Below are 72,089 nucleotides of genomic sequence, written 5' to 3'. Positions count from 1 at the left end.
AACAACATAACCGTGAGAAACGGTTGGGCGGGCGGACGGGGTTTCCCCTGGATAAACACGAGCCGCCGGACCAGCACGTTACATCCAGTCCACCACTCTCTCCTTATCCTCCATTACCCTCTCCTTGTGCAGTCCATCAACCTCTCCTTATCGTCAATCACCTGCTCCGTACACAGTCCATCACCCTCTCCTTATCGTCCATCACCCTCTCCTTTTCCAGTCCATCACCCTCTCCTTATCCAGTCCATCACCCTCTCCTTATCGTCCATCTCCCTCTCCTTATCCAGTCCATCACCCTCTCCTTATCATCCATCACCCTCTCCTTATCATACATCACCCTCTCCTTATCCAGTCCATCACCCTCTCCTTATCATCCATCACCCTCTCCTTATCATACATCACCCTCTCCTTATCCAGTCCATCACCCTCTCCTTATCGTCCATCTCCCTCTCCTTACCCAGTCCATCAGCCTCTCCTTATCCAGTCCATCACCCTCTCCTTATCATCCATCACCCTCTCCTTATCATACATCACCCTCTCCTTATCCAGTCCATCACCCTCTCCTTATCCAGTCCATCACCCTCTTCTTATCGTCCATCACCCTCTCCTTACCCAGTCCATCAGCCTCTCCTTATCCAGTCCATCACCCTCTCCTTATCATCCATCACCCTCTCCTTATCGTACATCACCCTCTCCTTATCGTCCACCTCCCTCTCCTTATCCAGTCCATCACCCTCTCCTTATCATCCATCACCCTCTCCTTATCCAGTCCATCACCCTCTCCTCATCGTTCATCACCCTCTCCTTATCCAGTCCATCACCCTCTCCTCATCGTCCATCACCCTCTCTTTATCCAGTCCATCACCCCCTCCTTATCGTCCATCACCCTCTCCTTATCCAGTCCATCACCCTCTTCTTATCGTCCATCACCCTCACCTTATGAAGTCCGTCACCCTCTCCTTATCATCCATCACCCTCTCATTATCGTCCATCACACTCTCCATATCCAATCCATCACCCTCTTCTTATTGACAATCACCCTCTCCTTATCGTCCATCAACCTCTCCTTATCATTCATCACCCTCTTCTTATCCATTCCATCTCCCTCTTCTTATCAACAATCACCCTCTCATTATCATCCATCACCTTCTTCTTATCGTCATCACTCTCTCCTTATCCAGTCCATCACCCTCTCCTTATCGTCCATCACCCTCTCCTTATTATCTATCACCCTCTCCTTATTATCTATCACCCTCTCCTTATTATCTATCACCCTCTCCTTATCCAGTCCAGAGGGTCCATCTCTCCTGTGCCTCTCGATATCCAGTCTATGATATGAGGCTGATCAGAGCATTGGTGCTGTAGTTGTGCTGAATTCAAAACAAATGGCAGCTGCCATTGCTTTAGTGTGATAAACCAAGTCACGGCTGGTCTTTGCTGATCCCTCCTGATGTGTCTGCAATCTGTTACATGGAACAATATTGTAAGTTCTAATTAATGCTTTGCAACCTGTGATAAATGGAAAATCTGTTTGCAGCTCAAGTGCGCAGCTGTATTTACTGCTCTCTTGGGTAATGGCTATTCTTTTATGCAATTCACTGGTATTAAGGAGAAGATACATTTGCTGCTACCATTGGGTTGGAGGTATAGGAGCCTCAGGTCCCACTCCACTAGATTCATGAAATGGTTATTACACCTCAGCCATCAGGCTCCTGAACTAGTGTGGGTAACTTCTCTCACCACAACTCTGAACAGATCCCACAACCTACAGACTCACCTTCAAGGCTCGACAGCTCATGTTCTCAGGATTATTTAACTATTTCTTTGTATTTGCACAATTCGTCTTCTTTTGCACATTCATTGTTTGTCAGTATTTATTTATGCATATAATTCCTTGCATTTATTTTCCTGTAAATACCTGTTAGAAAATGAATATCAGGGTAGCAGATGGTGACGTGTACTATACGTACTTTGATGCTAAATTTACTTTGACTTCTTTAAGGCACTGGGGACTCTGCCCGAACTCTAGCAGAACACATCAATGCATTAAGGAGCAACACACATCAAAGTTGCTGGTGAACGCAGCAGGCCAAGCAGCATCTATAGGAAGAGGCGCAGTCGACGTTTCGGGCCGAGACCCTTCGTCAGGACTAACTGAAGGAAGAGTGAGTAAGGGATTTGAAAGTTGGAGGGGGAGGGGGAGGGATGGAGCCAAGAGCTGGACAGGTGATAGGCAAAAGGGATACGAGAGGATCATGGGACAGGAGGTCCGGGAAGAAAGACACACTCAGGTTGGAGGAACAACACCTTATATTCCGTCTGGGTAGCCTCCAACCTGATGGCATGAACATCGACTTCTCTAACTTCCGTTAATGCCCCTCGTACCCCATCTGTTACTTATTTTTATACACACATTCTTTCTCTAAGATAAGGGGGGGGGGGACCCAGAGGATGGGAACTTTCAAATCCCTTACTCACTCTTCCTTCAGTTAGTCCTGACGAAGGGTCTCGGCCCGAAACGTCGACTGCGCCTCTTCCTATAGATGCTGCTTGGCCTGCTGCGTTCACCAGCAACTTTGATGTGTGTTGCTTGAATTTCCAGCATCTGCAGAATTCCTGTTGAATGCATTAAGGAGAGTGGGGAATACTAATTTTTCAAGATATGAGCAGGTTTAAGTTTGAGCCTTCATTTTCTTTCATTTAACCTCAGTCCACCAGAGCAAGTTTCATTTTGAGGAACATCTGGACCAGACAAATGAAGGGTCTTGACCCGAAACTTTGAATATCCAGATCCAGTGATGGCCCAGTGATGTTGTAGGGATGGAACTGGACTCTCTCACGGTGGTGTCTGAAAAGAGGATGCGGTCCAAGTTGCATGCCATCTTGGACAATGTCTCCCATCCACTACATAATGGACTGGTTGGGCACAGGAGTACATTCAGCCAGAGACTCATTCCACCAAGATGCAACATTGAGCGTCATAGGAAGTCATTCCTGCCTGTGGCCATCAAACTTTACAACTCCTCCCTTGGAGGGTCAGACACCCTGAGCCAATAGGCTGGTCCTGGGTGGTGAATCTATGGAATTTGTTGCCACGGGCAGCAGTGGAGGCCAAGACATTGGGTGTATTTAAGGCAGAGATTGATAGGTATCTGAGTAGCCAGGGCATCAAAGGTTATGGTGAGAAGGCGGGGGAGTGGGACTAAATAGGAGAATGGATCAGCGCATGATAAAATGGCGGAGCAGACTCGATGGGCCGAATGGCCTACTTCTGCTCCTTTGTCTTATGGTCTTATGTATTTCCCTCAGTTCCTCCATCTCACTGGACCCTCTGTCCCCTACTATTTCCGGAAGATTATTTATGTCCTCCTTAGTGAAGACAGAACCAAAGTAATTATTCAATTGGTCTGCCATGTTCTTGCTCCCCATAATCAATTCACCTGTTTCTGTCTGTGATGACACTGTGTTAGTTGTCCTGTGGGGAGACAGGCATTTGGAATGTGGTGATATTGTGTTAGTCGTCCTGTGGGGAGACAGACCCCTGGAATGTGGTGACACTGTGTTAGTTGTCCTGTGGGAAGGCAGTCCCCTGGAATGTGCTGACATTGTGTTAGTCGTCCTGTGGGGAGGCAGACCTTTGGAATGTGGTGACACTGTGTTAGTCGTCCTGTGGGAAGACAGACCCCTGGAATATGTTGACACTGTGTTAGTCGTCCTGTGGGAAGACAGACCCCTGGAATATGTTGACACTGTGTTAGTCGTCCTGTGGGGAGACAGACCCCTGGAATATGTTGACACTGTGTTAGTCGTCCTGTGGGGAGACAGACCCCTGGAATGTGGTGACATTGTGTTAGTTGTCCTGTGGGGAGACAGAACCCTGGAATGTGTTGACACTGTGTTAGTTGTCCTGTGGGGAGACAGACCCCTGGAATGTGGTGACATTGTGTTAGTTGTCCTGTGGGGAGACAGACCCCTGGAATGTGGTGACACTGTGTTAGTTGTCCTGTGGGGAGGCAGACCTTTGGAATGTGGTGAGACTGTGTTAGTTGTCCTGTGGGGAGACAGACCTCTGGAATGTGGTGACATTGAGTTAGTCGTCCTGTGGGGAGACAGACCCCTGGAATGTGGTGACACTGTGTTAGTTGTCCTGTGGGGAGGCAGACCTTTGGAATGTGGTGAGACTGTGTTAGTCGTCCTGTGGGCAGACAGACCCCTGGAATGTGGTGAGACTGTGTTAGTCGTCCTGTGGGGAGACAGACCCCTGGAATGTGGTGACACTGTGTTAGTCGTCCTGTGGGGAGGCAGACCTTTGGAATGTGGTGAGACTGTGTTAGTCGTCCTGTGGGGAGGCAGACCCCTGGAATGTGGTGACATTGTGTTAGTTGTCCTGTGGGGAGGCAGTCCCCTGGAATGTGGTGACACTGTGTTAGTCGTCCTGTGGGGAGGCAGACCTTTGGAATGTGGTGAGACTGTGTTAGTCGTCCTGTGGGCAGACAGACCCCTGGAATGTGGTGAGACTGTGTTAGTCGTCCTGTGGGGAGACAGACCCCTGGAATGTGGTGACACTGTGTTAGTCGTCCTGTGGGGAGGCAGACCTTTGGAATGTGGTGAGACTGTGTTAGTCGTCCTGTGGGGAGGCAGACCCCTGGAATGTGGTGACATTGTGTTAGTTGTCCTGTGGGGAGGCAGTCCCCTGGAATGTGGTGACACTGGCGAGCTTGCTGACCTCAGGAAACATTCTGTGTGACAATGCTCAGAATCCACACATTCATCCAGAAGCTGCACCGTATCCATGGCAACCCACATTTGACATTCAATGTAGAAGCATGCAAATTTTTCTTGAATGCATCATTAATCAATCCATTACCTCTTTCCAAACTAAAAGGATGCACAATTTACAAAATGCTGAAAACATGCAGAGAGAGATTTATCAGCCAGCTCGGAATACATTTTCTTGGCTCCTGTGTGTAACAGCTATTCAAATGCTGGGAATGTTGATAAGGTGTTTCCAACACATACGTAAATATTTGTATTTACTGTAGCACAGATTCAGACAACAAATGAAGTGTTCATGCCAATTAAATCAGCTGATAGGTTGCAGAGAAAGTCGTTGAGGATTGATGTTCCGCGAGGGTCAGTGCTGGGACCACCTCTGTTCACGTCAAGTCAATGATTTGGTTGACGGAATTGATGACTTTGTGGTCAAGTTTGTGGATGATACAAAGATAGATGAGGGGCAAGGAATGTTGAGGAAACAGGGGGGCTATAGATGGACTGAGACAGATTAGGAGAAAGGGCAAAGAAGTGGCAGATGGAATATAGTGTAGGGAAGCCTACTGCCATGCACTTCGGCAGAAGAAATAAGGGCAGAGACTATTTTCTTAACAGGAAGGAAATTTGGAAAATCAGAGGTGGAAAGGGACTTGGGCGTCCTTGTGCAGGATTCCCTAAAAGTTAACTTGCTGTTGTGACGGTGGAGAGGAAGGCAGATGCAATGTCAGCATTCATTTTGACAGGACGCAATGATAGTGTAGTGGTTAGAGTGACACTGTTACAGCTCGGGTCCCCAAAGTTCAGAGTTCAATTGTGGCACCATCTGTAAGGAGTTTGCATGTTCTCCCGTGACCACGTGGGTTTCCTCCGGGTGCTCTGGTTTCCTCCCACAGTCAGAAGACGTACTGGTTAGTAGGTTAATTGGTCATTGTAGCTTGTCCTGCGACTAGGCTAGGGTTCATTAGGTGGGTTGCTGGTGGTGTGGCTCAGTGGGTCAGAAAGGCTTGATCCACACTGTATCTCCAGGTAAATAGAATATCAAATCAAGGCTTTCTCAGGCACCGGTCAGACCAGACTTGTATTGTGGCAGGATGTAACGCTGAGGCTTTCTCAGGCACTGGTCAGAACATACTTGTATTGTGAGCAGTTTTGGGCCCCTTATCTAAGAAAGGATTTGCGGGCATTGGATAGGAGTCAGATAAGGTTCACGAGAATGATCCCAGGAATGACAGGGTTAACATATGAGGAGCATTTGATGGCTCTGAAGGTGATGCTTCAGAGACTCATCAGCAACATCACCGAGTCAATGCTGCCTAAATCGCAGTGTGGATTTAGGAAGAACAGGAGAATGACTTACATGATCTTCACAGCCCAACAGCTTCAGGAAAAGCTTGACATCGGTGGTTGGGAAGTTGTTGGAGTCGATTGTCAAGGATCAGGTTACAGAGTACCTGGAGGCATACGACAAGATAGGCAGAACTCAGCATGGATTCCTTAAAGGAAAATCCTGCCTGACAAACCTATTACAATTTTTTGAGGAAATTACCAGTAGGCTAGACAAGGGAGATGCAGTGGATTTGTATATTTGGATTTTCAGAAGGCCTTTGACAAGGTGCCACACATGAGGCTACTTGACAAGATAAGAGCCCATGGAATTACGGGAAAGTTACATACGTGGATAGAGCATTGGCTGATTGGCAGGAAACAGAGAGTGGGAATAAAGGGATCCTCTTCTGGTTGGCTGCCGGTTACCAGTGGTGTTCCACAGGGGTCCGTGTTGGGGCCACTTCTTTTTACATTGTACATCAACGATTTGGATTATGGAATAGATGGCTTTGTGGCTGTTTGTTGACGATACGAAGATAGGTGGAGGGGCCGGTAGTGCTGAGGAAACGGAGAGTCTGCAGAGAGACTTGGGTAGATTGGAAGAATGGGCAGAGAAGTGGCAAATGAAGTACAATGTTGGAAAGTGTATGGTTATGCACTTTGGCAGAAAAAATAAATGGGCAGACTATTATTTAAATGGGGAAAGAATTCAAAGTTCTGAGATGCAACGGGACTTGGGAGTCCTCGTACAGGATACCCTTAAGGTTAACCTCCAGGTTGAGTCAGTAGTGAAGAAGGCGAATGCAATGTTGACATTCATTTCTAGAGGAATAGAGTATAGGAGCAGGGATGTGATGTTGAGGCTGTATAAGGCGCTGGTGAGACCTCACTTGGAGTACTGTGGGCAGTTTTGGTCTCCTTATTTAAGAAAGGATGTGCTGACGTTGGAGAGGGTACAGAGAAGATTCACTAGAATGATTCCGGGAATGAGAGGGTTAACATATGAGGAACGTTTGTCCGCTCTTGGACTGTATTCCTTGGAGTTTAGAAGAATGAGGGGAGACCTCATAGAAACATTTCGAATGTTAAAAGGCATGGACAGAGTGGATGTGGTAAAGTTGTTTCCCATGATGGGGGAGTCTAGTACGAGAGGGCATGACTTCAGGATTGAAGGGCGCCCTTTCAGAACAGAAATGCGAAGAAATTTTTTTAGTCAGAGGGTGGTGAATCTATGAAATTTGTTGCCACGGGCAGCAGCGGAGGTCAAGTCATTGGGTGTATTTAAGGCAGGGATTGATAGGTATCTGAGTAGCCAGGGCATCAAAGGTTATGGTGAGAAGGCAGGGGAGTGGGACTAAATAGGACGTGACGAAAGTACACATAGACTAAGATGTTAACTGTCCTGTGCTGGCACAGTGGGATCAGCAGTTGGTCTTCCACCTGTCTTCAGGAGAAAGAAAGATAACGAAAACCATGGAGCAGCATTTGGAGATGTTAATGAAGGGACGGGAGAGTTTAACAGAAGGAGACACGGTCTGAGAGCTGTCAAGATCGGCTCCTCTTTGAACCCTGGACTGTTTGAAGTGATGAACAGACGATAACCCAGCAGGGGGATAAAAAGGGACAGGTTCGCTAAGGCAACACACACGACAACGAGGTAACGAGACCCTGGAAGCGGTGCACCTTCCACAAGTCGGTGGGAGTTTTGGAGGGCTGGTCGCGGGACCAAGCCATAGACGCACAGGGTGGAAAGGTACGATCGGCGGGAACCTGGTGTGTGTCCACGCTTGCCTGGGTGCCAGGTTCACTGCAGAGGAACGATCGTATCTGAAACGGAGGGGTCACAGTCGGTGACCTCAGAGAACATTACAAAGGGCTCACCTGAAAGCTGACTGTGAGGAATATCGAAGGTCTGTTTGGAATCCGATTTGAATATTCAATCGCTCTCTCTCTCTCTCTCTCTCCCACGGCAGTGATTACTGTGAACTGAACTGAACTCAATTGAACTGAACTTTGCGTCACTTTGAAACTGGTCATTTACCCCTAGACGACGATAGAGCTTGATTAATCCTATTATCCTAGATCTGTGTACGTGTGTGTTTATCCATTGCTAACCTGTTGCATTGATATCCTTACTATTAGAGTACTGTGTTGCTTATTTCTTTAATAAAACTTTCTTAGTTCCAGTAATCCAGACTCCAACTGAGTGATCTATTTCTGCTGGTTTGGCAACCCAGTTACGGGGTACGTAACAAGGAGAATGGATCAGCTCATGATAAAATGGCTGAGCAGACTCGATGGCCCGAATGGTCTACTTCTGCTCCTTTGTCTTATGGTCTTATGGTCTTAAAAGTGCCGGGAGCAACATCAGGACCTGTTTATGGCCTTTGTTGACCTCTCCAATGCATTTGACACTGTGCAAAGAGAGCTCTTATGGGATGTCCCCCTGAGGTTTGGCTGTCCCAATAAATGTGTTAACATCCTCTGCCAGTTCCATGATGGGATGACTGCTCAGGTGACCACAGGAGGACAAGAGTCCAAGCTGTTCCTTGTGCGCACAGGGGTGAGGCAGGGGTATGTGCTAGCACCAGTGCTCTTTAACATCTTCCTCTTGTGTGTTACCAAGCTTCTCCACAATGAGATTGAAGACAGCAGTGGTGTGGCAGTGGACGTCTGATTAGATGGCAACCTCTTTGACATCAGGAGGCTCCACGCAACCACCAAACTCTGTAGAGAGCGGGTCCTGGAGCTGCAGTATGCAGACTGTGCTCTTGTGGCCCATACTCCAGAAGACCTTCTTGCTGTGGCGGTGAGAGCGTACAGCAGGATGGGACTGACTGTCAATACCATCAAGATAGAAGTGGTATGCCAGTGGAGTACCAGTGTCCCACCCACTCTACCTGCCTTCACTGTTGGTGATGAAAAGCTGTCAGTAGTGCTATCTTTCAAATATCTGGGGAGCATTCTCTCTGAGGATAGTGGCATTGACAACAACATCCAGAGCCGCATTAAACAGGCATCAGCTGCCTTTGGGAGACGTCGGCGTAGAGTCTTTCAGAACAGGAGCCTTCATCCCTCCACAAAGGTCACCATATACCAAGCGGTCTGTGTCACCACCCTCCCTTATTGCTGTGAAGGTTGAGTAACCTACAGCCATCACATCAAGTCCTTGGAACGCTTCCACATAAGCTGCCTCCAGTGCATCCTGAGAATTACCTGGCATGAGCAGATGCCTCACACTGAAATACTTGTAAAGACCAACTGCAGAAGTATTGAGGCCATGATCACCCAGCGTCAGCTGCAGTGGCTGGGGCACGTGATAAGGATGCCCCCATGTCGGCTACCCCGCAGAGTGTTATACAGCCAGCTACATCATGGTCAACGCTCAGCTGGAAGGCCAAAGAAGCGCTATAAGGATCAGTTGAAGAATGCTTTAAGGAAGTGCAAGATCAGACCTGAGGACCTGGAGGAGGTTGCTGCTGACCGTACCACTTGGCGACAGCTGTGTGGGGATGGGGTTCATATTCTGGAAATGGAAAGAACAGCCAGAAGACAGCAGAAGAGAGCCAGGAAAAATGCAGCCATGGTTGCCACCACTACCACCACTACTACATATACATGTGACACCTGCAATGGAGCTTGTGGGTCCAGGATAGGACTGTATAGTCATCAAAGATCTCACTGTTAAAGGAGTGGACGTCGTCATCGGATTTCGATGGACAACCGAAAAGAAGAGATGAGGAGCATTTGATGGCTCTGGATCCAGATGTCATAATGGGGGCGTGCTGAGGACGGGCCTAAATGCAAGACACAGACACTGAAGAACTAGGGACAGGACTAGGATTATCAAGGTAGCAAGGTGCGACAGGAAGAAATGATGCTGGACATGACCCAGGCCCTGGACGAGACAAGGATACAGAGCCTGGGCTACGACTTGACTAGGATAGTGGAACCAGGACATGGATCTTGGAACTAGGAGCCTAGGCTTGGACTCCAAGCCAGAGTCTGGACAAGGACCCAGAACCTGGGACTTGACTCGGGCTCAGACCCCAGAACTAGGCGAAGACATGACGTGGCTACCGGACTGGACATGGCTTGGGTTCTTCATGGCTTGAGTTTCTTCAAGGCTTGGGTATGGACTCCGAGCCAGAGACTGGGCAAGGACCCAGAACCTGGGGCTTGACTCGGGCTTGGACTCCAGAACTAGGAGAGAACAAGACGTCGATACAGGATGAGGAGGGGCAACAGGACTGGACGTGAGACTCCTGGACAGGACAAGGGAACCCTAGCACAGGACAAGGGAACTCCAGCACCGGGCTGGGCGAGGTACCCCTGGGCTGGGTGAGACACATGGACAAGATGAGAACACAAAGCCATGTCTTGGACAGGACAAGGTTCTTGGATCATGGCTAGGACTGGACGAGACCCCGAAGCCTTGACTTGGTCGAGGGAGAGACAGGAACACAGAGCTTGGCCGAGGGAGAGACAGGAACATGGAACACAGAGCCGGGACCCCTCCTTGGAAACAGGATGTAGGGCCAGGATTCATACACAGAACACAGAATACAACAAGACGGTTCCCAACACAAGGCAGCGGCAGATGGCCGGACCTACCTAGCAAAGGGGAGGACACAAAGACAGATTCCAACGCTAGGTAGAAGCAAACGACCAGACCTACCTAGTGAAGGCGTGGACACAGAGACAGTTCAAAACAACAATAGACAGTTCCTTAACTTGCTCTGGCGATGGGACTTGACAGCGGTGCAGGTGGTTACAGACAAGGCTTGGCTTCAGACGAGGCGAGGTGAGGCAATTCTTCAGATGAGGCGAGGCAAGACAAGGCTTCAGACGAGGCAAGGCGAGGCAAGGCAACAGAAGGCAGAAGGGAAGGGATTCAGACAGGGAGTATGGACAGGAACAATCCAGCAACCAGAGGCTGAGTCCTGAAGCTATTTGTGAAGCCAGCACAAACGAGAATCAGCTCCCTCAACAGAAACTGGGCAAAACTGGAAAACCTGGAATATGGAGCATGGACCGAACCGTGAACCGGAATATGGATTTCACGGACCGGACCATGACACCAGATGGGTTACCAAGCCAAGTACTGAAGACCTGTGCTATTCAATCATTCAGTAGCACCTACATCCACTGTGATGACGTGTTTTGAGAGGTTGGTGATGAAACATATCAACTCCTGCGGGAGAAGCGACTTGGATCCTCTCCAATTTGCCTAACTATTGGAGTAAATCAACACCAGATACCATTTCATTGGCTCTTCACTCAGCTGTGGGACACCTGGACAGTGAAGAGGCAAACATCAGGATGCTCTTTATTAACTACAGCTCAACATTCAAGCCCTAACCTATTGAACCTTTCCCTATAACTGAAGTACTCAAGTCATGGCAACATCCTTTGCAAATTTTCAGTACGCTCTCTCAGTTTTATTTACATCTTTACAAGAATGTTTGAAATATCTCTGCAGTTTCTGCATTTGCCTCCCACAGGGCCCGAGGGAACACCTTGTCAGGTTCTGGGGATTTATCCAACCTAATTTGCCTAAAGACTGCAAACACCTTCTTCTCCATAATCTGTATAGGGTCCCTGACTTCACTGCTGTACTTCCTCACATCTACAGACTCCGTGTCCATCTCCCAAGTAAATACAGATGCAAAATATCCATTTAAGATCTCCCCCATCTCTTTCAGTATGGATTACCACTCTAATCTTCCAGGGAACCAATTTTATCCCTTGCTATCCTTTTGCTCTTAATATATCTGAAGAAACACTTAGGATTCTTCTTTGTTTGCTAGAGAAACCTCATGAGCAACCTCATGGGTTGGCATTGATCTAATCCTTAGGAAGAGATGACATAGGATTGGAAGACGTAGAGTTGTTGTGAATAGAATTAAGGAACTGCAAGGGTAAAAAGACCCTGATGGGAGTTATATTCAGGTCTGCAAACAGTAGCCAGCATGTGGGCTACAAATTACAATGAGAGATAGAAAATGCATGTTACGATAGTCATGGAGGATTTCAATATGCAGGTAGATTGGGAAAATCAGCTTGGTGATGGATTCCAAGAGAGAGAATTTGTAGAATCCCTGTGAGGTTTTTTTTAGAGCAGCTTGTAGTCGAGTGTCTTGGGGAATCAGCTATTCTGGATTGGATGTTGTGTAATGAACCATATTTGAGCTAAAGGAACCCTAAAGAGATCATAATATGATAAAATTCACCCTGCAATTTGAGGGGGAGAAGCTAAAGTTAGATGTATCAGTATTACAGTTGAGTAAAGGGAATTACAGAGGCATGAGAGAGGAACTGGCCAAAGCTGATTGGAAGGGGACACTAGCAAGCATGATGACAGAGTAGCAATGGCCAGAGTTTCTGGGAGCAATTCGAAAAGTGCAAGATAGATATATCCCACAGAAGCAGCATTCTAAAGGGAGGATGACACAACCGTGGCTGACAAGGGAAGTCAAAGCCAACATAAAAGCAAAAGAGAGGGCATCTAATAGAGCAAAAATTAGTGGAAAGTTAAAGGATTGGGAAGCTTTTAAAAACCAACAGCAGGCAACTAAAAAAGCCATAAGGAGCAAAAAAAGATGAAATATGAAGGTAAGTTTGCCAATAATATCAAAGAGGATACCAAAAGTTTTTTCAAATATATAAAGAGTAAAAGAGAATCAAGCGTACATATCAGACTGCTGGAAAATGATGCTGGAGGGGTAGTAATGGGGGACAAGGAAATAGCGGACGAAATGAATAAATATTTTGCATCAGTCTTCAAGGAACACACTAGCAGTATGCTGGAAGATTGAAAGTGTCAGGGACAGAAGTGAGTGCAGTTATTATTACTAGGGAGAAAGTGCTTGGGAAGCTGAAAGGCCTGAAGTCACCTGGACCAGGTAGACTACATCCCAGGGCTTTGAAGGAGGTAGCCGTTGAGATTGCAGAGGCATTAGTAATGATCTTTTAAGAATCATTAGCTTCCGGCACGATTCCAGAGGACTGGAAAATCGCAAATGTCATCCACTCTATAAGAAGGGAGGAAGACAGAAGAAAGGAAATTATATGTCGGTTAGCCTGACCTCAGTGGTTGGAAAGATGTTGGAGGAAATTGTTAAGGATGAGGTTTTGGGGTACTTGGAGGCATATGATTAAATGGAGCAAAGTCAGCATTGTTTCCTGAAGGAAAAATCTTGCCTGACAAAGCTGTTGGAATTCTTTGAGGAAATAACAAGCAGGATAGACAATAGAGAATCAATGAAGGTTGTGTAGTTGGATTTTCAAAACGTATTTGACAAGGCACCACACGTGAGGCTGCTTAGCAAAATAGAGCCCATGGTATTACAAGAAAGATACTAGCATGGATAGAGCATTGCCTGATTGGCAGGAGGTGAAGAGTGGGAGCGAAAGGAACCTTTTCTGATTGGCTGCTGGTCAGTAGTGGTATTTCACAGGGGTCTGTGTAGGGACTGCTTCTTTATATGTTGTTTATCAATGATCTGGATGACAGAATTGATGGCTCTGTGGCCAAGTCTGCAGGCAATACGAAGATAGATGGATGAGCAGGTAGTGTTGAGGAAGCAGGGAGGCCACAGAAGGACTTAGATAGATTAGGAGAATGTGCAAAGAAACGCAGATGGAATACAGTGTTGGAAAATGCAAGGTCATGCACTTTGGTAGAAAGAATAAAAGCATAGAATATTTTCTAAATGGAAAGAAAATTCAAAAATCTGAGCTGCAAATGGACTTGAGAGCTCTCGTGCAAGGTTCCCAGAAGATTAACTGGCAGGTTGTGTCAGCGGTAAGGAAGGCGAATGCAATGTTAGCATTCATTTTGAGGGGACTGGAGTATAAACACAAGGATGTAATGCTGAGGCTTTATGGTGAGGCCACACTTTTTGAGTATTGTGAGCAGTTTGGGGCCTCTTATCTAAGAAAGGATGTGCTGACATTAGAGAGGGTTCAAAGGAGGTTCACGAAGATGATTAGGAGAATGAAAGGCTTGTCATATCAGGGGTGTTTGATGGCTCTGGGCCTGTACTCACTGGAATTTAGATGAATGAGAGGGGAACTCATTGAAACCTACCAAATATTAAAGGCCTCGACAGAGTTGACGTGGAGAAAATGTTTCCTATATTGGGGGAAGTCTAGGGTCAGAGGACACAACCTCAGAATAGAGGAACATCCATTTAGAATGGAGATGAGGAGGAATTTCTTTAGCTAGGATGTGGTGAATCTGTGGTATTTGTTGCAACAGGTGGTGGTGGAAGCCAGGTCATTGAGTGTATTTAAGGTGGAGGTTGATATGTTCTTGATAAGTCAGGGTGTAAAGGTTTATGGGGAGAAGGCGGGAGAATGGGATTGAGAGGGAAATCGATCAGCCATGATAAAATAGCAGAATAGACTCGATCAGCCCAATAGCCTAATTCTGCTCCAATGTCCTATGATCTTATGGTCTTCTTTTCACCCTCTTGATTTCCTTCTTAAAAGTTCTCTTGCATTTCTTGTACTTCTCGAGTACCTGATTTGATCTTGCCTCTCTATATCTGGTTTGAACCACCCTCCTTTTCTCAACTTAGCTCCCAATATCTCTTGAAAACCAAGGTTCTATAAAACTGTTGTCCTTGCCTTTTATTCTGACAGAAAGATACAAGCTCTGTACTCTCAGAATTTCACTTTTGTAGATCTCCCACTTACCAAGTACATCTTTGCCAGACAGTAGCCTGTTCCAATCCACACATTTCTGATACCATTAAAACTGGCCTTTCTCCAGTTTAAATCTCAACCCAAGGATGAGACCTATCCTTTTTACATAATTACCTTGAGACTGATGACCTTATGATCACTGAATGCAAAGTGTTTCCCTACACAAACTTCTGTCACCTGCCCTGTCTCATTCCCTCATCGTAGATCAGGTATCAATAGGATCAGAGGGGGGAGAGGGTCAGCAACTTTAAATTGCTCGGTGTTATCATTTCAGAGGATCTGTCCTGGGTCTTGCATATAACTGCTATTACAAAGGAGGCACAGCAGGGCCTCTATTTTGTTGGAAGTTTGCACAGATTTGGCATGTTATCCAAACCTTTGACAACCTTCTATATATGCACAGTGAAGAGTATAGTGACTGGTTGCATCTTGGCCTAGTATGGAAGCACCAATGTGCTTGAACGGAAAGAACTGCAGAAAGTGGTGGATACGGTTCAGTCCATCACAGGTAAAGGCCTCACCACCATAGAGGACAAGGAGCACGGATGCAGGAAAGCAGCATCCATCATCAGGGACTCCTGAAAGCCAGGCCATGCTCTCTAATCATTGCAGCCATCAGGAAAGAGGTACCGGATCCTCAAGTCCCACACCACCAGGTTCAAAAAGGGTTATTACCTTTCAACCATCAGGCTCCTGAACCAGAAGGGATAACTTCACTCACTCCAATTGATTCCATAGTCTATGGGTTCACTTTTGAAGACTCTACACCTCATGTTCTCACTGTTCATTGCTTATTCATTTGTTATTTTCATTTTTTTTCTTTTCTTTTTGTATTTACACAGTTTGTTGTCTTTTGCATGTTGCTTGCTTGTCCATCTTGTCATATACATTTTTCCTTTAATTCTATTGTGTTTTTTTCTATTTACAATGAATGCCTGCAAGAAAATGAATCTCAGGGTAGTATACGGTGACATATATGTATGTACTTTGATTTACTTTGAAATGTACTTTGAACTTTGAACTTGCTAGAGTTGTACTCGCCGGAATTTATAAGAATGAGGAATATCTTTGAAATCTATTGAATAGTGAAAGCCCTGAATACAGTCAACCAAGCGACGATGAGGAAATCTAGGACCAGATGGCATTGTCTGAGAATTGATGGATGTGTTTTTAGAACAGGGATGAGAGGGATTTTCTTTAGCCAGAGGGTGGTGAATTTATGGAATTTATTGGGTATTTCTAACGCAGAAGTTGACAATTAATAGTTTCATGGTTAGTCAGGGCATCAAAGGTTATGGGGAGAAGGCAGGAGAATGGTGTTGAAAGGGAAGATAAATCGGACATGATGTTGAGCAGACGTGAAGGGCCGAATTGCCTAATTTTGCGCCTGTGTCCTATGATCTTATGGAAGTCATAGAGTCATAGAGGAGTACAGCACAGGCCCTTTGGCCCATCTAGTCCATGCCGTAACCATTTAACCTGCCTACTCAAATTGACCTGCACCTATGCCATAGCTCTCAATACCCCAACCATCCACAAACCTATCCAAACTTTGCTTAAATGTTGAAATCGAGCTGCATTTGCCATTTGTGCTGGCAGCTCATTCCACACTCTCACAACATTCTGAGGGAAGAAGTTTCTCCTTATGTTCCCCTTAAACTTTTCATCTTTCACCCTTAACCCATGACCTCTGGTTGTAGTCCCACCCAACCTCAGTGGAAAAACCCTCCTTGCATTTACGCTATCTATATCCCTCATAATTTTGTATACCTTCATCAAATCTCCTTTCAATCTTCTACTTTCTAAAGAACACAGTCCTAACCTATTCAATCTTTCCTTATAATTCAGGTTCTCCAGTCCCGACAACGTCCTTGTAAATTTTATTTGCATTCTTTCAAGATTGTTTACATCTTTCCTATAGGTAGGTGACCAAAGCTGCACACAATACTCCAAATTAGGCCTCACCAACATTTTGTACAACTTCAACATAACATCCCATTTCTTGTACTCAATACTTTGGATTATGAAGGCCAATGTGCAAAAAGCTTTATTTTCACCCTGATATACCTTTGATGCCACTCTCAACAAATTATGGACCTGTATTGCCATATCCCTTTGCTCTACAACACTCCCTAGTACCCTTCTGCTCACTGCGTAAGACCTGCCCTGGTTGGCTCTCCCAAAGTGCAACACCTTGCACTTGTCTGCGTTAAATTCCACCAGCCATTTTTCAGCCCATTTTCCCAACTGGTCCAGATCCAGTTACAAGCTCTGATAGGATTCCTCACTATCCACTACACCGCCCAATTGTGTGTCAGCCACAAATTTGCTGATCCAGTGAACCACGTTACCATCCAGATGATTGCTATAGATGATGGACCCAGTGGACAATGGACAACAATGGACCCAGCACCGATCCCTGAGGCACTCCACTAGTCACAGACCTCCAGTCAGAGATCAACCATCTATTACCACTCTCTGACTTCTCCCACAAAGCCAATGTCTAATCCATTTTACTACCTCATCTTGAATGCTGAGTGACTGAACCTTTCTGATCAAACTCCCATGTAGGACCTTGTCAAATGTCTTGCTAAAGTCCATGTAGACAACATCCACTGTTTTTCCTTCATCCACTTTCCTAGTAACTTCCTTGAAAAACTCTGTAAGATTGGTTAGACATGGCCTACCATGCACAAAGCCATATTGACTATCCTTAATCAGTCCATATCTATCCAAATACTTATATATCAGGTTCCTCATATTAACTTCCAATAACTTTTCTATAACTCGTGTCAGACTCCCCTGCCTGTAATTTCCTGCTTAATGCTTACAGCCTTCCTTGAAGAGCAGAATAATATTGGTTATCTTCCAATTCTCTGATACATCCATGGTTACTATGTATGATTTAAATATCTCTGCTAGGGCCCCAGCAATTTCTGCATTTGCCTCCTGTGGGGTCCAAAGGAGCAACTTGTCAGGCCCATCCTAATTTGCCTCAGAGTAGCAAACACCTACTCCTCTGAAATCTGTATAGGGTCTTTGCCTCACTTCTGCAGACTCTGCATCTGTCTCCTGAGTAAATACAGCTGTAAAAGAAATATTCAATATCTCCCCATCTCTTTTAATCCACATGTGGGTTACCATTCTAATCTTCCAGAGGACCAATTTTGACCCTTGCTCCTAACACATCTATAGGGTTCTCTGTCACCATGTCTGCAGGGGCAGCTTCGTGCCTTTTTTTAGCCCTCCTGATTTTTTTCTTGTGTTCTCTTATAGTTTCTTGTACTCCATAAGCACCCCATTTTTTCCTATCTGCCTGTACCTGCTATGCACCTCCTTTTCTTTCTCTTAACCAGGGCTCAGTATCTCTTGAAAACCAAGGTTCCTTATACCTGTTATCTCTAGCTTTTATTCTGACAGGCCCATACAAGCTTTGTACTCTCAAAATTTTGTTTTTGAAGGCCTCCCACTTACCAGGTACCCCTTTGCCAGAAAAAAGCCTGTCTCAATCCACACTTGCCAGATCATTTCTGATACCATTGAAACTGGCCTTTCTTCAATTTACAATCCCATCCTGCGGACCAGACCTATCTTTTTGCATATTTACTTTGAAACTGATGGCATTGTGGTCACTCGATGCAAAGTGTTTCCCACACAAGCTTCTGTCACTTTCCCTGTCTGATTCTCTAACAGGAGACCAAGAATCACACACTCTCTCCTTGAGACTTCTATGTACTGATTAAGAAGACTTTCCTGAACACATTTGACAAACTCTATCCCATCTAGTCCTTTTACAGTATGGGAGTCCCAATCAATATGTGGAAAGTTAACATAACCTACTATAATAACCTTATGTTTCTTGCAGCAGTCTGATCTCTCTGCAAGTATGCTCCTTTAAATCCCATGTTCTGTTTAGTCTGTAATATAGCCCCATTAATGTGGTCATACCTTTCTTATTTCTCAGTTCCACCTATAACGCCTCACTTGACGAGTTCTCCAGTCTGACCTGACTGAACACTGCCATGACAATTTCCCTGATTAGTTATGACACCCCTCCTTCTCTATTCCCTCCTGCTCTGTTGTGTCTAAAACAACTGAACCCTGGACCATTGAGCTGCCAGTTCTGCCAGTCCTGCCCCTCCTGCAACCAAGTTTCAGTCATGGCTACAACGTCATAATCCGATGTGTTGATCCATGCCCTGCACTCAGCTCCCTTTCTTATGATACTTCTTGGATTGAAAAATACATATCTCAGGACACTGGTCACACCAACCTCAACCTTTTGATTCCTGACATTGTCTGAGGTCTTACCAAGACCTCATAGACTGGTCATGGTCTTTTTTCCTAGTATAAAGAAGTCTAAGACCAGAAGACACCGGGTTAATTTGAGAAGAGAAGGATTTTAAAGGGAATTGTGGGATAATATTTTCACACAGAGGGTATATGGAACAATACAGATGCAAAAAGAGTTGGATGATCTTTTTCATCCATATTTATTAGGGAGACAAACACAGCAGTCCATAGATCCAAAGCAAAGAGGTAGTGAGGTCACAGATACTCTCTAGATTATAGAAGATAAGGAGCTTACAAATTGGGTGCTTGACAAGGTGTCCACTTAGACCTTATGAGAGGTTAGTGCAGAAGCTCCAGTGCCCTGGCAGGGGTATTTAAAATGTCTTTAGCCACACGTGAGGAGCTGGATGACGGGAGGATAGCTAATGTTGTTCCACCATTCAAGAAATGCTCTAAGAATAAACTGGGTAATTATAAGCCAGTAGGTCTGATGCCAGTACTGGGTAAATTATTGGAAGGTATTCTAAGGGACCGGATGTAGGAGTACTTGGATAGACAGATCCTGATTAGGGATAGTCAACATAGCTTTGTGCATGGTAGGCCAAGTCTAACCAATCTTATACAGTTTCTCAAGGAAGTTACCAGGAAAGTTGATGAAGGCAAGGCAGTGGATGTTGTCTACATGGACTTTAGCAAGGCCTTTGACAAAGTCCTGCATGGAAGGTTGGTCTAAAAGGTTCAGTTGCTTGGCATTCAGGATGAAGCATTTAACATTGGCTTAGCAGGAGAAGCTCAAGGTGGTTGTCTCTCTGACTGGAGGCCTGTGCACTCCAATGATCTGTGCTGAGTCTGTTGTTGTTTGTCATCTGGATGATAAGATGTAGCTCCTCAAAGACCGTGTTAGGGATCTGGAGCTGCAGCTTGATGACCTACTGCTTATCAGGGAAAGTGAAGAGGTGATAGACAGGAGCTGCAGGGAGGTAGTCATCCCTAGGCTACAGGGGTCAGAAAACTGGGTCACTGTCAAGAGAGGGAAGGGAAATGCCCGGATAGTGGAGAGCACACCTGTGGCTGTCCCCCTCAGCAACAAATATCTTGTTCTAGATGCTGTTGAGGAGGATGACCTGACAGGGGACACCCACAGTGACCGGGTCTATGACACTGAGCCTGGCGTTGTGGTGCAGGAGAGAGGGAGGGAGAAGAGAAATGTGGTAGTCGTGGGGGATTCCATAGTCAGGGGAACAGACAGAAGATTCTGTGAGCCTGATAGAGATACCCACATGGTGTGTTGCCTCCCAGGTACCAGGGTACGGGATGTCTTGGATTGGGTCCAGAATATTCTGAAGGGGGAGGGTGAGCAGCCAGTTGTCTTGGTACATGTTGGTACTAATGACATAGATAGGACAAAGGAGGAGGTCCTGAAGAGAGATTTCCAGGAGTTAGGAAGGAAGCTGAGAAGCAGGACCTCCAGGGTAGTAATCTCGGGATTGCTACCTGTGCCACGTGCTAGCGAGGGCAAGAATAGTAGGATCAGGCAGGTGAATGCGTGGCTGAGAGACTGGTGCAGGGGGCAGAGCTTCAGATTCTTGGATAATTGGAATCTCTTCTGGGGGAAGTATGACCTGTTGAAAAAGGACAGGTTACACCTGAACCCGAAGGGGACCAATATCTTGGTGGGAAAGTTTAATAGAGCTGTTAGGGAGGGTTTAAACTAATTTGGCAGGGGGATGGGAACCTGAATGACAGAGCAGAGGAAGGAGAAAACAGAAATAAATCTAAGATAGTGAGCAGTAAAGATGTCAGGAAAGACAGGCAGGTGATGGGGCAAATTTGTAGCCGTTGGGATGAGTTGCAGTGCAATAAAGTTGCAGTGAAATCAAAGCGAAAAGTACCAAATACTGGTCTTAAGGTGTTATACTTAAATGCACGCAGCATAAGGAATAAGGTGGATGATCTTGTCATACAGCTACAGATCGGCAGATATGATATCGTGGCCATCACAGAGACCTGGCTAAAGGATGCATGTCTCTGGGAGCTGAACGTCCGAGGATACACGGTGTATCGGAAGGATAGGAAGGTAGGCAGAGGGGGAGGCGTGGCTTTATTGGTGAGAAATGAACCTAAATCATTAGAAAGAGGTGATATAGGATCGGAAGGTGCAGAATCTTTATGGGTTGAGCTAAGAAATTGCAGGGGTAAAAGGACCCTGATGGCAGTTATTTATAGGCCTCCAAACAGCTGCAGGGATGTGGACTACAAATTACAACAGGAAATAGAAAAAGCTTGTCAGAAGGGCAGTGTTATAGAAACATAGAAACATAGAAAATAGGTGCAGGAGTAGGCTATTCGGCCCTTCGAGTCTGCACCGCCATTCAGTATGATCATGAACCCTGTACCAGCCTTCTCTCCATACCCCCTGATCCCTTTAGCCACAAGGGCCATATCTAACTCCCTCTTAAATATAGCCAATGAACTGGCCTCAACTGTTTCCTGTGGCAGAGAATTCCACAGATTCACCACTCTCTGTGTGATGAAGTTTTTCCTAATCTCGGTCCTAAAAGGCTTCCCCTTTATCCTCAAACTGTGACCCCTCGTTCTGGACTTCCCCAATATCAAGAACAATCTTCCTGCATCTAGCCTGTCCAATCCCTTTAGGATTTTATACGTTTCAATAAGATCCCCCCTCAATCTTCTAAATTCCAACAAGTATAAGCCTAGTCGATCCAGTCTTTCATCATATGAAAGTCCTGCCATCCCAGGAATCAATCTGGTGAACCTTCTTTGTACTCCCTCTATGGCAAGGATGTCTTTCCTCAGATTAGGGGACCAAAACTGCACACAATACTCCAGGTGTGGTCGCACCAAGGCCTTTTACAACTGCAGTAGTACCTCCCTGCTCCTGTACTCGAATCCTCTTGCTATAAATGCCAGCATACCATTCGCCTTTTTCACAGCCTGCTGTACTTGCATGCCCACTTTCAATGACTGGTGTATAATGACACCCAGGTCTCGTTGCACCTCCCCTTTTCCTAATCGGCCACCATTCAGATAATAATCTGTTTTCCTGTTTTTGCCACCAAAGTGGATAACCTCACATTTATCCACATTAAATTGCATCTGCCATGAATTTGCCCACTCACCTAACCTATCCAAATCACCCTGCATCCTCTTAGCATCCTCCTCACAGCTAAACCTGCCACCCAGCTTCGTGTCATCTGCAATCTTGGAGATGCTACATTTAATTCCCTCATCTAAGTCACTAATATATATTGTAAACAACTGGGGTCCCAGCACTGAGCCTTGCGGTACCCCACTAGTCACTGCCTGCCATTCTGAAAAGGTCCCGTTTATTCCCATTCTTTGCTTTCTGTCTGCCAACCAATTCTCTAGCCACATCAATACCTTACCCCCAATACCGTGTGCTTTAAGTTTGCATACTAATCTCCTGTGTGGGACCTTGTCAAAAGCCTTTTGAAGATCCAAATATACCACATCCACTGGTTCTCCCCTATCCACTCTACTAGTTACATCCTCAAAAAATTCTGTGATTCGTCAGACATGATTTTCCTTTCACAAATCCATGCTGACTTTGTCTGATGATTTCACCGCTTTCCAAATGTGCTGTTATCACATCTTTGATAACTGACTCTAGCAGTTTCCCCACCACCAACGTTAGGCTAACCGGTCTATAATTCCCCGGTTTCTCTCTACCTCTTTTTTAAAAAGTGGGGTTACATTAGCCACCCTCCAATCCTCAGGAACTAGTCCAGAATCTAAAGAGTTTTGAAAAATTATCACTAATGCATCCACTATTTCTTGGGCTACTTCCTTAAGCACTCTGGGATGCAGACCATCTGGCCCTGGGGATTTATCTGCCTTTAATCCCTTCAATTTATCTAACACCACTTCCCTACTAACATGTATTTCCCTCAGTTCCTCCATCTCACTGGACCCTCTGTCCCCTACTATTTCTGGAAGATTATTTATGTCCTCCTTAGTGAAGACAGAACCAAAGTAGTTATTCAATTGGTCTGCCATGTCCTTGCTCCCCATAATCAATTCACCTGTTTCTGTCTGTGGGGGACCTTCATTTGTCTTAACCAATCTTTTTCTTTTCACCTATCTATAAAAACTTTTACAGTCAGTTTTTATGTTCCCTGCCAGTTTTCTCTCATAATCTTTTTTCCCTTTCCTAATTAAGCCCTTTATCCTTCTCTGCTGGACTCTGAATTTCTCCCAGTCCTCAGGTGAGCCACTTTTCCTGGCTAATTTGTATGCTTCTTATTTGGAATTGATACTATCCCTAATTTCCCTTGTCAGCCATGGGTGCACTACCTTCCCTGATTTATTCTTTTGCCAAACTGGGATGAACAATTGTTGTAGTTCATCCATGCGATCTTTAAATGCTTGCCATTGCATATCCACTGTCAACCCTTTAAGTGTCATTTGCCAGTCTATCTTAGCTAATTCACGTCTCATACCTTCAAAGTTACCTTTCCTTAAGTTCAGAACCTTTGTTTCTGAATTAACTATGTCACTCTCCATCTTAATGAAGAATTCCACCATATTATGGTCACTCTTACTCAAGGGGCCTCTCACGACAAGATTGCTAATTAACCCTTCCTCATGCTCAATACCCAGTCTAGAATAGCCTGCTCTCTAGTTGGTTCCTCGACATGTTGGTTCAAAAAACCATTCCGCATACATAGAAACATAGAAACATAGAAAATAGGTGCAGGAGTAGGCCATTCGGCCCTTCGAGCCTGCACCGCCATTTATTATGATCATGGCTGATCATCCAACTCAGAACCCAGCCTTCCCTCCATACCCCCTGACCCCTGTAGCCACAAGGGCCATATCTAACTTCCTTTTAAACATAGCTAATGAACTGGCCTCAACAGTTTGCTGTGGCAGAGAATTCCACAGATTCACCACTCTCTGTGTGAAGAAGTTTTTCCTAACCTCGGTCCTAAAAGGCTTCCCCTCTATCCTCAAACTGTGACCCCTCGTTCTAGACCTCCCCAACATCGGGAACAATCTTCCTGCATCTAGCCTGTCCAATCCCTTTAGGATCTTATACGTTTCAATCAGATCCCCCCTCAATCTTCTAAATTCCAACGAGTACAAGCCCAGTTCATCCAGTCTTTCTTCATATGAAAGACCTGCCATCCCAGGAATCAATCTGGTGAACCTTCTTTGTACTCCCTCTATGGCAAAGATGTCTTTCCTCAGATTAGGGGACCAAAACTGCACACAATACTCCAGGTGTGGTCTCACCAAGGCCTTGTACAACTGCAGTAGTACCTCCCTGCTCCTGTACTCGAATCCTCTCGCTATAAATGCCAGCATACCATTCGCCTTTTTCACCGCCTGCTGTACCTGCATGCCCACTTTCAATGACTGGTGTATAATGACACCCAGGTCTCGTTGCACCTCCCCTTTTCCTAATCGGCCACCATTCAGATAATAATCTGTTTTCCTATTTTTGCCACCAAAGTGGATAACTTCACATTTATCCACATTAAATTGCATCTGCCATGAGTTTGCCCACTCACCCAACCTATCCAAGTCACCCTGCATCCTCTTAGCATCCTCCTCACTGCTAACACTGCCACCCAGCTTCGTGTCATCCGCAAACTTGGAGATGCTGCATTTAATTCCCTCATCCAAGTCATTAATATATATTGTAAACAACTGGGGTCCCAGCACTGAGCCTTGCGGTACCCCACTAGTCACCGCCTGCCATTCTGAAAAGGTCCCGTTTATTCCCACTCTTTGCTTCCTGTCTGCTAACCAATTCTCCACCCACACCAATACCTTACCCCCAATACCGTGTGCTTTAAGTTTGCACACTAATCTCCTATGTGGGACCTTGTCAAAAGCCTTTTGAAAATCCAAATATACCACATCCACTGGTTCTCCCCTATCCACTCTACTAGTTACATCCTCAAAAAATTCTATGAGATTCGTCAGACATGATTTTCCTTTCACAAATCCATGCTGACTTTGTCCGATCATTTCACCGCTTTCCAAATGTGCTGTTATCACATCCTTGATAACTGACTCCAGCAGTTTCCCCACCACCGACGTTAGGCTAACCGGCCTATAATTCCCCGGTTTCTCTCTCCCTCCTTTTTTAAAAAGTGGGGTTACATTAGCCACCCTCCAATCCTCAGGAACTAGTCCAGAATCTAACGAGTTTTGAAAAATTATCACTAATGCATCCACTATTTCTTGGGCCACTTCCTTAAGCACTCTGGGATGCAGACCATCTGGCCCTGGGGATTTATCTGCCTTCAATCCCTTCAATTTACCTAACACCACTTCCCTACTAACATGTATTTCGCTCAGTTCCTCCATCTCACTGGACCCTCTGTCCCTTACTATTTCTGGAAGATTATTTATGTACATTCCAAGAAATCCTCTTCCTCAGCATCCTTACCAAATTGGTTCACCCAATCTATATGTAGATTGAAGTCACCCATTATAACTGCTGTTTCTTTATTGCACGCATTTCTAATTTCCTGTTTAATATCATCCCCAATCTCACTACTACTGTTAGGTGGCCTGTACACAACTACCACCAGCGTTTTCTGCCCCTTAGTGTTATGCAACTCTACCCATATCGATTCCACATCCTCCCACCTAATGTCCTTCCTTTCTATAGCGTTAATCTCCTCTCTAACCAGCAATGCTACCCCACTTCTTTTTCTTTCATGTCTATCCCTCCTGAATATTGAATATCCCTGAATGTTATGATAATTGTGGGAGATCTTAACATGCGAGTGGATTGGGAAAATCAGGTCGGCACTGGATCTCAAGAGAGAGAATTTGTAGAATGTCTGCGAGATGGCTTTTTAGAACAGCTTGTTGTTGAGCCCACTAGGGGATCGGCTGTACTGGATTGGGTATTGTGTAATGAACCGGAGGTGATTAGAGAGATTGAGGTGAAGGAACCCTTAGGAAGCAGTGATCATAACATGACTGAGTTCACTGTGAAATTTGAAAAAGAGATGCCGAAATCTGATGTGTTGGTATTTCAATGCAGTAAAGGAAATTACAGTGGCATGAGAGAGGAACTGGCCAAAGTTGACTGGAAAGGGACACTAGCGGGAAAGACGGCAGAGCAGCAGTGGCTGGAGTTTATGCGAGAAGTGAGGAAGGTGCAAGACAGGTATATTCCAAAAAAGAAGAAATTTTCGAATGGAAAAAGGATGCAACCGTGGTTGACAAGAGAAGTCAAAGCCAAAGTTAAAGCAAAGCAGAGGGCATACAAGGAAGCAAAAATTAGTGGGATGACAGAGGATTGGGAAGTTTTTAAAACCTTACAAAAAGAAACCAAGAAGGTCATTAAGAGGGAAAAGATTAATTATGAAAGGAAGCTTGCGAGTAATATCAAAGAGGATACTAAAAGCTTTTTCAAGTATATAAAGAGTAAAAGACAGGTGAGAGTAGATATAGGACCGATAGAAAATGATGCTGGAGAAATTGTAATGGGAGGTAAGGAGATGGCAGAGGAACTGAACGAGTATTTTGCATCAGTCTTCACTGAGGAAGACATCAGCAGTATACCGGACACTCAAGGGTGGCAGGGAAGAGAAGTGTGCACAGTCACAATTACGACAGAGAAAGTACTCAGGAAGCTGAATAGTCTAAAGGTAGATAAATCTCCCGGACTAGATGAAATGCACCCTTGTGTTCTGAAGGAAGTAGCTATGGAGATTGTGGAGGCATTAGCAATGATCTTTCAAAAGTCGATAGATTCTGGCATGGTTCCGGAGGACTGGAAGATTGCAAATGGCACTCCGCTATTTAAGAAGGGGGCAAGGAAGTAAAAAGGAAATTATAGACCTGTTAGCTTGACATCAGTGGTTGGGAAGTTGTTGGAGTCGATTGTCAAGGATGAGGTTACAGAGTACCTGGAGGCATATGACAAGATAGGCAGAACTCAGCATGGATTCCTTAAAGGAAAATCCTGCCTGACAAACCTATTACAATTTTTTGAGGAAATTACTGGTAGGCTAGACAAGGGAGATGCAGTGGATGTTGTATATCTGGATTTTCAGAAGGCCTTTGACAAGGTGCCACACATGAGGCTACTTAACAAGATAAGAGCCCATGGAATTACAGGAAAGTTACATATGTGGATAGAGCGTTGGCTGATTGGCAGGAAACAGAGAGTGGGAATAAAGAGACCCTATTCTGGTTGGCTGCCGGTTACCAATGGTGTTCCGCAGGGGTCCGTGTTGGGGCCACTTCTTTTTACATTGTACATCAACGATTTGGATTATGGAATAGACGGCTTTGTGGCTAAGTTTGCTGACGATACGAAGATAGGTGGAGGGGCCGGTAGTGCTGAGGAAATGGAGAGTCTGCAGAGAGACTTGGATAGATTGGAAGAATGGGCAGAGAAGTGGCAAATGAAGTACAATGTTGGAAAGTGTATGGTTATGCACTTTGGCAGAAATAATAAACGGGCAGACTATTATTTAAATGGAGAAAGAATTCAAAGTTCTGAGATGCAACAGGACTTGGGAGTCCTTGTACAGGATACCCTTAAGGTTAACCTCCAGGTTGAGTCAGTAGCGAAGAAGGCGAATGCAATGTTGGCATTCATTTCTAGAGGAACAGAGTATAGGAGCAGGGATGTGATGTTGAGGCTCTATAATGCACTGGTGAGACCTCACTTGGAGTACTGTGGGCAGTTTTGGTCTCCTTATTTAAGAAAGGATGTGCTGACGTTGGAGAGGGTACAGAGAAGGTTCACTAGAATGATTCCAGGAATGAGAGGGTTAACATATGAGGAACGTTTGTCCGCTCTTGGACTGTATTCCTTGGAGTTTAGAAGAATGAGGGGAGACCTCATAGAAACATTTCGAATGTTGAAAGGCATGGACAGGGTGGATGTGGCAAAGTTGTTTCCCATGATGGGGGAGTCTAGTACGAGAGGGCATGACTTAAGGATTGAAGGGCGCCCATTCAGAACAGAAATGCAAAGGAATTTTATTAGTCAGAGGTTGGTGAATCTATGGAATTTGTTGCCACGGGCAGCAGTGGAGGCCAAGTCATTGGGTGTATTTAAGGCAGAGATTGATAGGTATCTGAGTAGCCAGGGCATCAAAGATTATGGTGAGAAGGCGGGGGAGTGGGACTAAATAGGAGAATGGATCAGCGCATGATAAAATGGTGGAGCAGATTCGATGGGCCGAATGGTCGACTTCTGCTCCTTTGTCTTATGGTTTTATGGTCTAAATCGGGGTTGTAGTGGACAGTGAGAAAGACTATTAAAGCTTGCAGAGAGATTTGGACCAGCTGGAAAAATGGGCTGACAAAAGGCAGGTGGAATTTAATGCAGACAAGTGTGAGGTGTTGTTCTTTGGAAGGACAAACCAGGGTTGGATGTTCACAAGGAATAGTAGGGCACTGAGGAGTGTGGTAGAACAGAAGGATCTGGATATACAGGTCCATAATTCCATGAAAGTGATGTCACCCGTAGATAGTGTCATAAAGAGAGATTTTGGCACATTGACCTTCATATATTGAGCACAGGAGTTGGATGTTATGCTGAAGTTGTATAAGAATTTGGTGAGGCTTAATTTGGATTATTGTGTGTAGTTCTGGTTATTTACCTACAGGCAAAATATCAAAAAGATTGAGAGAAATTTTACAAGGATTTTGCTGGGATTTACAAACCTGAGTTATAGGGAGAGGTTGAAGAAGTTTGGACTTTATTCCCTGGAGCGTAGGTGAATGAGAGGAGATTTGAGAGAGGTTTACAGAATTATGTGAAGTAGAGATAATGCAAATACAAGCAGGCAGTGAATCTGTAGAAGATTGTTAGTGTATTTCATGACATGCCATATTTCCCTTTGCTCCTAAGAAAGTAGAGGCACTGGAGTGCCTTCTTCATGTATCGGTGTGTGTCTATGAAGGGTATCATTGGGGCTAAGTCTGTCCCCTGTTGCCTGGGCTCTGGTTTGGTGTGGTGTTCAAATCCAGAAGGTACTGCGAGATGAAGACATCAGAACAGCTGCCAGAACATTGTATACTGTCGGCATGAACGCACAGCAGCTAACTGTTGAAAGTTACATCTCTGTCAGCTGTGACACATCTCTGGGTAAACGCACGAGGTCCGCAAAGTGAATGCCAACCACTAACCAGCCTCCAAGTCCTTGGTAATCGGTCAGCTCCCTCCTACTGCTTGCTGACAATGGTGAAATCACCCTTGGACTACAGGACATCAGCGACCGTAGTTGGACATGACCAACAGCTGGAGGGAGCCCGGCGCCTGAGGCCATTGTGCAGACTGACCACACTGGCAATGCAGTCCCTGCCCTGCTCTGCTCCACTCTCACAGGAGGCAGATTTCAGTTAATGTGTCTCCCTAAAGTGTGGCAGCCCATGTACTTGGTTCCTCACTGACACTTAGGTAGGTGAGCCAATATAGCACCTGTTTCTCATTACTAACACCCGTTACGACTCCTTTCAGGTATCTTATCTGCAATTCCTCTCCGTTCCATTAATGAGACAGACACCTTCCTGTAGCTTAGTTCAATCCATTGCTTTACAGACTCCTTTCTTGCCAATGTCATGATGTGATTTCTGATTAACATGGGACTCCCATCACTGCTTCTTCCTTGGTGTTTTGAATTAAAGTTCAACAATGTGTAGCCATCCCTGTATTCATCCCACTTGTCTCCTGCATTTCCCCAGTTTACAATATTCTTCATCTTTCAATCCTCCTCATTGTGAACTTACTGCCTACCTGAGCTGAACTTTCTCTATATAGTTTTGCATTCTTCTTGTGTTTTACCTTATAGCAACTCAACGTACATGAGCTGTATCGAGGGTTTTCACTGTACCTCGGTCCAGTCGTAAATCAATTTAGATCAATTTAGTTAATTCCACCCAGGCTGATCCTGAAGTGGTGGTTTTGCTGTACAGGAAAGCAAGAGAGAATCCATCTCTGGGCTACAGAAACCCAACTTTTGGACAGCTCCATATGCACAAACAAACTCCCACAATATTATTAAATTCAAAAGTCCTGCATGTGTATTAATGTTTATGTCTATGAATTTCTTCTCTGTCTCCACCTTTAGTAATTGCTTTTTAAAACTAGTCTTAGGTGCTTTTGAGGCATTCATTACTGTGTCCTACCGGAGGTGTGGATCCAGGGCCAAGCAGGAGTTCAGACATCAAGGACCAGTCACTGGAACCCTGAGCCTGTGAGTCTGCTGTGGAAATCCAAGGCCAATGTCCACTGGAAGCTGGAGGCCGAAGACGACAGTCTGTTCTGAGGTTAGAGAGCTGTGTGGGTGTGGGTGTGGGTGTGGGTGGTGGAAGGGAGGAGCGGGACTTGTTAAACCTGTCACTTGTATTCATTGTGTGTTTTGTTTTGTTCCACTGAGCACGCTGGACAGGATATGTTGGCACCAGAATATGTGGTGACACTTGCAGACAGCCCCCAGAGCATCCTTTGTGTTCGCTGTGAACAGAAATGACACATTTCACTACACATGTGATAAATAAATCTGAATCTGTGAAGGTTTGCTTAACGTGAAGTGATTTTTGTGTATTTTCTGGCCTATGGTTGAAAATGGCTCACAGATATCTGGAAAAGTGGAACCCATTTGTTACCGTAGGATGCTCTTATTTTTCATTCCCATGATATTTATACACGACATTTTGGCATTCATATAGTTTTTATGTTACCTTCTTAAAGGTTATTCTCCTGAAATGTTAAGTCTATTTCTCCTGCTACGTTTGCTACCTGACCAGTGAAGTGTTTCCAGCACTGTTTTCAGAATTCCAGCAGCTACGGTGCCTAATTTATGTTACTTTTATCCAGCTACATTTTGAACTTTGCTTTTAACCATTTTCTCCCAAAGTTTAGATAACCTTGCAGCCATTGAGCTAAAAGCTGTGAGAAGTAAATAACTGAATGAACAGAATATTGATTTAATTTTAACTGAAATAGTAGGAGCAAAAAGTTGTTGCAAATGCAACTCGTAAAACCTAATGAAAAAGTACGTTAAATACTGCAACACGCTCGTGCTAAAAGATCACCAACACCATTGTTATATCCACATTCTAATCTTGCACTAGCTGATAGGAGTTTAGGAAAAATATGTTGAATGTTGCTTTCTCCAATATCACATTATCACATTATGCCCTGTGCTGACACACACTAGGCTGCATCATGCAGTAGTTAGATTTTCTCCCATTTGGAATTGTCACAACAAATTGGAACTGAATGCCCTCAAAACCATGGAAATGCTTATCGACTTCTTGAGAAATGTGTCTCCTCTCCAACTACTCTAAAGTTAGCACCATTTAAAAGTTAGGCCAGGACGGGGTCAAAGCGCTTGGCAGAGATGGTGCTTGGTGCTTGGTGTCGAAGGGCTGGTCGGAGGCTCGAACTTTTCGGACAGACTCAGAGTCGGCTGTGGTCGGGTGCTTCCAATGCATCAACAGTTGTCGGTGCCTGGAGGTTTATGGCAGAGAGAGTTTCTCCCTTCTGCTGCCTGCTATCGGGGATTATCGGGAGTCGATCGGAACTTTGAGACTTTTTTTCACCGTTCCCTTGGTCTGCTCTTCATCAAGTTATGGTATTGCTTTGCAGTGCTGTAACTATATGTTATAATTATGGGGTCTTGTCAGTGTTAGTCTTTGGTTTGTCCTGTTTTTTTGTGGTATCACTCTGGAGGAACATTGTATCATTTCTTAATGCATGCATGCATTTCTAAATGACAATAAATGAGGACTGAGTGTCCTCATAATCTAATGTCAAAATTCATCTTCCTAGGACCTCATGTAGGAGAATCAAATCCCCTTCACTAACAAAAAGGCTGAGTATAGGGATGTGCTTCTTGTGGTTGTTGGTAAAATTCCATCTCTCTGGAACATACTGGTGCAATTCTACACTGCCATCATAGAGAGCACCCTCACATCAGCCATCACTGTCTGGTGTGGTGCAGCATCCTCTCACAGTGTGTGAAAACTACAGTGAACTGTCAGGTCAGCAGAAGAGGTCATTGTCTGCAGTCTACCATCACCTAGGACTTGTACATGTCTAGGACAAAGCAATGGGTAGGAAAATCACTACAGACACGACCCACCCAGCAAACTGCCTTTCCAGAAACTCCCTTCTGAAAAGTGCTTTAGGACTATAAAAACAAAAAGTTCAGGCCATTGTAAAAGTTTCTTTCCCTAGGCAATTAATCTGATCAACCATTCTAGTTAGCCCCCTCCCCCCACCTCCTCTATGTATTACCTCTTCTCTGCTGTACACTGTAAATATGTTAAACTGTGGCGACCCACTTTCTGGCACACACGAACCGGCTCACAACAGCGCGTGCAGGCAGAGGGCCGGCCCCAAAAAGGGTGCCAGGCCATCTTCACCAGCAGGGGGAAAATCCCGCGCGCGGAAAGGGTCTGGGAATATACATTCCCCACAGCAGTCCCGCCCAGGGAGGGCGGGAACGGGAAGGCTTTAAAGCAGGCCGCGAAGTTTGAATAAATCTCTTTCATCGCAACTCTAACTCACCGACTCCGTGTGGTTATTCTAGCGCTGTGTGTAGCACACCGCTACAATTGGTGACCCTGACGGCCCAAACAATATTCGGACCATAGATGACCGACGCTGCATCTGTTCACGCAGTTTCGTTAGAACTGCCAAGCTTCTGGACGCTGCGACTCCATTTATGATTCGAACAAGCAGAAGCTCAATTCCACATTTGGCAGATAACCTCGGAGTCCACTTGCTACTACTACGTGCTGAGCTCCCTCGACCAAGGGACAGCTGCACAAGTTGAGGAGTTTATACAGTCGCCCCCGGAGGACGGCAAATACACAGCATTCAAAGCCCTGCTCCTAAGGACTTTTGGACTCTCACGGCACGAACGAGCACGCCGCTTAATGCACCTGGATGGTTTGGGAGACAGGCCGCCATCGGCATTAATGAACGAGATGCTGGCCCTGGCTGAAGGACACAAACCCTGCCTCATGTTTGAGCAGGCGTTCCTAGAACAACTGCCCGAGGACATATGCCTGCTGCTGTCCGACGCAGATTTCAGCAACCCCCGGGGGGAGGCGGCCCGAGCAGATGTGCTGTGGAATGCCAGGAAAGAGAGAGGGGCATCCGTCGCACAGATCACCAAGCCGCATGCCCAACGACAGACCAGACCAGGCCCGGCAGCAGAGCCTACAAAACCCGGCGACGGGAGTGAGGAGCCCAACGAACAATGGTGTTTCTACCACCAGCGGTGGGGCACAGAGGCCCGCCGCTGCAGACCGCCCTGCAAATTCCCGGGAAACGCTGGGGCCAGCCGCCGCTGATGGCTATGGCGGCTGGCCATCAGGACAGTCTCCTGTACGTCTGGGACAAGCAGTCGGGACGCCGCTTTTTGGTCGACACCGGAGCAGAGATCAGCGTCTTACCTCCAACGAGTTATGATACCCGCAACAGAGAACCGGGACCCACCCTGAGGGCCGCAAATGGAAGCACAATACGAACCTACGGCACCCGCACGGTGCGGCTACAGTTCAGCTCCAGCCGGTTCACGTGGGACTTCACACTGGCCGCCGTGGCCCAACCATTCCTGGGGGCGGATTTTCTACGAGCCCACAGCCTGCTGGTCGACCCGCAAGGGAAGCGATTAGTCCATGCCAAGACTTTTCAAACATTCTCCCTGGGTGAAGCACAGTTGCCAGCCCCACACCTGGACTCCATCACGCTGTCCAACGACGAATTCACCAGGGTCCTGGCAGATTTCCCATCAGTACTGACACCGCAGTTCATGGCAGCCATGCCCAGAAACGGAGTACAGCACCACATCCCGACCCAGGGCCCACCCCTCCACGTCCGTGCTCGAAGGCTTCCCCGGACAAGCTCCGACTGGCGAAGGAGGAGTTCAAGAAGATGGAGGAATTGGGGATCATACGACGGTCTGACAGCCCATGGGCCTCCCCCCTGCACATGGTGCCCAAGGCAACGGGGGGCTAGAGACCATGCGATGATTACCGCAGACTGAACGAGGCTACAACGCCAGACCGCTACCCTGTGCCGCACATTCAAGACTTCGCAGCAAACCTACACGGCGCAAGGATCTTTTCCAAGGTAGACCTCGTCCGGGGATACCATCAAATCCCTGTACATCTGGACGACATCCCCAAAACAGCACTTATCACCCCGTTCGGACTTTTCGAATTCCTCCGAATGCCGTTTGGTCTAAAGAATGCCGCACAGACTTCCCAGCGGCTAATGGACGTGGTGGGACGTGACCTGGACTTTGCATTCATCTACTTGGACGACGTCCTCATAGCCAGCAGTAGTCGGCAGGAGCATCTGTCCCACCTCCGCCAGCTCTACTCCCGCCTGAGCGAATTCGGCCTTACAATCAATCCAGCCAAATGCCAGTTCGGACTCGACACCATCGACTTCCTGGGCCACAGGATTACTAAAGACGGGGCAACCCCGCTGCCTGCCAAGGTAGACGCGGTCCGTCACTTCCCCCGACCCAACACAATCAAAGGCCGTCAGGAATTCGTGGGTATGGTGAATTTCTACCACCGTTTCCTCCCGAACCATGCGACCCCTGTTCACTTTAATGTCGGGTAAGGGCAAGGACATTACCTGAGACGAAGAGGCCGCAACCGCTTTTGTTAAAACCAAAGAAGCCTTGGCAAACGCCGCGATGCTAGTGCACCCCAGAACGGACATTCCTACTGCCCTCACGGTGGACGCATCCAACACAGCAGTCGGTGGAGTGCTGGAACAACTCATCGAGGGTCGCTGGCAACCCCTGGCGTTCTTCAGCAGGCACCTACGGCCACCCGAACTCAAATACAGTACTTTCGACCGGGAGCTATTGGCACTATACCTGGCAATCCGGCATTTCAGGTACTTCTTAGAAGGTAGTCCCTTCACTGCATTCACATACCACAAACCGCTTACCTTTGCATTCACGAAGGTGTCCGACCCCTGGTCGTCCTGCCAGCTGCGACATCTGTCCTACATCTCCGAGTACACGACGGACATCCGGCATGTCTCTGGAAAGGACAACGTCGTGGCAGACGCACTTTCCAGACCTACCATACAGGCCCTGTCCCAGGGGGTGGACTATGCAGCGCTGGCAGAGGCACAGCAGGCAGACGCTGAGATCCCCAGTTACAGGACTGCAGTCTCCGGTTTGCAGCTCCAAGACCTCCCCGTAGGCCCAGGTGAGAGGACCCTACTATGTGACGTAGCTACCAGCCAACCCCGCCCCGTCATCCCAGCAGCCTGGCGCCGGCGGGTTTTCGAGTCCATTCACAACTTAGCGCACCCCTCCATCAGGACAACCGTCCGGCTGGTCGCCAACAGGTTCGTGTGGCATGGACTGTGTAAACAGGTCAGTGAATGGGCCAAAACGTGTATGCAGTGCCAAACGGCCAAGGTGCAGCGGCATACGAAGGCTCCACCGCAGCGGTTCGAACCCACCCGCCGGAGGTTCGATCACATCCATGTGGATATCGTGGGGCCCCTGCCAGTGTCGCGAGGAGCGCGATACCTCCTAACTATGATAGACCAGTTTACCAGATGGACAGAGGCGGTCCCGCTCAGCGACACCACCTCCGAATCCTGCGCCCGAGCACTGATCGCAACCTGGGTAGCCCGCTTCGGGGTACCGGCCCACATTACCTCCGACAGGGGCGCCCAGTCCACCTCCAGCCTGTGGTCGGCTATGGCCAGCCTTTTAGGATCACAGCTACACCACACAACTGCCTACCACCCACAGTCGAACGGACTAGTGGAGCGCTTCCACTGTCACCTGAAATCGGCTCTCATGGCCCGCCTGGAGGGGCCTGACTGGGTGGACGAGCTTCCCTGGGTCCTGCTCGGAATCCACACGGCGCCCAAAGAGGATCTGCACACCTCGTCCGCCGAGTTGGTGTACGGCGCACCCCTGGTCGTCCCAGGAGAGTTCATACCAGCCCCAAGGGGGCAAGAAGAAGAACCCGCAGCAGTCCTGGACAGACTACGGGAGAGGCTCGGTAACCTGGCCCCCATCCCCACTTCACAGCACGGACAGAGCCTGACCTGCGTACCCAAAGACCTGCAGAACTGTAAGTTTCTTTTTGTACGACAGGGCGGACACCGGGCACCGCTACAGCGGCCCTACGAGGGGCCGTTTAAGGTGATCAGGAACAACGGGTCCACGTTCGTGCTGGACATTGAGGGGAGAGGGGAGGTTTTCAAGGTGGACCGACTCAAACCAGCCCATGTGGACTTGGCGCAGCCGGTCCGGGCTCAGGCACCGCGGCGCAGGGGCAGACCTCCCAAACAGAGGCCGATCCAGACTGTGGACATTGGGGGAGGTATCACCGGTTCTGGGGGGGGGGCGTTATGTGGCGACCCACTTTCTGGCACACACGAACCGGCTCACAACAGCGCGCGCAGGCAGAGGGCCGGCCCCAAAAAGGGCGCCAGGCCATCTTCACCAGCAGAGGGAAAATCCCGCGCGCAGAAAGGGTCTGGGAATATGCATTCCCCACAGCAGTCCCGCCCAGGGAGGGCGGGAATGGGAAGGCTTTAAAGCAGGCCGCGAAGTTTGAATAAATCTCTTTCATCGCAACTCTAACTCACCAACTCCGTGTGGTTATTCTAGCGCTGTGTGTAGCACACCACTACAAAACCATGTTTTATATTGCTGTTTACATTGTAACCTCATGCTGGAATTTACATATTCATACACATTTTATTCCATATTTGTACTTCAAATCTCTAACTTATTTTATATAGTTCTCTATTGCATGTTGTGCCAACACACCACAGCAAATTCCTACACACCACGGCAAATTCCTACACTCCATGGCAAATTCCAGCACACCATGGCAAATTCCAGCACACCACGGCAAATTCCTACACACCACGGCAAATTCCAGCACTCCACGGCAAATTCCAGCACACCATGGCAAATTCCAGCACACCACAGCAAATTCCTACACACCACGGCAAATTCCAGCATTCCATGGCAAATTCCAGCACACCTCGGCAAATTCCTACACACCACGGCAAATTCCTACACTCCACGGCAAATTCCAGCACACCATGGCAAATTCCAGCACACCACGGCAAATTCCTACACACCACGGCAAATTCCAGCACTCCACGGCAAATTCCAGCACACCACGGCAAATTCCTACACACCATGGCAAATTCCTACACTCCACGGCAAATTCCAGCACACCATGGCAAATTCCAGCACACCACAACAAATTCCTACACACCACGGCAAATTCCAGCACTCCACGGCAAATTCCAGCACTCCACGGCAAATTCCTACACACCATGGTAAATTCCTACACTCCACGGCAAATTCTTATACACCACAGCAAATTCCTACACTGTCAATTCATGGATTCGGCAACGCAGTAGGTACAGCAATTGTGCTTGTGAATATGCACATGCCAACTAATTACTACGTAATCGTGATAGTATTTAACTCCATACTTGTCATCATAGTGCTTGTCAAGACTTGGACACAGTACAGCAACCTTCGCTGCCTGTTTGCATTCAGCCTTGCCTGAGAAATTGGACTTTTGAGTCAACTGACTCTGAAGACTCGTGGTATTCATTTTATATTTAGTTGTTCTTTTCAGCTGCAGTGTAGGCTTCGGTTTTGCTATTTGAGAGTTTTAGTTAGTGGTCCTGTTTGGCCCAACGTTTATTGTTTTCCTTTCCCTTTGTTTGCATTAAAGTCTGTGAACTATCAACCCACTTCAGTGTCTGTCACTCTGCACTTGGGCCATATCCAAACCGTGTGACAGCAAGTCTCGACCACACAAAGATGGGACCAGCAGAGAGAGAGAGAGAGCAGCTGACCTTGGCTGTGAGATTTATTGGTCAAGTAGGAGACAAGCTACAGGCAATGGAATCTGTTCTCAGTGAAGTTATGGAGGCGATGAGGCAGAAAGCCTCTTGCCGACAAGTCCGGTCTCACCTGGAGGAACAGGTGTCATTTCTGGGCTATATGCTTACCCCATCCAGTGTTCAAATGGACCCTAGTAAAGTTCAGACAGTTGCAGTGGCCCAAACCGTCTACAGACAAACACGTATGGCTCTTCATGGGGTTTGCGAACCTTTATTGCTGCTTCGTCTGGAATTTCGGCTGTATCGTGGCTCCAATTAATGCACTCACCAAGAAGACCTTGGCAGGATTCCATTGGACAGACGATGCCGACCAAGCATTTTCCAAGCTAAAGCGATGTTTCACCACTGCTCCGCTTTTGCAACACCCAGACCCATCTCAGCCATTCATTGTTGAGGTGGATGTATCCGATGTAGGCATTGGAGCTGTCCTCTCTTAGCGCTTGTCTGCGGGTAGCCAGTTGCACCCTGTGTCTTTCTTTTCTGTCACTTGACTCCAGCCGAGAGGAATTACGATGTTGGGAACCGGGAACTTCTGGATGTTAAGGAGGCCCTGGAGGAATGGCGACACTGGCTGGAGGGGGCAGAACATCCATTCTTGGTCTGGACAGATCACAAGAACCTCTCCTAAATTCAGGATGCAAAGAGATTCAACTCTCGTCAGGCTCGGTGGGCTCTCTTCTTCACACGGTTCAACTTCACTCACCTATCATCCCGACAGCAAGAATACAAAGGCGGACGCTCTCTCCCGACAGTTCGATGGATCTGAGGACAGTGCCGATCCAGAGCCCATTCTTCCTCTCTTGTGTATCGCTGCTCCAGTGATCTGGGGGATAGAGGCAGAGGTGAGGGCCGCCCAGCAATCAGACCCAGGCCCAGATGGGTTTCCTCCCAACCGGCTGTTTGTGCTTGCTGTGGTGCATTCCAAAGTGTTGAAATGGGGTTAATCCTCCCATCTGGCTGGACATCTGGGAATTCAACGGACTCAGGAGTTTATAAAGAGACAATTTTGGTGGCCATCTATGTCCAGGATGTCCACGACTTTGCATCCGCCTGTCCCACCTGCGCTCGGAACAAGACATCACGCCAGCGTCCTGTGGGTCTGGTATGTCCACTGCCTGTGCTCCACCGCCCCTGGTCCCACCTCTCAGTAGATTTCACCACTGGTCTGTCCCCATCTAATGGAAACACCATCATTTTGGTCGTTGTGGATTGATTTTCCAAGGCTGCCCTCTTCATTGCCCTCCCCAGGCTCCCATTGGCTCGTGAGACTGCCACACTCGTGGTTCAACAAGTGTTCAGGCTCCATGGCATTCCTCAAGACAGAGTGTCTGATCGTGGACAACAGTTCACTTCCTGCTTTTGGAAGGATTTCTGCTCTCTTGTAGGAGCCACGGCCAGCCTCTCGTCTGGGTTCCACCCTCAATCTAATGGCCAGACTGAGAGAGTGAACCAAGAGTTGGAGACAACCCTGCACTGTCTTGCCTCTTCCAACCCCACGTCCTGGAGCTCCCAATTGGTTTGGGCAGAGATCACCCACAATAACCTCTAGTCATCCTCCACCGGTATGGCTCCCTTTGAAAGCCAGAAGGGATTCCAGCCCCGGCTCTTCCCTGATCAGGAGATTGACGTAGGAGTTCCTGCTGCTGAACAGCTGATCCAGCGCTACAAGTGCACCTGGAGACGAGCCAGGGCTTCTCTGCTGCGCGCCCAGAGACAACATTCCCGGCAGGCTGATTGGCTCCGTCGACAGGCAAGGCCATTCAAGCCAGGAGAGGAGGTGGTTGGCGTCAAGGGATTTTCCCCTGAAAGTCGAGAACCGGAAATTGGCACCGCGCTACGTGGGACCGTTTGTAGTGGAAAAGGCTGTCAACAAGATGTCCTATAGATTGCATCTACCAGCATCACTGAAGATCCACCCAGTATTCCATGTTCCCCAGCTCGAGCTGGTTACTACCTCGCCCCTGGCCCCAATCACCCCACCTCCCCCTCCTTCCCACCTGGTAGATGGTTCCCTTGTCTATACTGTGCGGCGCCTCCTGGCATCTTTCCGGGTATGTGGTAAGGTCCAGTACCTTGTGGACTGGGAAGGGTATGGCCCAGAAGAACATACTTGGATCTCGGCGAAGGACATCTTGGACAAGTCATTGATTCGGGACTTCCAGTGGACACAGGTCTGTGGCACGTCAGGGGCTGCACCTAGAGAGGGGGAGCCCTGTAACAACCACGGATTTGGCAGCGCAGTAGATACAGCAATTGCATTTGTGAATTTGTACGTGTCAGCTAATTATTATTTAATTGTGATAGCATTTAACTCCGTACTTGTCGTCGTATTGCTCGTTGAGACTTGGACAGAGCACAGCAACGCTTCGCTGCCTGTTTGCCTTCGGCCTTCCCTGAGAAATAGGACTGTCGAGTCAACTGACTCTGAAGACCAGCGGTACTCGTTTAATGTTTAGATGTTCTTTTCAGCCGCAATGTAGGCTTCGTTTTTCATTTGAGAGTTTTAGTTAACGATCCTGTTTGGTCTAGTGTTTCTGCTTTCATGTTACAGTCTGTGAACTATCGACCTGCTTCACTGTCTCTCACTCCGCACTTGGGCCATATCCAAATTATGTGACATACATACCAGGGCAAATTCCTACACGCCACGGCAAATTCCCACACGCCACGGCAAATTCCAACACACCACCGCAAATTCCTACAAACCATGGCAAATTCCTACACACCACGGCAAATTCCAACACAACACAGCAAATTCCCACACACCATGGCAAATTCCTAATTCATGTTAATTTATATGGTGAATGAAGTTGATCCTTGATCCAGTGTTTTGCTCTGTAAATACACTTTTCATCATTGGCAATTCCATACCTCACTCTGGGACTCGATTGCAATATAAGTCTCGGGTAATGTTGGAAATGGTACCATGTTATAAATGGTCTGAGGGGGAGGGGGGGTTTATTTTCATGATGTGATGAATGAAGATTTCAATGTTCGTACACGCTTTTGATAAAATCCATCTGCATAGCACAGATATCCTGTTACAAGCAGAGTGAGGCAGAGATAAAGGCCAGGATTACACTGTATTTGTTTTCATTTTAAAACAATAAAAACGTGTAAAGTGCTGTCTGCTCTTGCCGTGCCTGCTGGGTGCCACTAATGATGATTGGTCTGAACAAAAGGGTTCCTTTTCCGATCAAGGACCATATCATTAAGTGGCTTAAGGGTCTACTTATATATTCCAGGGCCCGAGCACAGAGTAGGTTGCATTGAGTCAGCATTCCTGTAAAATTTCATTTCTATTAAATTCATTGCCATGATACTGAGAGCAAGAATGTGGTAGGAAGGAGGGCAAACAGTCCCACTAGATAATAACAGCTAAACCCGAATCACACAATGCTAGGCTGTGGAAACTCAGCGTTAACACTGGTCAGCGGAACCTGAGACCAAACGTGGCTCTGAGGTCAACGAAAGGTTTTAAAGTTGCTGGGAAAGGTGATGAGGTGAGGAAAGATAAGGAATTCAGGAAAAAGAAGGTGCAGTGGTATTGGTGTTGGTTTATTATCGTTACAAATACCAAGAGACAGTGAAAAGCTTGTCTTGCATACTGTCTATACAAGATGACTGCTGTAACATGATAGATGCCTCAGTGCTAGTGTCTAAGAGCACTGACCCAACAGCACTGACTCCACGTCTCCATCCTTCCATCACAGATTATGCACCGCTAACCTTACACCTCTAACAGTACTCATCTGCCCATTCACCACTGACCCTACACATCTGACCCTACATATCTGCCCTTTCACCACTACCCTACACATCTGACCCTTCACCACTGACCCTATACATCTGCTCCTTCACCACTGACCCTGCACATCTGACCCTTCACCACTGACCCTATACATCTGCTCCTTCACCACTACCCTACACATCTGACCCTTCACCACTGACCCTATACATCTGCTCCTTCACCACTACCCTACACATCTGACCCTTCACCACTGACCCTATACATCTGCTCCTTCACCTCTGACCGTACACCTTTGACCCAACCCTTTCAATCTACAAAGTGCCTTTGAATTTGAAAGTTCAGGTGCCTCAGGACTCACACCGCCAAGTTCAAGAATAGTTACCAGCTCAACAGGAAGGAAGGAAGAAAGCTGAGAAGCAGGACCTCAAAGGTAGTAATCTCAGGATTGCTCCCTGTGAGGATAGGAATAGAACGAGGTGGCAGATAAATGCATGGCTGAAAAATTGGATCGGGGGCAGGGTTTCAAATTTCTGGATCATTGGAACCTCTTCTGGGGCAGGTGTGAGCTGTACAAAAGGGACAGGTTGAACTTGAATCCAAGGGGGAACCAATATTCTTGTGGGCAGGTTTCCTAGAGCTGCTGGGAGTCGTTTAAAGTAATACGGCAGGGGGTAATACCAGTATGACAGAGCTGAGGATAAGCCGGCAGGTTTACAAGTAGATGATGAATGTAACATGAATGTAAGGAAGGACAAGAGAATGATTGTGTACAAATGCAGACAGAGCAAAGAGTTAAGTTGTAGCACAAATTCAAAAGGGCGAAGAATGCAGGACTGAAGATGCTGTATTTAAATGTGCGTAGCATTCAGAATAAGGTGGACAAACTCATGGTACAATTAAAGATTGCTCTGTTTGACATTGTGGGCATCACTGAGTCATGACTGAAAGAAGTCCATAGTCGGGAGTTTAGCATCAAAGGATATGCTTTGTATCGAAAGGACAGGAAGGAAGGCAGAGGCAATGGTGTGGGTCTGTTGGTAAGAGATGGAATTACATCATTAGAAAGAGGTGACATGGGATCAGAGAATGTCGAATCTTTGTGGGTGGAGTCAAGAAATTGCAAGGGTGAAAAACTCATTATGGGAATCATATATAGGCCTCTAAATAGTAGTCAAGCTGTGGGGATAGGGAGCTGGAAAAGGCATGTAATAAGGGTAATGACACAATTGTAATGGGGGACTTCAATATGCAAGAAGATTGGGAAAATAAGGTTGGTGTCAAATCACAAGGGGATTTGTTGAATGCCTACAAGGTGGCTTTTTAGAGCAGCTTGTGCTTGAGCCTACTCAGGGAAAGGTTATCTGAGATTGGGTGTTGTGTACTTACCCAAATCTTATTAGGGAGCTTAACTTAAAGGAACCCTTAGGAGGCAGTGATCATGATATGGTTGAATTCATATTGCAATTTCAGAGGGAGAAGCATAACTCACAAGTATCATTATCACAATGGAATGAAGGGAATTACAGAGGCATGAGAGAGGAGCTTGCCCAGGTGGATTGGAGAGGATATCGATGCTGCTGAAGGCAGAGCAGAGGTGGCTGAAGTTTCTGGGAATAGTTCACAAGGCGCAGAATAGTCCCATGGAGGAGGGAGTTCTCAAATGGCAGGGTTAGGCAACTGCGGCTGACAAAGAAAGTTAAGGACTGAATAAAAGCCGAAGAAAGGGCATATAAGGTAGCAAAAGTGAGTGGGAAGTTGGATGATTGGGAAGCTTTTAAAATCCAACAAAAGGTAACTAAAAAAGCTATAAGAAGGGAAAAGAGGAAATATAAGGGCAGACTAGCCAATAATGTAAAGCAGGATACCAAAGGTTTTTTCAGTTATATAAAGAGTAAAAGGGAGTTTAGAGCTGATATTGGACCACTGGAAAATGATGCTGGTGATGTAGTAATGAGCGACACAGAAATAGCACATGAACTTTATGGGTACTTTGCATCAGTCTTCACTGTGGAAAACACCAGCAGTGTACCAGAGGTCTGTGAGTGTCAGGGAGCAAGAGTGAGTGTCATTGCAATTACAAAGGAAAACGTGCTAGACAAACTCAAAGGTCTTAAGGTGGATAAGTCACCTGGACCAGATGGACTACAGCCCAGAGTCCTGAAAGAAGTTGCTGAAGAGATAATGGGTGCATTGGTCGTGATCTTTCAAGAATCACTTGATTCTGACATGATCCTAGAGAAATGGAAAATTGCAAATGTCACTCCACTCCTTAAGAAGGGAGGAAGATGAAAGAGAGGAAATTATAGGCCAGTTAGCCTAACTTCAGTCGTTGGGAAAGTGTTGGAGTATATTATTAAGGATGAGGTTTCAAGGTACTTGGAGACTAATGATAACATAAGTCAAAGTCAGCATGGATTCTGTGAAGGGAGATCTTGCCTGACAAATCTGTTAGAGTTCTTCGAGGAAACAACAAGCAGGGTGGACAAAGGAGAGGCAGTAGAAGTTATATACTTGGATTTTCAGAAAGCATTTCATAAGGTGCCACACATGAGGCTGCTTAACAAGATAAAATCCTGTGGCATTACAGGAAAGATACTGGCATGGATAGAGGAATGGCTGACGGGCAGTGAGTGGGAGTAAAAGGGGCCCTTTCTGGTTGGCTGCCAGTGACTAGAGGTGTTCCTCGGGGGTCAGTATTGGGACCGCAGCTTTTCACATTGTTTGTCAGTGATTTAGATAATGGCTTTGTGGCAAACTTTGCGGATGATATGAAGATGGGTGGAGGGGTAGGTTGTGCTGAGGAAGCAATGCGATTGCAGCAGGGCTTAGACAAATTGGAAGAATGGGCAAAAAAGTGACAGATGGAATACAGCATTGGGAAATGTATGATAATGCATTTTGGTAAAAGAAACAATAGTATGGACTATTATCTAAATGGGGAGAAGATTCAAACATCAGAGGTGCAGAAAGGAATTAAAGTCCTTGTGCAAGACACCCAGAAGGTTAATTTACAGGTTGAGTCTGTGGTAAAGAAAGCAAATGCAATGTTGGCATTTATTTGAAGAGGAATACAATAATAAAGCAAGGAGATAGTGCAGAGCCTTTATAAGATACTAGTCAGGCTGCACTTGGAGTATTTTCAACATTTTTGGGCCCCATATCTCAGAAAGGATGTGTTGTCATTGAAGAGTCCGGAGAAGGTTCACAAGGATGATTCTGGGAATGAAGGGGTTAATATAGAAGGACCATTTGGCAGCTTTGGGCCTGTACTCACTGGAATTTAGTAGAATGTTGGGTGATCTCACTGAAACCTACCGAAACATTGAAATGACTAGATAAGGTGGAAGTGGAGAGGAGGTTTCCTGTGGTGGGGGTATCCAGAACTAGAGGGCTCAGCCTCAAAATTGAGGGGTGACCCTTTAGAACAGGAGTAAGGAGGATTTTTTTAGACAGAGAGTAGTGAATCAGTGGAATGCTGTGCTACAGGCTACACTGGAGGCCAAGTCCGTGGGTATATTCAAAGCAGAAGTTAATAGTTTCCTGATCGGTCAGACCATCAAAGTATACGGCAGGAAGGCAGGTGTATGAGGTTGAATGGGATCCGGGATCAGCCATTGCAACTCTCAGACTGATTCTTAAACAAGCTCCAATCCGTTTATTCTTCTTGGTACAGGTGGTGTGATATCATATTTCTGCACTCACCTTCTCCAGTGCCTCGACATTTCTTCCATTCTACTGCAACTGGAACTATTGTCTCATCGAGTCACACCCTGCAGAAACAGGCCTTCAGTCTCCACATCCACAATAACCATCAAGGACCCATCTACACAAGATCCATTTCCCAGCGCTGGGTCCGCAGTCTGCTCTGCCTGGGATCATCTCAAGGCATTTTAAATGTGAGAGGCTGCCTCCACCATCCCTCAAGCAGTGCGATCATCTGCTGGGGGAAACATTTCTTCACCTCCTACCCCAAACCCTCACCTTAACATTATATCTATACCTATGCCATCAAGTTACACACACATTGTTACAGGGAAAGACTTCCAACCACCCACCCTTCTTTATCTTGTGTACCTCCCTCAGCCACACATACAGAAGCCTGAAAGCATGTACCACAGTCTCACGGACAGCTTCTACCCCACACAAGAGATTCTGCAGATGCTGGAAATTCAGAGTAGCACACACACAAAATTCCAAAGGAACTCAGCAGGTCAGACATTACCTATGGAAATAAGTAAAGAGTCGATGTTTCAGGCCGAGATGAAGGGTCTCAGCCCAAAATGTCAACACTTTATTCCTTTCCATAGATGCTGCTTGTCCTGCTGAGTTCCTCCAGAATTTTGTGCGTGTGTGTGTTTGTCTATAAGACCATATTAGTTCCATAGTACAATAGTGTGGGATCTTGACCTCACAATTTACTTGATTACGACCTTGCACCTTGCACTGTGCTTTGACTATAACTGTGGCACTCTGTAACTGCTTTATTTTGAACTTCCTCAATGCTCTGTGTAACTGATCAATCTATATGAACGGTACGTAGGACAGTTTTATCCCGGTACCCCAGTACATGTGACATTAACAAATACGTGTGGTAATGCCTTTATACAATCTTCCTCAGGTTGGATTAAGTATGTGAATGAAGTACGTATTGACCACGAATTAAATCCACTGAGAGTCTGATCAGGTTACTTAACATATCCCCTTCTATTTTAATGATGCTCATTTCATTCTGCACTTCATCATCTCACGTCAGGTCCATTAGATGTGCTTGCATGCTTATTACCAAAACAAAATAATTTTCCTCTATATCTCTAACAGTTGTACCATCCTGTTTGTCATTCAATGCCCTCATCCCCAAATTTGTGTTTTATTGATCTGCAAACTATATTGCTTGTGCTTTTTGTGTTCTTACTTATTCAACTTTCTGGTTTCCCTTAGCATTCCATTTTTTTATCTGCTAGGATTGGATTTCAGAGTTTTGGCATTTTGAAATGAACCCTCTTTTCCAGCAATATCACTTGCACGTATGCTTGTACTGTTCATTCTTCATCTCAGCCACACCCAGAACTTCTCCCTATGGTCAGAGGCCTGTCCAGCCACTGGGAATATTTCCAGACTGTTGTCCAACATATTAAAGTGGCTGAAAGAGGGCATCTTAGCCTCCAGAAAAGCAGAAAACTCTGTGTTCCAACGTCCTCAGTAATACAGTGCCTGAGGTTTTAGAGCACATGCTGAAATCATACATGAAAATAACTGACCGTATCAGCAGGCTTTGTCAAACTGATCTGATTCAGAATTCCTAAGCCCCAAATGAAAAGGTTCTTCATTAAAATGGTTTTCTAGCCCAGAGCCTTACCTCCGAAGAATTGCTCTCATTATTCTGAATGCAGGATTAGACGTTTATAATCTGGTGAAGGTGATCAGCCGGCCATTGTTCGCTTTGATGGCAGAGGCAAGGTTGGTTGCTGGAAGGCCCAGTGCTTTGCCCCTGATCTATGTCTCTACAATGAGGGTGAATGCCTCCCCTGTGGTTGTAATTGCTCTGTGGCTACACAATGTCATAGTTCTTTCTTCTCTGAAAGGTAGTTAACCAACAAGCCTAATGAGAGCGTTGGACTAAGGTGTGGAAGGAGGGTTGACTTCCCCTGAGAGTCTGCATGAACAGTTCGTGCCTCAGGGCCCTCTAGCCAAACCCACGGAAGGAAGCTTGCATCTGCTTCTTGATCCATGATGGGCTGTGCATCCGGAGGATTTGATCTTCAAAGGGATTTTCCCAGGACAGAGGCCGTCAGCTTGAGGATCTGGGGATGGACGTACCAGTTTCAATATGTTCAGGAACACTGGTTTCCCTCATGCCATTTCAGGCTGGCCACATGAATACAGGCTGTCCTGTGAACCACAAGTACGATCAGTTTGTAACAAACTACTGGTCATCTGGAAGGAAAGGAAACCCGTTTCCTGCCAGGAAACTCCCATTTATTCTGTCTCTACTACCTGCATCCTCAGTGTCTGGAGGCTTGGTGATGGGAGGGGGAGGTGATTCTTCTACCTTGGCTGCTGATGTTACTCTGAACTCCTTTAGAGCACACAGTGGACAGGAACCCCACTGAACATGGGATTAGTTCTGCAGTGTTCCCCAGACAAGTTTGTCCACTTCTGGTGAGTCACAGGGTTAAATTGCATGAAAACATGGCCCAGCTTATGCAGGCCTACCAAGGTGCCAATTGCCTGCATTTGCCACATATCCCTCTAAACCTTTCCTATCTACGTACTCATTCAACTGTGTTTTAAACACTGTTTTGTACCTTCACTGCCAATTCACCCCATATGAGCACTGCCTGCTGTGTGAACAAGTTCACTTAAAAATTCACTTAAAAATCACTCTCTTCCCATTTTAAACATGTGCCCTCTGATTTTCAGACCCCTTTCCCTGGGAAATTCACCCTACTAGTACACTTCATGATGTTATGCATTCTGGTAAAACCATGGACCATAAGACATAGGAGCAGAATTAGGCCATTCAGCCCATTGAGTCTACTCTGGCATTCCATCATGGCTGATTTATTATCCCATTCTCTTGCCTTCTCCCTGTAACCTTTGACACCCTTCCCAATGAAGAACCCATCAAGCTGTGCTTTAAATATACCCAATGACTTGGCCTCCACAGCCATCTGTGGCCATGAATTCCACAGATTCACCACCAGCTGGCTAAAGGAATTCCTTCCCATCTCCATTCTAAAAGGACGTTCCTCTACTCTGAGGCTGTGCACTCTGGTCCTAGACTCTCTCACTGTAGGAAACATCCTCTCCACATCCAATCTATCTAGGCCTTTCAATATTTGATAGATTTCAATGAGACCCCCCCCCCCACCTCATTTTTCTAAACTGCAGTGAGTACGGACCCAGTGCCATCAAAGGCCCCTCATATGTTAATTCTTTCATTCCCAGAATCATTCTTGTGACCCTCCTCTGGACCTGCTTCAATGCTAGGACAACCTTCCTTAGATAAGGGGCCCAAAACTGCTCATAATATTCCAGTTGCCAATGACCAGTGCCTTATAAAGCCCAGAAATATATTCTTGTTTTATTTTTGTAATTTTTTTTATTGAATTTCATCATCAAACAAACATTTCCATAAGATGTATTTCAGAAACTGTACATATATATCACATAATCATATTTGTCACAAATCTCCACATAATATTTATCTGAGGTGTCAAAAATGCTAACATTGCATTTGTCTTCCTTACCTCCAACTCAGACTACAAGTTAACCTTTAGGGAATCCTTGTACAGTCCCTTTGCAGCTCTGATTTCTGAATATTCTTCTTGTTTGGAAAATAGTCTATGCCTTTATTTCTTCTACAAAAGCGCATGACCATACACTTCTCTATACTCTATTCCATCTGCCAATTTTGTGCCCATTCTCCTAATCTGTCTAAATCCTTATGCAGACTCCCTGCTTCCCAAACACTACCTGCCCCTCCACCTATCTTCATATCATCCGCAAAGCTGGCCACAAAGCCATCAATTCTATCATCCAAATCATTGACATCAGTGCAGAGAGACAGAGGGGTGTAAAATGAGGGTAGAAGCAAAAAGTAGTAAGGTGAAAAGTAAAAGCGGCAGGCCGGCAAATCCAGGGCAAAAATCAAAAAGGGCCACTTTTCAACATAATTGTATAAGGGCTAGGAGTGTTGTAAAAGCGAGCCTGAAGGCTTTGAGTGTCAATGCAAGGAGCATTCATAACAAGGTGGATGAATTAAAAGTGCAGATTGTTATTAATGAATATGATATAGTTGGGATCACAGAGACATGGCTCCAGGGTGACCAAGGATGGGAGCTCAACATTCAGGGATATTCAATATTCAGGAGGGATAGACATGAAAGAAAAGGAGGTGGGGTGGCGTTGCTGGTTAGAGAGGAGATTAACGCAATAGAAAGGAAGGACATAAGCCGGGAAGATGTGGAATCAATATGGGTAGAGCTGCATAACAGTAAGGGGCAGAAAACGCTGGTGGGAGTTGTGTACAGGCCACCTAACAGTAGTAGTGAGGTTGGGGATGGTATTAAACAGGAAATTAGAAATGTGTGCAATAAAGGAACAGCAGTTATAATGGGTGACTTCAATCTACATGTAGATTGGGTGAACCAAATTGGTAAGGGTGCTGAGGAAGAGGATTTCTTGGAATATATGCGGGATGGTTTTTTGAACCAACATGTCGAGGAACCAACTAGAGAGAAGGCTATTCTAGACTGGGTATTGAGCAATGAGGAAGGGTTAATTAGCAATCTTGTCGTGAGAGGCCCCTTGGGTAAGAGTGACCATAATATGGTGGAATTCTTCATTTAGATGGAGAATGACATAGTTAATTCAGAAACAAAGGTTCTGAACTTAAAGAAGGGTAACTTTGAAAGTATGAGATGTGAATTAGCTAAGATAGACTGGCAAATGAATGACACTTAAAGGGTTGACGGTGGATATGCAATGGCAAGCATTTAAAGATCGCATGGATGAACTACAACAATTGTTCATCCCAGTTTGGCAAAAGAATAAATCAAGGAAGGTAGTGCACCCGTGGCTGACAAGGGAAAATTAGGGATAGTATCAATTCCAAAGAAGAAGCATACAAATTAGCCAGAAAAAGTGGCTCGCCTGAGGACTGGGAGAAATTCAGAGTCCAGCAGAGGAGGACAAAGGGATTAATTAGGAAGGGGAAAAAAGATTATGAGAGGAAACTGGTAGGGAACATAAAAACTGACTGTAAAAGCTTTTATAGATATGTGAAAAGAAAAAGATTGGCTAAGACAAATGTAGGTCCCCTACAGACAGAAACAGGTGAATTGATTATGGGGAGCAAGGACATGGCAGACCAATTGAATAACTACTTTGGTTCTGTCTTCACTAAGGAGGACATAACTAATCTTCCGGAAATAGTAGGGGACAGAGGGTCCAGTGAGATGGAGGAACTGAGGGAAATACATGTTAGTAGGGAAGTGGTGTTAGGTAAATTGAAGGGATTAAAGGCAGATAAATCCCCATGGCCGGATGGTCTGCATCCCAGAGTGTTTAAGGAAGTAGCCCAAGAAATAGTGGATGCATTAGTGATAATTTGTCAAAACTCTTTAGATTCTGGACTAGTTCCTGAGGATTGGAGGGTGGCTAATGTAACCCCACTTTTTAAAAAAGGAGGGAGAGAGAAACCGGGGAATTATAGACCAGTTAGCCTAACATTGGTGGTGGGGAAACTGCTAGAGTCAGTTATCAAAAATGTGATAACAGCACATTTGGAAAGCGGTGAAATCATCAGACAAAGTCAGCATGGATTTGTGAAAGGAAAATCATGTCTGATGAATCTCATAGAATTTTTTGAGGATGTAACTAGTAGAGTGGATAGGGGAGAACCAGTGGATGTGGTATATTTGGATTTTCAAAAGGCTTTTGACAAGGTCCCACACAGGAGATTAGTGTGCAAACTTAAAGCACACGGTATTTGGGGTGAGGTATTGATGTGGGTAGAAAATTGTTTGGCAGACAGAAAGCAAAGAGTGGGAATAAACGGGACCTTTTCAGAATGGCAGGCGGTGACCAGTGGGGTACCGCAAGGCTCAGTGCTGGGACCCCAGTTGTTTACAATATATATTAATGACTTAGATGAGAGAATCAAATGCAGCATCTCCAAGTTTGCGGATGACACGAAGCTGGGTGGCAGTGTTAGTTGTGAGGAGGATGTTAAGAGGATGCAGGGTGACTTGGATAGGTTAGGTGAGTGGGCAAATTCATGGCAGATGCAATTTAACGTGGATAAATGTGAAGTTATCCACTTTGGTGGCAAAAACAGGAAAACAGATTATTATCTGAATGGTGGCCGATTAGGAAAAGGGGAGGTGCAACGAGACCTGGGTGTCATTATACACCAGTCATTGAAAGTGGGCATGCAGGTACAGCAGGCGGTGAAAAAGGCGAATGGTATGCTGGCATTCATAGCAAGATGATTCGAGTGCAGGAGCAGGGAGGTACTACTGCAGTTGTACAAGGCCTTGGTGCGACCACACCTGGAGTATTGTGTGCAGTTTTGGTCCCCTATTCTGAGGAAAGTCATCCTTGCCATAGAGGGAGTACAAAGAAGGTTCACCAGATTGATTCCTGGGATGGTAGGACTTTCATACGATGAAAGACTGGATCGACTAGGCTTATACTCATTGGAATTTAGAAGATTGAGGGGGGATCTTATTGAAACGTATAAAATCCTAAAGAGATTGGACAGGCTAGATGCAGGAGGATTGTTCCCGATGTTGGGGAAGTCCAGAACGACGGGTCACAGTTCGAGGATAAAGTGGAAGCCTTTTAGGACCGAGATTAGGAAAAACTTCTTCAGACAGAGAATTTTCCACAGTGAATCTGTGGAATTCTCTGCCACAGGAAACAGTTGAGGCCAGTTCATTGGCTATATTTAAGAGGGAGTTAGACATGGCCCTTGTGGCTAAAGGGATCAGGGAGTATGGAGGGAAGGCTGGTGCAGGGTTCTGAGTTGGATGATCAGCCATGATCATACTGAATGGCGGTACAGGCTCGAAGGGCTGAATGGCCTACTCCTGCACCTATCTTCTATGTTTCTATGTTTCTATAACATAAAAAGAAGCAATCCCTACACAGACCCCTGTGGAACATCAGTAAGAAAAGGCCCCCTTTATTCCCACTCTGCCTCCTGCCAGTCAGCCAATGCTCTACTCATGCTGGTATCTTTCCTTTAATACCACAGGCTCACATGTGGCATGATGTCAAAGGACTTCTGAAGTTCCAAAGAAACAACATCCACTGATTCCTTTGTCTAGCCTGCCTATAATTTCCTCAAAGAATTCCAACAATTTTGTCAGGCAAGGTTTCCCCTTAAGGAAACCATGCTAACCTTGGCATATTTTATCATGTGCATCCAAGAACCCATCTTGACAACCACTAAAGTCAGGCTAACTGTCCTATAAATTCCTGCCTTTTGCCTCCCTCCTTCTCTTCTTAAAGTGACGTTGCTGATTTTGCTAAACTTGGCCCACAGAGTGTGGCTGGTAAATGCCATTCACTTGTTTACATTTTGGAGACTGGATTCACCTCCAAATCTTTCAACCTCTCTGCAGTATGACCTGCTACTGAAGCACATCACTATGTTTCAGATTTCTGAAGAGGAAAGATAAGGGCCAAATGTGGGTAAATGTGACTAGCTTGATTAATATGGTCCAGCTGGGCCAAAGGATCTGTTTCCATACTGAATGACTCTATTTATGTACCTCTTCAAATATCTTTTAAAACTTAGATTATGAAGACACGCAGTCCTCTTTTATTGTCATTTAGTAATGCATGCATTAAGAAATGATACAATATTTCCTCCTGTGTGATATCACAAAACACAGGACAGCCCAAGACTGAAAAAACGACAAAACCACATAATTATATAGTTACAACAGTGCAACAATACCATAACTTGATGAAGAAGTCCATGAGCACAGTAAAAAGTCCGAAGTCTCTCAAATGTCCCACATCTCACGCAGACGGGAGAAGGAAGAAAAACTCTCCCTGCCATGCCCAACCACAATCCATCTCTGAGTCATCCGAAAACTTCAAGCCTCCGATCAGCTCTCCGACACCGAGTACTGAGCGCCATCTCTGTCTGAACGATTCGACCTCAATCTTGGTCGCCAACAGCAGGCAAAGCTGGAGATTTTGAGGCCTTCCCTCTGGAAGATTCGCAACCACGCAGTAACAACAGCAGCGAATGAGCGTTTCAGAAATTTCTCCAGATGTTCCTCTGTGCTTTCACGTCAGTCTCCATCAAATCAGAATTGTCCATGGCCCCTATTTAACGGATACAATATCATTTTTCACCGGAGGGCTGCGCATGCACAGGCACGCTGCTCTCTCTCCTCCTGCCAAGAGAGATACTTTTATTGTATCTGATTAAACTTCCAGTTTCAGATCGTACTACCGAACAGGAGTGACAGCTCGCTGGCAGTTCAAAAGGCAAGGAACTTGACTAACAATATTACTAATCACACCTCTTGTGAAATAAATTGTAGTAAACTATCACCGCAAACAATGAGGAGGTGAGCGAAGGCGAAGCTCATTCAAGGGATGAACCGTGCTGGTATGTTGCAGGATCAACACAGAAGGATCGAGCCATTTGGAGAGGAGAGGTTGAGGCGGAGTAATTCCAATGCCTGTATAACTGGTCTGGTGTGAGGGTGGATCACTCTGGGCGTCAAACCGATTTGTAGAAATCGAGAGCGGCTTTGGCTGGATGGCGAAATCTTGGCCCAGAGTGAGTCACTGGGCAGTGTGTTCTAGACCCAAAGCCTTTCTCTGCAGCAGAACCCAGGGCCTAGCACGGTATGATACACTGTTTGACAATTTAAACAATATATTAGAAAGACAATGCGTCCAGATTGGAGGCAAGAGCCGATTTCACTGGTTTTCCCATGATAATCACTCCTCTCTCCGTGGCACTGAGGCTATGGACCTGCCCTGGCTGCTGTGCTCTATGCCCCCTAACATGATGAACTGAGACTGAGGCTTTGGGCATACCCTGGGCTGCTCCGGGGTTAGGATCTAAGAGCTCATTTGGTTCGGGACATTGTTGCTCGCTTCAATTGTTTGCATGATTTGCATTTTTTCCTCGGGTGTTGGTCTTATTTTTTTAATAGGGTTCTGCTGGATTTCTTGTGGCTGCCTGTAAGCAAACAAATCTCAAGATTGTATAATTTATACATTATTTGATAATAAATGTAATTTGAAATCTTTGATTCAATCACTTCTGCTGATGGCTCATTCCACATACACAGCACTCTTTGTGTAAAAGAAATTGCCCCTCAGGTTCCGATTAAATCTCATCACTCTCACCTTAAACCTTATTCTTGATTCCACAGCCCGGGGAAAATACTGTGTGCGTTCACATTTATGTATACCCTGCAGAAATTTATATATCTCTGTAAGATCATCTCTCAATCTTCTACACTATGGAATAAAAACCTAGCTTGTCCAATCTTTACCTATAACTCAGTCCCTGTCCTGGCAACATGTTTGTAAATCTTCTCCATATTCTTTCTAGTTTAATAACATCTTTCCTATTGTAGGGTTACCCAAACTGAATACGATTCTCCCAAGTGCTGCCTAACCAGTGACTTGAACAACTACAGAATTGAATTGAAAATACACTTGGACTAAGATGATAACTGTCCTGTGCTATCACCAGTGGGATCATCAGTTGATCTGCCACCTGTCTTCAGGAGTTTCGGCCCTCTTATGATCAAGACTCCCTCGAGGTGGTGGGCCAGCAGTGCTAAAGCACCACCTCCCACTGGTGAGCTTAAAAACTTGGCACCTGCCTCTATCAGTCACTTCCATCCAACAGATAGTCTGCTTTTCAGGTGTCTGTGCAACTACTGAAGGGTTTGCAAAAGATGTATGCACTGTCTGACTATCTGCCCCTCTGGACATACTTGGTCCACACCCATGCTGATCCTTATAACCTCCCAACTTAATGCCCTGACCGATGAGGACCAGCATGCCAAGCACAACCTACACTACCCTGTCCCTTTCAGGGAATCTTGTACTTGTTCTCCAAGGTTCATCAGTTCTGCAACACTCCCCAGACCCTATCTTAAACTTCAACTACCAAAATAGTTGAGGCATCCGCGGACTGGGCTGAGATATTTGCCTGGATGTTGAGCCGCGAGACCAGCGTGGACAAGGAGTTGGGATTCTGTGCAGGCAGGGGGAACGAGCAATGTCCTCCAAGGTTTGCAAATTGTTGAAACTGTAGATCAAGGCCCGGTGCTCACTAAAGGGCGGGCTAGGCATTGAGGCTTGAGAGTTGAATTGGAAGTCTGGGGGTGAGGGCTGTTGGCCGGAGCAGAGTTTGTAGATCTCTAAGAGTCTGTTTGGGAAGTCTAAGCCCAACGTCTGCAAGACCGAGTCCACTGGAGGTTGGAGGCTGGAGTTCTGTCTTAGGGTTGTGTCTCTGGGGGTGGCAGGGAGGAACAGTGCTTGTCTTGCTGTGTTGTTTTCTTGCTTGTTGTGTTCTGTGTTGTTCTGCTGAGCAACATAGTCATGCAGTGTTGGCAGTGAAATGTGTGGCAACCCTTGTGGGCTGCCCCCAGTGCATCCTTGGGTGTGTTGGTTGTTAACAGAAATAATGCATGTCACTGGATGTTTCCATGTACACTGATAAATCAACTTGAATCTTGAATTTAGATAGGCACATGTACAGGCAGGGAGTGGAAGGCTATGACCCTGTGAAGGGAGGTGGGATCACTCTATTTTGACGTGGTGCGCTGGCCTGTTTCATGTTCTATATACACAATGGAAGGGGTAGATTGCTCCAACTGATGAGTCGGCCAGTGCCACAGTAAGGGCTGTGAACAAATCGTAGGGGCCAGACCCTGAGAAAACTGCACTTCCTCAACCAAAGGAGAGAGATCCGGATATTAGAGGATATTGGACTGCTGGAAAATGACACTGGAGAGGTAGTAATGGGGACAAAGAAATGGCGGATGAATTCAATAAGTATTTTGTTACAGTCTTCACCTTGGAAGTCACAAACAGTGTGCCAGAAATTGGAGAGTGCCAGGTGGCAGAAGTGAGTGTAGTTGTTATTACCAAGGAAAAGGTGCTTGGGAAGCTGGAAGAGGATAAGTTACCTGGACCAGATGGACTACACCCCAGGGTTCTGAAAGAGGTAGCTGAAGAGATTGTTGAGGTATTAATAGTGATCTTCCAAGAAGCACTTGATTCTGGAATGGTTCCAGAGGAGCGGAAAATTGCAAATGCCACTCCAAACGTTAGGAAGATAGGGAGGCAAAAGACAGAAATTATAGGCCAGTTAGCCTGACTTCCGAGGTTGGCAAAATGTTAACATCCATTATTAAGCTTGAGCTTCAGGGTACTTGGAGGCCAAAGTCAGCAATGGTTTCCTTAAGGGGAAATCTTGCTTGATAATTCTCTAGGAATCCATTGTGGAAATAACATAAGAACATACATATATTAGTCTCATGAGACCATGGATTTGCACTTTGGAATTTTTCCAGGGTGCAGGCCTGGGCAAGGTTGTATGGAAGACCAGCAGTCGCCCATGCTGCAAGTCTCCGCTCATCACGCCACCGATGTCGTCCAAGGGAAGGGCAAGGGCCGATACAGCTTGGCACCGGTGTCGTCGCAGAGCACTCTGTGGTTAAGTGCCTTGCTCAAGGACACAACACGCTGCCTCAGCCGAGGCTGGAACTAGCGACCTTCAGATTGCTAGACAAACGCCTTAACCACTTGGCCACGCACTAACACATAAGAACATAAGAACATAAGAAATAGGAGCAGGTGTAGGCCATCCAGCCCATTGACCCTGCCCCGCCATTCAATAAGATCATGGCTGATCTGTCCATAAACTCAGCTCCATCTACCTACCTTTTCCCCATAACCCTTAATTCCCTTACTATGTAAAAACCTATCTAACTGTTTCTAAATATATTTAGTGAGGAAGACTCAACTGCTTCCCTGGGCAGAGAATTCCACAGATTCACCACTCTCTGGGATAAACAGTTTCTCTTCATCTCCATCCTAAATCTTCTCCTCTGAATCTTGAGGCAGTGTCCCCTAGTTCTAGTCTCACCTACCAATGGAAACATCTTTCCTACTTTTATCTTATCTATCCCTTTCAAAATTTTGTATGTTTCTATAAGATCCCCTCTCATTCTTCTGAACTCCAGAGAGTATAGTCCCAGGCGACTTAATCTCTTCTCATAGGTTAACCCCTTCATCCCTGAAATCAACTTGGTGAACCACCTCTGCACTGCCTCCAAAGCCAGTATATCCTTCCTCAAGTATGGAGACCAGAACTGCACACAGTACTCCAGGTGCAGCCTCACCAGTACCCTGTATAGTTGCAGCATGACCTCCCTGCTCTTGAATTCAATCCCTCTAGCAATGAAGGCCAACATTCCGTTTGCCTTCTTAATAACCTGTTGTACCTGCAAGCCAACTTCTTCTGATTCATGAACAAGCACTCCCAAGTCCCTGTGCACAACAGCATTCTGCAATCTTTCACCATTTAAATAATAATCTGCTCTTCTATTATTCCTTCCAAAGTGGATGATCTCGCATTTACTAATGTATTCCATCTGCTAGACCTTGGCCCACTCACTTAACCTATCTATATCCCTCTGCAGATTCTCCACATACTCTGTACAATTTGCTTTCCATTCAGTTTAGTGTCATCAGCAAATTTTGCTACGCTACACTCAGTCCCCTCTTTCAAATCATTAATGTAAACGGTAAACAGCTGCGGGCCCACCACCAACCCCTGCCCTAACAAGCAGGATAGACAAAGGAGAGTCAGCAGATGCTGTTAACTTGGATTTTCAGAAGGCCTTTGACAAGGTGCTGTACGTGAGGCTGCTAAGCAAGATATTGTAAGAGCCCATGTTATTACAAGAAGATACTAGCGTGGACGGAAGATTGTCCGACTGGCAAAAAACTAAGAGTGGGAATAAAAGGTGGCCTTTTCTGGTTGGCTGCCGGTGACTAGTGGTGTGGTACTGCAGGGGTTGGTGTTGGGACCATTTCTTTCATATATCAATAATTTGGATGACGGAATTGATGAGTTTACGGCCAAATTTGCAGACAATACAAAAGATAGATGGAGGAGCAGGTATTGCTGAAGAAGCAGGGAGTCTTCAGAAGGACTTAGGCAGATTTGGAAAATGGGCAAAGAAGTCTGTGGCAATGAATTCCACAGATTCACCGCCTTCTGGCTAAAGAAATTCCTCCTCATCTCTGTTGTAAAGGGATGTCCTTCTATTCTGAGCCTATGCCCTCTGGTCCTCAACTCTTCCACTAATTGAAATATCCTCTCCACATAAGACCATAAGACAAAGGAGCAGAAGTAGGCCATTCAGCCCATCCAGTCTGCTCCATTTTATCATGAGCTGATCCATTTTATCCTATTTAGTCCCACTGCCCCGCCTTCTCACCATAACCTTTGATGCCCTGGCTACTCAGATACCTATCAATCTCTGCCTTAAATACACCCAATGACTTGGCCTCCACTGCTGCCCATGGTAACAAATTCCATAGATTCACCACACTCTGACTAATAAAATTTCTTCGCATTTCTGTTCTGAAAGGGCGCCCTTCAATCCTTCAGTCATGCCCTCTCGTACTAGACTCCCCCATCATGGGAAACAACTTTGCCACATCCACTCTGTCCATGCCTTTTAACATTCGAAATGTTTCTATGAGGTCTCCCCTCATTCTTCTAAACTCCAAGGAATACAGTCCAAGAGCGGACAAACGTTCCTCATATGTTAACCCTCTCATTCCCGGAATCATTCTAGTGAGTTTTCTCTGTACCCTCTCCAACGTCAGCACATCCTTTCTTAAATAAGGAGACCAAAACTGCCCACAGTACTCCAAATGAGGTCTCACCAGTGCCTTATAGAGCCTCAACATCACATCCCTGCTCCTATACTCTATTCCTCTAGAAATGAATGCCAACATTGCATTCGCCTTCTTCACTACTGACTCAACCTGGAGGTTAACCTTAAGGGTATCCTGTATGAGGACTCCCAAGTCCTGTTGCATCTCAGAACTTTGAATTCTTTCCCCATTTAAATAATAGTCTGCCCATTTATTTTTTCTGCCAAAGTGCATAACCATACACTTTCCAACATTGTACTTCATTTGCCACTTCTCTGCCCATTCTTCCAATCTATCCAAGTCTCTCTGCAGACTCTCCGTTTCCTCAGCACTACCGGCCCCTCCACCTATCTTGGTATCATCAGCAAACTTAGCCACAAAGCCATCTATTCCATAATCCAAATTGTTGATGTACAAAGTAAAAAGAAGCGGCCCCAACACTGATCCCTGTGGAACATCACTGGTAACCGGCAGCCAACCAGAATAGGATCCTTTTATTCCCACTCTCTGTTTCCTGCCAATCAGCCAATGCTCTATCCACGTATGTAACTTTCCCGTAATTCCATGGGCTGTTATCTTGTTAAGTAGCCTCATGTGTGGCACCTTGTCAAAGGCCTTCTGAAAATCCAAATATACAACATCCACTGCATCTTCTTTGTCTAGCCTACTGGTAATTTCCTCAAAAAATTGTAATAGGTTTGTCAGGCAGGATTTTCCTTTAAGGAATCCATGCTGAGTTCTGCCTATCTTGTCATATGCCTCCAGGTACTCTGTAACCTCATCCTTGACAATCGACTCCAAGAACTTCCCAACCACCGACTTCAAGCTAACAGGTCTATAATTTCCTTTTTACTTCCTTGCCCCCTTCTTAAATAGCGGAGTGACATTTGCAACCTTCCAGTCTTCCGGAATCATGCCATCTACTCTATCTAGCCATTTCAATACTTTTTCCACAGATGCTCCCTGACCTGCTGAGTTCCTCTAGCATTTTGTGTGTGTTGTTTTCAATATTCGGCTGGTTTCAATAAAATTCCCCCTCATTCTTCTAATTTCTCCAGTGAGTACAGTTCCTTCACAAAAATGCCCATCAATCATTACCTTCTGTTTTCCACCACTGTGATAATTTTGATTCAATTTTCTACTCTCACTTTTATTTTGTGAAGATCAGCGTGGTCATCAGTGCATGGAGCCAAAAGAGACGGGGGAGATCGTAAATGAATTTTTATATTTAGTAAGGAGTGAATACAGACTACAGTGAATACAAGCCCAGAATCATCAAATGTTCCTCATACATTAACCCTTTCATTCCCAGCATCTGTCTAGGAAACGTCCTCTCGATCCTCTCCAATGCGAGCATATCCTTTATTGGAATAGGGGCCCAAAACCACCACAGTATTGCAAGTGCAGTCTGACCAGTGCCTAATGAAGCCTCAGCATTACACCTCTGCTTTTATACTCTAGTCTTCTCAAAATGAATGCTGAAGTCGCACCAGTGACTCAACCCACATATTTTCCATTAAAATGAGGTAATCCCAGTGCTAACTCGTGCAGAACTCCATTAGTCATCAGCAGGCAACCTCTTTATTCCCAGTTGTACGAGCCATGCACGTGTTTTCTTTCCACACTGCATGTTTATTATGGTAATTAGTCACGTGGGTGGGGGCCTGGGAAAAGCAAAGGGTTTCGTTAAGAATTCATGCTTTATTCTGGTCAGTTTTAGAATTGGACCTGTCATATCTTTTGTTGACCACTTAATTCCACTTAACTTTACTTAATTACATTTGAAATCACTTAACTTCGCTTAAGTACATTTAATATCACTAGTTTCAGTTTCATAAGTTTCATAGCTTCAAGATTGGGTGTTTGTTAATTGCTAATAAAGGATCAAGTACAGTTCTCTGACCTTTTTGAACATTATTATTGGATCACTCAGGGGCACGTCATACAAGGGCAACTCCCGTGTTAGGTCGCCAGCAGCGCATTGGTATGTTTCAGATGCCGCTCCACCAATCAACTGAATCAACAATTTGCAGATGATACCGTGATTGTGGGATGTAGTGCACAGTTTGCAAAGTGATCTGCGCCATCTGGGGCGCCACACTAGTGCACTGTTGTTATTTCAGCTTAGGTGTTCTGGAGTTCAGGGCTCAGCCCCAGTGCTGTCTGAGAGGAGTTTGCATGTTCTCCTCATGAACCGTGTGGGTTTCCTCCAGGTGCTCTGGTTTCCTCCCACACTCCAAAGAGGTATTGGTTAATAGGTTACTGTGTCATTGTAAAGGATAGCATAGAGGCCAATTCTAACCAAACCACTTGTTGCTGCTGGCAACCCCTACCGATTTGTTATACTTAGTATGACGCACCCTCAGCTCCAATAATGTTTGTCCCAAATTCGAAGATATGCTTTATTAGCAATTAACAAATGTACAATCTTGAATTGATGAAACAGAGTGAAATTAAGCATAATTGGGAGTAACTCAGTGGTCAACAATAGATATGGCATCCATCAGCCCTTAGCTGCGTACTGCACAGAACAAAGCATACAAAGAATACACAACTTATTCCCTTGCTTTTTCCACGCCCCCTCAGAGTGTGTATTCTTTGTATGCTTTGTTCTGTGCAGTACGCAGCTAAGGGCTGATGGATGCCATATCTGTTGTTGACCACTGAGTTACTCCCAATTATGCTTAATTTCACTCTGTTTCATCGATTCAAGATTGTACATTTGTTAATTGCTAATAAAACATATCTTCAAATTTGGAACAAACATTATTGGAGCTGAGGGTGCGTCATAGTTACCATAATAAACAGAATACAATGCAGATACATGGCTCCTACATTCCAGTCCTATAGTAATACCAATACTTTCATAATTGTAACTACATTACCAGACACAGGAGACTTGAAATCTCAACATTGACACAAATGTCCTCTTTCTGGTAAGCGGTCTATCCTGGATCGTGACTGTCTCCTGACAAGTCAGGTTGTTCCTCCTGACTGCATTCAGGAAAGACTGTCTTGAATGGTGCCTACCAAAGCTCATTCCAGTCCAAAACTGAGATCCTGTTAGCTGTCAGCCTCGGTTGAGCATAGCCTCTCCCTCCACCATGGTCTGTAAACAGTCCAACCCAGCATTGTTCTTATTGCGTAGGGCTCATCATTAACACTGAGAATCACTGCAATGGCACCAACGTCTCAGGCACATTCAGCAGCTCGATTTCTGGCAAATGAATATGCTTCAGGTGAGACCATTCCTGAAGATCTCTCTGACGAGGAATGTTCCCCTTGTGGACAGGCATACATTCCTGCACAGAGATGTTAGTAGTTTTCACTATCCAGTCCTGAGACAACATAGTCTCATGAAGTTCTCTTGACCCATGGTGTGTAAGAGAAAGCGTGTTCCTTTTCCCGTCAGGTTAAGCATGTTCATGAGGTTCTTACATGGGGTTGTTATGTTTATCTGCCGTTCATTCTTTGGGGCACTTCTCTGTTTTCATGGATGTTTGTGAAGAAAAAGCATTTCCAGATGTACATTGTATATATTTCTCTGACATTGAATTGAACCTTTGAACCTTTGAGGCTCACTGCAGGGGTTCTTTGATCTAGGGAAACATAAGTAACCACTGTTATGTTGCCTCCTTAGGCTTCACCTGAACTGGAATTAAAGGAAGTTTACAATTATGATCACCAGCCCCCGTAAGGCCATTCGATACCAGGACATTATTCGCAGGTGTGTTTGATTCATTCACATCTTGTTTCAAATTTGCACCTTTTCTTCAGAGTGAATATGAAGTAAGCTGGGACACTTGCCACTGCATACCTTGCATGGAAGAAGCTTCCGGCAATCCTTGTTGAACTGCCCCGTACACAGACAACCAAAGTAGACACCATTTTCTTTTAAGATGACAATCTTTTCATTATGAACCTTTTTCTCAAGCTGAGAGCATGAATCCAAAGTATGTTCAGCCTGGCAGAGCAGGCAAACTCTTTCACAGAACATAGAACACAGAAATCTACAACACATACAGGCCCTTCGACCCACAATGTTGTGCTGACCATGTAACCTACTCTAAAAACTGCCTAGAATTACCCTACCGCATAGCCACCTATTTTTCAAAGCTCCACGTACCTGTCTAAGAGTCTCTTAAAAGACCCTATTGTATTTGCCTCCACCACCATTGCTGGCAGTGCATTCCATGTACTCACCACTCTCTGCGTAAAAAACTTACCTCTGATATCCCCTCTGTGATTACTTCCAAGCACCTTAAAACTATGCCCCTTCGTGTTACCCATTTCAGCCCTGGGAAAAACCCTCTGGCTATCCACATGATCAATGCCCCTCATCATTTTATACACCTCTATCAGGTCACCTCTCATCCTCCATTGCTCCAAGGAGAAAAGGCCAAGTTCACTCAACCTATAAGGCATACTCTCCAATACAGGCAACGTCCTTGTAAATCTTCTTTGCACTCTCTCTACAGTATCCACATCCTTCCTCTAGTAAGATAACCAGAACTGAGCACAGTACTCCAAGTGAGGTCTGATCATGGTCTTATATAGCTGTAACATTACCTCATGGCTCTTGAACTCAGTCCTACGGTTGATGAAGGCCAATGCACCATATGCCTTCTTAACAACACTGTCGACCTGTGCAGCAGCTTTGAGTGTCCACTCGACACAGACCCCAAGATCTCTCTGATCTTCCACACTGCCAAGAGTCTTACCATTAATACTATATTCTGTCTTGAAACTTGACCTATCAAAATGAACCACTTCACACTTATCTGGGTTGAACTCCATCTGCTACTTCTCAGCCCAGTTTTGCATCCTATCAATGTCCCTCTGACAGCCCTCCACACTATCCACAACACCCTCAACCTTTGTGTCATCAGCAAACTTACTAACCCCTCCCTCCACTTCCTCATCCAGGTCATTTATAACATTCACAAAGAAGAGAGGTCCCAGAACAGATCCCTGTGAAGCACCATGCAGAATACAACCCATCTACAACCATCCTTTGTCTTCTGTGGGCAAGCTAATTCTGAATCCATAAAGCAAGGTCTCCTTGGATCCTATGCCTTCTTATTATCTGAATGAGCCTTGCGTGGGGAACCTTATCAACTGCCTCACTGAAATCTATTTACACTATATCCACTGCTTTACCTTCCTCAATCAGTTCTGGGCTCAGTTTTATCTTCACTTTTCACCATAGCCGTAGTAGTAGCAAAGCTGCTTCCTTTAGCTTTAGAATGAATTCATGATCCAGTTTTGTTCACACCTTTACTTACTGCTGGTGGTGTAGCTTCTTGTACATTCCCAAACACCTTCATGCCTTTTCTTTCTGGTTTCTCCATAGCTATTCACCCTGTTTTTCCTGGTTTCTTCAAAGCTGTTCCATCTTTTTTACCAATTCGTGTTTATCCCTCAATGCTTGCTGTCTTGTGCATAAATCTGTTAAATCAGTCTCCATTCTAATGTGTGCTGATGAGATCTCAGGTGCACGGGATGCTCTGCTAGCAATAGAACCTGATTCAAACACATCAGCAACTTTGTTTTCAGGGTGCACATCATCCTGAAAGTCATCAGCTTTGTATGTAGTCACAGCATGCTCCATGCTCCATTTTATAAATATTTTAATTTTCTCCACCATCTTGTCCTTCAATCACACATGTTTCTTTCAACCATTGTTCAGCATCTGCTGTGACTGTATGAATAAGTGGATGAATGCTTACAGAGTTTTCAGCCTGTTTATCTTGCTCTGAGATAGGCATTAAAGACAACAGTAAGTTATGTTGCTTCGCAACATCTTCACAAAGAATTTTTAAATCATTGGAATGAGATTGCACTTGCGAAACATTTTGGTCTACATGTAAAAGGTTTCCAATTAACAATATTAAATCTTTAATCCTTTTAACATTTTTGTGAGCGACCTCTCAAAAGTTGACAATTCTGGCCAACAAAGCTTTCCCAGTAAGTTTAATTTCTCTCTGAGACTTAACTTCAAGGTCACTGCTTCCAGGTAAACTCATGTTGTTTTCCAAGTGCACGAACCAAACAAAATAACGGGAGTTCAATTCAGTTGCCAACAGTCGAAGTAGTCAACATTTCAACAGAACTGAGTGTCGAACCCTTAGTCATAGTCATAGTCATAGTCATACTTTATTGATCCTGAGGGAAATTGGTTTTCGTTACAGTTGCACCATAAATAATTAAATAGTAATAAAAGCATAAATAATTAAATAGTAATATGTAAATTATGCCAGGAAGTAAGTCCAGGACCATCCTATTGGCTCAGGGCGTCTGACCCTCCAAGGGTCTTAGGCAAGCAGGACACCATATAGTTTACAGCCTCCAAATGGACAGGCAGCATTGACCATTCAACAATGTGTTTCAAACCCAAACTCACAGCATGAATCAACAAAAGGCCATCACTTTCCATAAACTGCTCCAGGCTGCTGTGCTTCTAATTTCTTAGACAAGTCTGAATGCTTATGCTCATTTGGAATAACTGTCGAAAATTTTTGATAACAGAATTTAGCAGCTGATTCTAACCAACTAATTGTTGCTGCTGGCAATCCCCATGGATTTGTTATATTCTATGATGCACCTTCAGCTCCAATACTGATTGTTGCAAAGTCGAAGATAAGTATTTATGGCTTTATTGGCAATTAGCAGTACACAATTTACAATGATGAAATTAAACAAAATTAAGCAAAATGAAACATAAAGGACAGGACATCTGTCAGCCCACAGCTGCATACTGCATAGAACAATGCATATTTCCTTCATTTTTCTCACTCACGTGGCTAGTCACCATAATAAACATAATACAATAGACCACATGGAAATGCAGACAATGCAGATACTTAGAGAACACAGATACAGAGACAACGCAGATACAGAGAGAACGCAGATACAGAGAGAACGCAGCTATGGAGAGAACACAGATACAGAGAGAACACAGATACAGAGAGAGCACAGAAAAACAGAGAACATGGATACACAAAAACACAGATACAGAGAGAACACAGATAGACAGGGAACACAGGTACAGAGTGAACAGAGATACAGCAAGAACACAGATACAGTGAGAACACAGACACAGAGATAACACAGACACAGAGATAACACAGATACAGAGAGAACACAGATACAGAGAGAACATAGATACAGAGAGAATATAGATACAGAGAAAACACAGATACATAGTTAACATGGATACATTGAGAACACAGAAACATAGAGAACACAGAAATACGGAGAACACAGATACATGGAGAATACAGATAGAGGGAGAGCAGAGATACAAAGAGAAGAGAGATACAGGGAGGACACAGATACAGAGAGAACTGAGATACAGTGAGAGCACAGATACTGAGAGAACACAGACACTCGGAGAACACAGATACAGAGGGAACACAGATGCAGAGAGAACATAAATACAGAGAAAACACAGGTACAGATAGAGGACAGATACAGGGAGAACACAGATACATAGTAAACACAGAAACATGGCGAACACAGAAGCAGAGAGCACAGATACATAATGAACATAGATACAGAGAGAAAACAGATACACAGAAGACACAGTTACAGAGAGAACACAGATACTGAGATAACACAGGTATAGAGAGAACACAGATACTTAGGGAACTCACATCAAAGTTGCTGGTGAACACAGCAGGCCAGGCAGCATCTCAAGGAAGAGGTACAGTCGACGTTTTGGACCGAGACCCTTCGTCAGGAAGAGCTAGCAAGAGATTTGAAAGTGGGAGGGGGAGGGGGAGATCCAAAATGATAGGAGAAGACAGGAGAGGGAGGGATGGAGCCAAGAGCTGGACAGATGGTTGGCAAAAGGGATATGAGAGGATCATGGGACAGGAGGCCCAGGGAGAAGGAAAAGGGGGAGGGGGGAAAAACCCAGAGTATGGGCAAGGGGTATAGTCAGAGGGACAGAGGGAGAAAAAGGAGAGAGAGAGAAAGAATGTGTGTATATAAATGACGGATGGGGTACGAGGGGGAGGTGGGACATTAGCAGAAGTTAGAGAAGTCAAAGTTCATGCCATCAGGTTGGAGGCTACCCAGACGGAACATAAGGTGTTGTTCCTCCAACCTGAGTGTGGCTTCATCTTTACAGTAGAGGAGGCCGTGGCTAGACATATCAGAATGGGAATGGGACGTGGAATTAAAATGTGTGGCCACTGGGAGATCCTAATTTCTCTGGCGGACAGAGTGTAGGTGTCCAGCAAAATGATCTCCCAGTCTGCGGCGGGTCTCGCCAATATATAGAAGGCCATATCGGGAGCACAGGTAGCAGTATATCACCCCAGCCGACTCACAGGTGAAGTGTCGCCTCACCTGGAAGGACTGTCTGGGGCCCTGAACGGTGGTAAGGGAGGAAGTGTAAGGGCATGTGTAGCACTTGTTCTGTTTACAAGAATAAGTGCCAGGAGGGAGATCAGTGGGGAGGGATGGGGGGGGAACGAATAGACAAGGGAGTCGCGTAAGGAGCGATCCCTGCGGAAAGCAGAGAGAGGGGAGAGGGAAAGATGTGCTTAGTGGTGGGATCCCGCTGGAGATGGTGGAAGTTACGGAGAATAATATGTTGGACCTGGAGGCTGGTGGGGTGGTAGGTGAGGACAAGGGAACCCTATTCCTAGTGGGGTGGCGGGAGGATGGAGTGAGAGCAGATGTGCATGAAATGGGGGAGATGCGTTTGAGAGCAGAGTTGATGGTGGAGGAAGGGAAGCCCCTTTCTTTAAAAAAGGAGGATATCTCCCTCATCCTGGAATGAAAGGCCTCATCCTGAGAGCAGATGCGGCGGAGACGGAGGAATTGCGAGAAGGGGATAGCATTTTTTCAAGAGACAGGGTGAGAAGAGGAATAGTCCAGATAGCTGTGAGAGTCAGTAGGCTTATAGTAGACATCAGTAGATAAGTTGTCTCCAGAGACAGAGACAGAAAGATCTAGAAAGGGGAGGGAGGTGTCAGAAATGGACCAGGTAAACTTGAGGGCAGGGTGAAAGTTGGAGACAAAGTTAATGAAGTCAACGAACTCAGCATGCGTGCAGGAAGCAGCGCCAATGCAGTCGTCGATGTAGTGAAGGAAAAGTGGGGGACAGATACCAGAATAGGTTTGGAACATAGATTGTTCCACAAAGCCAACAAAAAGGCAGGCATAGCTAGGACCCATACGGGTGCCCATGGCTACACCTTTAGTTTGGAGGAAGTGGGAGGAGCCAAAGGAGAAATTATTAAGAGTAAGGACTAATTCCGCGAGACGGAGCAGAGTGGTGGCTGGGTCTTTATGTGCTGCTATTGTGACTCCCGTCTCCCCATTCCCTACCACCACTCTGAAACCCCATCTCCCTCAGATCCCACCGTCAGCTCCTGGGCCCTCAGAGGCTCCATCTTCCTCTCACCCCAACCCTCCCATCTCCACTGACACCCCCAGCCTCCCCCTTCCCCCATCTAATCCCAGCTCTCATCCGTGCCGGGTATTTACCATCCCCTCCAACCTTCAACTGTCTGAGGCAGAACGCTCTGTCCTCAGTAAGGGCCTCACCTTTGTTCCCCTTCGCCCACACCTCAGTGAGTTCCGTGTTCGCCATGACGCAGAACTCTTCTTCCGCCATCTCCGTCTCCGAGCCTACTTTTTCGGCAAGGACTCTTCACAAATACAGAGAGAATACATGTACAGAAGGAACACATGTACAGAAAGAACACAGATACAGAGGGAACACAGATACATGGAGAAGACAGATACAGACAGAGCACAGATACTGAACGAACACAGAAAAATAGAGAATACTTAAACATAAACAACACAGAAATATAGTGTATACTGATACATGGAGAACACAGATACCTAGAGAGCACCGATACAGCTAGAGGACCGATGTAGAGAGAACACAGAAACACCCAGAATACAGAATCTCAGAGAATGCAGGTACAGAGAGAACCCAGATACAGAGAGAACACAGAAACATGGAAAACAGAGAAACACAGAGTACACAGATGCTGAAAGAACACAGAAACATAGAGAACACAGATACAGAGAAAACACAGGAATAGAGGGAACACAGATACCAAGACAACACAGGTATAGAGAGAACACAGATACACAGAGAACACAGATACAGAGGGCAAACAGATACAGAGAGAACACAGATACAGATAGAACCCAGAAACTTAGAGAACACACATACAGAGGGAACACAGGTACAGAGAGAACACAGATACACAGAGACTACAGCTTCAGAGTGAAAAGAGATACAAAGTGAACACAGATAAATAGAGAACACAGAAACAGAGGGAACACAGATACAAAGGGAACACAGGTACATAGAGAACACTGATACAAAGAGAACACAGGTACAGAGAGAACACAGTTACAGAGAGAACACAGAATCAGGAAGAAAACAGATACAATGGGAAGACAGAAACATAGAGAACACAGAACACAAATACAGAGAGAACACAGGAACAGAGGGAACACAGATACCAAGACAACACAGGTATAGAGAGAACACAGATACAGAGGGCAAACAGATACATGGACAACACAGATCTACAGAGGGAACACAGACACATTGAGAACATAAATACAGAGAGAACAGATACATAGAGAACACAGTTATAGAGAGAATACAGATACAGAGAGAGCACAGAATCAGGAAGAAAACAGATACAGAGAGAAGACAGAAACATAGGGAACACAGAAACATGGAGAACACAGATACAAAGAGAACACAGATACAGAGAGAACACAGATACATGGAGAACACAGAGAAATAGAGAATACAAAATGTAGAGAATACAGAAACACAGAGAACACACAAATTCAGAGAACACAGAATCAGTTTCAGCACAGATACAGAGAGAACACGGATACATGGAGAACACAGATACAGAGGGAACACAGATACAGTGGGAACATAGATACAGAGCACAAACAGATACAGAGAGAAACATAAAAGTTGCCGGTGAATGCAGCAGGCCAGGCAGCATCTCTAGGAAGAGGTGAAGGCAACACTTCACCTGTGAGTCGGCTGGGGTGATATGCTGTGTCCAGTTCTCCCGATGCAGCCTTCTATATATTGGCGAGACCCGACACAGACTGGGAGATCTTTTCACTGGACACCTAAGCTCTGTCCGCCAGAGAAAGCAGGATCTCCCAGTGGCCACACATTTTAATTCCATGTCCCATTCCCATTCTGATATGTCTATCCACGGCCTCCTCTACTGTAAAGATGAAGCCACACTCAGGTTGGAGGAACAACACCTTATGTTCCGTCTGGGTAGCCTCCAACCTGATGGCATGAACACTGACTTCTCAAACTTCCGCTAATGCCCCACCTCCCCCTCATACCCCATCCGTTATTTATTTATTTATATACACACATTATTTTTCTCTCTCTGCCCCTCTGACTATACCCCTTGCCCATCCTCTGGGCGTCCCCGCTTCCCCCTTCCCTTTCTCCCTAAGCCTCCTGTCCCATGATCCTCTCGTATCCCTTCTGCCAATCAACTGTCCAGCTCTTGGCTCCATCCCTCCCCCTCCTGTCTTCTCCTATCATTTTGGATCTCCCCCTCCCCCTCCCACTTTCATATCTCTTACTAGCTCCTCTTTCAGTTAGTCCTGACGAAGGGTCTCAGCCCAAAATGCCTTCCTAGAGATGCTGCCTGGCCTGCTGCGTTCACCAGCAACTTTTATGTCTGTTGCTTGAAATTCCAGCGTCTGCAGTTTTCCTTGAGTTTGAGATGCACAGATGCAGGTGCTACACAGATACAGATAGAACACAGAAACTTAGAGAACACAGATACAGAGGAAACACAGGTGCAGAGAACCCTACTATCCCTTCCCCTTCTCATTGGAATGTGCCTATGCAGAACATCACACAAATATCCCCTGAACATTTGCCATATTTCCTTGAGAACATCTGTTCCCAATTTATGCTTCCAAGTTCCTGCCTGATAGCCTCATCTTTCCCCTTACTCCAATTAAACACTTTCCTAACTTGTCTGTTCCTATCCCTCTCCAATGCTATGGTAAAGCCATCTCCAAAATGGTCTCCCACTGAGAGATTTGACACCTGACCAGGTTCATTTCCCAATACCAGATCAAGTACAGCCTTTCCTCTTGTAAGCTTATTTACATATTGTGTCAAGAAACCTTCCTGAACACACCTAATGAACTCCCCTCCACCCCCCGCCCCATCTAAACCCCTCACTCTTGGGAAATGCGAATGGATATTTGGGAAGTTAAAATCTCCCACTACGACAACCCTGTTATTATTACACCTTTCCAGAATCTGTCTCCTTATCTGCTCCTCAATACCCCTGTTACTATTGGGTGGTCTATAAAAAACACACAGTAGAGTTATTGACTCCTTCCTGTTCCTAACTTCCACCCTCAGAGACTCCATAGACAATCCCTCCATGACGTTCTCCTTTTCTGCAGCCATGACACTGCCTCTGATCAACAGTGCCACACCCCAACCTTTTTTGCCTCCCTCCCTGTCCTTTCTGAAACATCTAAAGCCTGGCAGTTGAAGCAACCATTCCTGCCTCTGAGCCATCCAAGTCTCTGTAATGGCCACAACATTGCTAAGACACTGAATCCTGCATCACTCCTTCTACACCTTGGCTCTTCCAATCAGAAGTCAAATTGCTTGATTTGGATGGAATAATCTTCAGCGCCCCATCTAACTACTGACAGACACTCTTCCTCTCTCTGAACTGCTAATACTTCCCCTTAAAACAGCTTTCTGACTTTACAAAATGCAACACCTCACACTTATCTAGAATTAGCCCCATTGTCTATTCCTTGGTCTGCTTACTTGGCTGATCAAGAGCCCCTGTAATTTTA

Source organism: Mobula hypostoma, chromosome 15, assembly GCF_963921235.1.
Source record: "Mobula hypostoma chromosome 15, sMobHyp1.1, whole genome shotgun sequence".
Taxonomy (NCBI): Eukaryota; Metazoa; Chordata; class Chondrichthyes; order Myliobatiformes; family Myliobatidae; genus Mobula; species Mobula hypostoma.
The sequence above is the reverse complement of the archived record's forward strand: the minus strand, read 5'-3'. Positions refer to the sequence as shown.